The sequence below is a fragment of the Apteryx rowi genome, unplaced genomic scaffold, assembly GCF_003343035.1.
Source record: "Apteryx rowi isolate R43461 unplaced genomic scaffold, aptRow1 scaffold_85, whole genome shotgun sequence".
Taxonomy (NCBI): Eukaryota; Metazoa; Chordata; class Aves; order Apterygiformes; family Apterygidae; genus Apteryx; species Apteryx rowi.
In genome coordinates, this window is record NW_020451149.1 from 1,505,412 (window position 1) to 1,575,753 (window position 70,342).

General features: G+C 41.4%; 4 protein-coding genes across 4 annotated transcripts; all 4 read left to right on the top strand.

Moving 5' to 3' along the window:
• The first annotated feature begins 24,517 nt into the window (after positions 1-24,517).
• LOC112977628 (C-X-C motif chemokine 10-like) lies at positions 24,518-27,034 on the top strand. Its single transcript, XM_026090160.1, has 5 exons — positions 24,518-24,607; positions 24,904-25,030; positions 25,299-25,388; positions 25,624-25,713; positions 26,308-27,034. The coding sequence occupies exons 1-5, from the start codon at positions 24,553-24,555 to the stop codon at positions 26,330-26,332; spliced, it is 387 nt and encodes a 128-aa protein (XP_025945945.1). The 5' UTR covers positions 24,518-24,552; the 3' UTR covers positions 26,333-27,034.
• Positions 27,035-29,280: 2,246 nt separating this feature from the next.
• On the top strand, positions 29,281-31,208 carry LOC112977635 (C-X-C motif chemokine 10-like). Its single transcript, XM_026090170.1, has 4 exons — positions 29,281-29,358; positions 29,964-30,090; positions 30,401-30,490; positions 31,157-31,208. The coding sequence occupies exons 1-4, from the start codon at positions 29,298-29,300 to the stop codon at positions 31,179-31,181; spliced, it is 303 nt and encodes a 100-aa protein (XP_025945955.1). The 5' UTR covers positions 29,281-29,297; the 3' UTR covers positions 31,182-31,208.
• Positions 31,209-32,673: 1,465 nt separating this feature from the next.
• On the top strand, positions 32,674-52,803 carry SDAD1 (SDA1 domain containing 1). Its single transcript, XM_026090090.1, has 22 exons — positions 32,674-32,815; positions 33,215-33,319; positions 33,757-33,855; positions 34,045-34,155; positions 34,939-35,010; positions 35,102-35,202; positions 36,889-36,946; positions 37,855-37,929; positions 38,782-38,883; positions 39,443-39,512; positions 40,300-40,403; positions 41,773-41,830; positions 42,498-42,556; positions 43,235-43,311; positions 44,543-44,640; positions 45,082-45,158; positions 45,567-45,699; positions 47,387-47,484; positions 47,948-48,138; positions 48,645-48,729; positions 49,111-49,272; positions 52,562-52,803. Exons 1-22 carry the CDS (start codon positions 32,726-32,728, stop codon positions 52,610-52,612), a joined length of 2,076 nt encoding a protein of 691 aa, XP_025945875.1. The 5' UTR covers positions 32,674-32,725; the 3' UTR covers positions 52,613-52,803.
• Positions 52,804-54,991: 2,188 nt separating this feature from the next.
• NAAA (N-acylethanolamine acid amidase) lies at positions 54,992-67,050 on the top strand. Its single transcript, XM_026090173.1, has 9 exons — positions 54,992-55,069; positions 55,734-55,898; positions 57,834-57,960; positions 58,736-58,826; positions 62,101-62,177; positions 63,159-63,331; positions 64,185-64,247; positions 64,837-64,903; positions 67,018-67,050. The coding sequence occupies exons 2-9, from the start codon at positions 55,798-55,800 to the stop codon at positions 67,048-67,050; spliced, it is 732 nt and encodes a 243-aa protein (XP_025945958.1). The 5' UTR covers positions 54,992-55,069; positions 55,734-55,797.
• Positions 67,051-70,342: the final 3,292 nt, after the last annotated feature.

Below are 70,342 nucleotides of genomic sequence, written 5' to 3' on the forward strand. Positions count from 1 at the left end.
TTGACCATCACTGGCAGGCACTAGATTTCTGCATTGCCCATTTGTAATACTGTTATTTGCTGACAACTCAGACCTAATGTCTAAAAGTCTAGTTATATTATGCATCATTTACCTTGTTTTTTTGTAAAAACTTTTCTTTTTAAGTGACAAGAGAAGTCACATGCTAGGTTAGTTTCCTGTTCCAGCTCTCTGAAGAATCCTTGTGTAACTGGGATCAAAAAAACATTACCTTTAGAAACATACTTACAAATGCAGGCAGAGCGATAAAGGGGCTCAGGCAATACTCTACCTGTGCAACATAATCCCTCCTGGCTTGCTGCAGTGGGCTAAGCTTGGAAAGACAGACCTGTGTTTTGCACGTCTTCCTTTCCTTCCATTTAGCTGTGCAGGAAGATTTAAGTGTATTGTTTTTAAGGATAATTGGGACAGTTCGTTTTGTACCATACACAATCATGTTGTCAGATGAAGGAGGAAAGCCATCTCTGAAGTCATCTAAGCCTTTTTTCAGGAATATCCAGCGCTGGCCATTAAGGGAATCTGATAACATCAGTTTGCTTTCTCGAAAGTAGTTAGAAGACATTTTCCTAGGACATCTGAAAGAAAATTACATTGAGAACTTAGAAGCTGGATTCTAATCAAAAGCATTAGAATGTATCCTGAACATTCACAGTACAAACAGATATTAGAATTGAAGTATGTTAGCCCACATTGGCTAGCAGTTTATCATTGCTCTGCCTTAGAAAAAAGCTTATAAACACTTTAACTTGTTCTGTATCAAGGGCCATTGCCAAAAAATCAGAATTGCTATCTCACAGAAATTCCCGACACTTCAAAAATTGGTTTTCAAATAAAATTCTTATGAACTTTATAAAACGTATGTCTCAAAGTATATATTATATATACACATGTATATTGCTTGAACTACATAAAAACATTTTAAAACTTAATTTTGGCCATTCCCATCATTACATTGTAAGTTAAACCATGTTTATAGTCAGAATCACAGTCAAAATAAGGTTTAGGTAAAGTTATCAAATTTGGATTTCCTCAGGGCATCATTTTCTGAAAAAATCTTCCATCAGTCATTCTTTGTTAATTGTATGATCAAGATGGCCCTCATTCCTCACAACTGCCTCATTTCATTTAATTATAACTTGCTCAAATTTCAGTTATTCCGTATGAAATCTTTTACCCATGTCTACTGAATTAGTTTAACATCTCAAGTAAAGTAGCCTTGGCAATTTCAGAGAATGAGGTACAAGTTGGCAGCTGAAGCCATCTTCATTTTCAGGAGCTCTGACTAGTGTCCAGGCTGCAGTTTCTAAGGTGGCTTAGGTTGTTGCAGGGGCACTGATAGCAGAGTAGCCTGGTAGCCCAGAGCAGGGGAACTGCAGTGGGAGACCCTGGCCATTTTCTAAGTCAGAGGCTGCATTAACCACCTGTTGGCAGTTTCTCCCACTGTTTGTGTTAGGAACGCCACAGAACACAGTAACAAAGTGATTCAAAGTTACAAAACTGATTTAGAGCCTTTTTGATCTATAGGGATTAAAGAAGGACAGGAAACCAGCAACTTCATTGCTCAATGACTTTGTTTTACCAGAAAAGCATTGACTATGCAATAGGAATGTTAACACCCTGTTGCAAAGCAAACTGAGGGGAAAAAAAAAAAAAAAAAAAAAAAACCCAAGACACACATCACTAATCCCCAACATCCTGCATACGCCAGGCACAAATGAGGAATGGATGTGTTGATCCTACTTCAGTTTCACTCTCTCATGCTAAATATATTCTCACCATAGCTTGCTCTCAGTTTCGCTTCCTCTTTGGATGCTAGCAGAGCATTTCTTTTCTCTGAAAAAAATCTCTCAGCAGCTGGGAAATGCATCCATTTACAATAAATGCTGATATGCTGCTATATAGCCAAACATACATCTGGGTTACTCTCTAGTGAAAAGAAAGCCAGATTGAGATTTGCAGCTACATAGCACAGGCAGGTAGTTCTTCATAGATGCTCCAGGCCCAGGTGTTAAGCAGGGCAGGCAAATTCTGGAAGAGAAGTGCCATCGCAGCCCCTGCGTGGCACAGCTCCCACCTCCGCAGGAGCAGTGTGGCATAGGAAGGGCAGTGAACTCCCATTCCGCACCCACCGTCTCTCCCCACAGCTCTCAATTGAGGCAGTGAGTGGGCACGGAAGGGACTCAAGGTTCTTTGTCTTTTTCTGTGGGCATTTATGCACAAGCAGCACTGCCTCAGACTCTGTACAAGGATATCTGTTTAAGGCCTACATGTACACATACTAACCTGAGTTAACACTCAGGAGTTTGCACTCTTCCTCAGCCCAAATGACCCCTACACTCCTGACACTACCTTGTAGTCTTCATTCTATCTCCTGAAGCATACAAAGGTCCTGGACAGATATCAAGTTCTTAGGACCCTAGGTGAACTCTGTGGCTCCTTATCTGCAGATTTCTGTTAAATCTCCTCTCTCCTCACCCTTTGTACAACTTCACAGCCACAAGTACCTTTTACTTACCAAACTTACACTTCTGAGTACCTCCTCCAGAGTCTGGAGTAGCTGCCTGATTTGAAATGCAGAGACCAAACTGGAACCAAATAACAAACAAAACAGGCTCTTACTTCAACCCAGCCTGCTCAGCTTTGATTTGCTGTTACTCACTCTACTTGCCTTCAGACCCACATAATTCCCTTTCTTTAACCTATATTTCATTGTTCAAAGCTGTACATGGGGCTACCATGCCAGGCCGCTTACCATCCTTGTGCAGTTTATGACGTGTGTTTACCTGTACTGGCATACTCAGGTGATGGATTAGGAATGCACACGCATTTTCCACTGCTACTTTCAGTGCCTTCATAATAGTCCTCCCTTGCTAAAGCATAACAAAACTGAATAGCATACACGGTCTACAGCAGAGAGAATCAGTGTTTTTCACTTGCACTAGCAGATACCCCTGGATTATGCTATGACTCAATAACTCAGCACTGAATCAGGACAAAGAAACTATTAAATAGAACAAGAACAGCAAACAGAATAGCACATACCTGATGCTTTACAGCTCTGACTGTATTTATTCCATGATGATTGATATATAGAAAGGTAACTCAAGGTGCAAGAAAATCTGAAGCTGACAATTCTGCAGTTTTGCTTCAGGCAAAGGCAGCACTAGTTTTAAGTCCCAGCTGATAAAATACATCGGGCATGTTTGGATTTGGTTGCTGTGGAAACCAGACCTACTCATCTACACAGGCTTTCTCAGACACACACACACTCCAGCACAGAAATACAGAGAAATCCCATGGGCTGTGGAGAATAAGTTGGGAATTAAGCTGAGTTTCATTTCTTGACCACATGTTTGCTTATGTTTTCAATATCAGCACTTGGTTCATGACTCAACAAGCCAGGTCCTTTCTGCTGATGAAAAACCGTGCAATACTTAGTTCAACATGCCTTTACTAAATATTCTTTAACATTCATCTCCACAGAACATATAAAAAGCAAGCATGTGGGTCAGGTCTGATCTTGTAAGTTAGATGACTAAACTTCACATGGTTTTGAGTAAAGACAGACAGATGAATTCTAAAGTGATTACTTGTGAAAATTAGAATACACCAGAGTAGCTCTCTTCACCAGGCTGTGAAATGCACTCTAATTCCTGATCCAATTCAAGGCAGCATTTTTGTTTTAGGGAGAGCTTGATCTGTAGCTCCAACTAGTACTGAACTCCTAGTACAGCAGAGTACACAGTAGGCTGGACCGCTTCACTAGTGTCCGGCAGCAAGGCAGGCAGCAGGCACCTCTCAGTTTCCTGCGTTTGTAACTCAGGGAAGGTAAAGCTCGAGAGGTAACAAACTCCTTCTCCCCAAAATTGCATATGAGGAGGAAAGGGAACTTATGAGTCTGAAAAGCACATCCTTGAGAAAAGTAGCATATTTGTTTGTGGCTTCTTTTTTTTATATAACAGAATGATCAGCTACTTTTGTGTTGAAAAAACACACAGGAAATAAGAGACTGGATAAACAAAGCTGAGGGTTTTTGTTTGGCATAAATATCCATTTAACTAAGGACTGGCATGCTGGAATTCCACTTACAGGATAAATGAAAATCATTCTGCTTCTCTCACCTACTCAGATAATACTGAATTATTTCATGCAGAGCAGGAAGAGACAGAAGGGGGCTTACCTTAAAAAATACACCAGCACCACTGGAGTCTCACTTACCATGCCTAAACATGAGTGTCTAATGCTCAGAGATACCTCACAGTGCCAAAGACACCCACAGAGGGCCAGTAAACTCACCACAGAAGCAAGGGGATATCTGTACCATTCTGACCTGACAGCTGTAGGACAGGTGGGACACCCAGAGATGCCTAAGTCCAGTAATTCAATTAAGCCCCATTTCCAGTTCCTGTCCTATCATTCCTTCCTTAATTTAGGACAAGGATTTTTGCTTTACGGATAGTGTTAACAGGGGTATGAGAAGAACCACATAAGTCTTTCAAGCAGCAAAAACTAGTAATGGGCTTCCAGCACTAAAGCCTACTCTCAGAAATGGTTTACAGATAATCTGGCCAATTAAAGCAGGTGAGAACACATCCACAGTTGACTGAAGACCACAAATCCTTCAAGTCTGAGTTTTTTACATTTTCATCTACCAAATGATACTCTATCTCCAAAGCACTGCTATGGCCTTACTACAAAGGGCAGATGGGACTACGCCAGCATACCCATACAGAGCCACCAGAAACCCAGAAGACAATCTTTTTTTTTTTTTTTTGGTTGCAACAAAGACATTTAGAGAGCAGCTGCCCCAGCTTGGCAGGACTGTGGTAACTAGAAAAAAACAAAGGTCATCCCCTGTCTTGGAAGGATGCTCTGGCTTGCAAGGACAAAACTGCCAGTCACAGTTTTGCTAAAGCTCTGGTTACTGCTGTGCTAGAGCAAGGAAACACTTCTGTGATGCTCCAGGATTGCAGCTCTTGTCCTTGTCAGGCCATCCAGCATAGCTATTCCCTACACTTTTGTTCATAGGGTGTCTTGCCGGTCATAGACACAAGCCAGGCACAGGTTTCCAAGAACCAGTGATCGGGAATATCTACAACTAGTCTCCCTTACAAGAAGGGATCAACATGTAAGTAATACCAGATTGTGTGGATTTTGGCTTGTGTTCACAAAGGAAACTGATAAAGAATTGAATGTGCAGTCAGGGACTATTCTTGCTTGTGCTTTTCCTGACTCCATTCAGGAAGAGTAGTCCTGGATCATGGCCCAGAAAAGGACCGTTTCTTGAACACGACGTTTCATTTGTCCAAGTGACAGCTCCAACATGGGTGGCCTCACCAGGCAGATATAGGAAGGAATGCTGGAAATTCCTGACTGATGCTGTACTTTTGGCGAAGCTGTGCCCAATGTGCAAAGGAGCGGGACTTCCCCTCAGACAAGCAGCCTCGGCCTGGAAAACCCCTTCCTGTAGCGTAAAGCTTTCTTTGATTACTCAAGTAGTGATCTCTACCCTTGTCCCTGATGAAACAGGGACAAAAACAACAATCCAGGGGGGTGGAGGGGGGTTGTTTGTTTTTTGTTTTAAATAGCCAGGTTATTGTGTTGACTCTTCTCTCATCTACAGCTTGGATATACAATGTTCACACTCAAGACAGATGTGCATTTCCAAGGAGGGTCACCTCCTTGTGGCAAAAGACAAAAAGACTAAAAAGATGAAAGGTTAAAAGATGAACTCCACTAAAAAAGATGAAAGATGCATTTTTACATTATCTCTGTCAAACTGAAATTAGTAAGAGGAAAACTACCAGAGTAAACCACCAAGACATAAAATTCAAAAGTATACATTTACTTACACTGTGCTTCCCCTGCAAGCTATAGAAGCAGTCTTTTTTTGCCATTTCTCTGCCTGACTTCTGAAAACCTTCATTACTTCACAGTGCTGAAATACAAGGAAATGCCTTGAAAGCCTGTTCTAATTTACGAGAAAAGACCAATGCGATTGCCCTCATGTAGGCGAAGGAGCACACCTCATCTGGTGTGCAGGATGGCAATAGCAGTACAGTTTTGCCCCCGAGGCACCTTTGGATAGACTTCGTTCCAAGATGGACAGTAACTATATCATTACTGAAACTATAACCACTGAAAAGCTTTAGCTTTCAATTGAGAGGTTCCCCACACCTAATGCAGCTGGGTACTGGACACCAGAGGTCAGGCCAAACTTATCTGAAGCAGGTAGATTGCAGAGTATGTGCTCTCAGGACTGATGACTCAAAACACATGTGTCAGAGGAACACCTAGAGAAACATCCGATTAGATATTTGCAAGAGAAACAGAATCAAGCCAGGTCAAAGAACTCAAAAAAGCATGCAACAAATGTAGCTAACTTTGAAGCTGCTGCATGAGTGGCTCTCACTTTTGCACCAAGGCATGTACATCTTCCTTGCTTCATTTTCTGTTCAAGTCACTTTAAGAAGCCTTTTAAAACACAGCCAGCTGCAATGTGAGCAGACAGCCATGAATGCAAAAGGCAGCATTACATCAAGTAATGCACTGAAAAATGGTTTCTCAAACAGACCTCTGTTTCCATTGAAATGCTCACTCGACGTTCAAGACCCTGTCATTTTGGATTGGAGTAATATAAACTACAATACTTCACCCTGCTGCTATGCACAGCTCACTTAATACATTCAGTGAGAATTAAGTTTATCTCACTTTGGAGGCAGTTTCCCTTATGCCCCAAATCCCTTTTCTTTGGCTATACCATGTGCTAATAAACCTCCTTTCACTCTATAGCAAGGGTCTATCACTCTAAAGGACTAACATTAAACTGAATGTGTGTTCCAATGTGACTAAGTTCCATTAATGAGAATATCTGGCGCATTTTGCCCGAGATGTCTGATGTCTGTGTCTGGCATACATCTCCCTTTTAGGAATGTAAATAGCAAAACTTGACTATTAAACAGAAGGCAGGACCGCTACCCTTCCTACCACTCACTTCTTAGCTGAAAATTAACTAGCAGTGAGAGGCTGCGGGAATAACAAAACAAAGCAAGAGATAAAATGGGACAGGGAGCAAGGACAAGTACACAAGACCAGAATCTAAAGTTAAAAGACAGGAAATCCAAAGTGAACAAGAGGAAACCTTAGCTCACAGCATGCAAACAGCAGTCCTTCTGGCAGGGGCCAGGAAAACCAAGTTTTTCACAAGGTTTTCCATCTCAGTGACTGAACCACAGACACTTACAGGGATCCTCTTCCCCATTTTGCAGTACGGGTGCAGAGCCTTACACTTAGAGGAAAACACAATTTTCCCAGGATAAAGATGAGAACCATGCCTACTCTGGGCTGTCTATAGAGAACATTACACCTTCCCTTGCAGCGCCAGTCTCCCCTTCTTAGAGAAGACAAACAAACCACAAAGGTGTTGGTTTTGTGTTCCTCTGTTGGCTCAGCCCAAATCACTGTGGTTAACGCAGTGCTGATTAAAAGTCTCAGTCAGGAGAAAAAAAGAAACAGAAAATTCCTTTTTCTTTAACAGCATGAAACACACCCAAAATGACCCAGGGCATGGCATGAGAGTCAGCTAGTATTCAACTATAGGATAAAATCAGATTTTCAGATCACTGGGTGAGGAACAGAGTCCGAATCTGAAAGTGATAATAAAATTGAAGAAAACAATATATGCCATGGATGTGGGATTTCCCTGTCTGACTGCCAACAAGAGGCAGGCAGTGCAATTGCATATATATACACCTGCATGGACTCCTCTTACTTCACCCACATTCATCCATCTTTTACGTGGCAGGCAGTAGAGAAGCAGCACGCTCAGAAGGCGCAGCCGTGCTGAATATGAAGCTCCTGACATTTCTGTCACTCCTCCTCCTGACTGTGGCTGCAGTGCAAGGTACAGAGCTATCTCCACCTGCTGTCAATACTCTTTGCCATCTTTCATCCTTCCTTGCTCCTACAGTAACTTACTTTCAACCAGCAGCTTCTCCACCCTGTAAGGGAAGAACCATGTCATTTCTTGCTCTGAAAGCACTGGGGTAGAGATAAAGATTTCTTGTTCTGCAGCACCAAAAGTATTAGCAAATACATTTAACAGGTAGCTTTACTCTATCAGGTGTTAGAAGAGTCTTCAGAGGCCAGTCATCAGCAGAGATCTGAACTTACTTGCACCCTTCACTTCTGCCTGAGACTCAGCGCATAAATGAAAGGAGCCTTTGAGTTGTTTGGTCATCAGTGCACTGTACTTGTAGCGACTCTGTCATTGCAGGAATAATGGCATCCTTTGCCAAAGGACACTGCCTTTGCATAGGACCTGGCCTGTCAGGTGTCAATCCCAAACATATCGGAAAGCTTGAAGTATACAGACCAGGAATCAATTGTGGTCACACTGAAGTGATGTAAGTAAATAGTCAAAATGTATAGAGCATGCTGCTGATCAACAGGTAATATCACGCTCCTAGCAGCACTGAGATGCTTATTTACTTTTTCTTCTGACAGCGTAACACTGAAAAACTCGGGAAAGAAAAGATGCCTGAGCAAAAAATCTAAACAAAGGTTGATTATTATAGAGGTGGGTCACAAGAATTCCTTTCACTCTTCTACAGCTTGAAATTGTCGGGAAGGCAAATGTGCAGTACAACTTCAAAGCAATGTAAACTCTAGATCAAAGAGTATTTCTTTGTTCCTCAACTCCTCTGGGTCCTGATAATTGATAAAACATCCCCTGAGGCTATCAAAACCTCTTGGCACATCCTAGACCTCCATACCCTGAGACTGACAACTGAAATCTAGAAATGGCCAGAAAATTCTTTATAAGAGCTCATTTTAATTAAACCCATGGAGAGCCTGAATACAATAGGTCAGCATCTTTTACCTGCTAAATTTCAAACCCATATGAACCTGAAAACCAAGTCCAATGGGTAATGAGCAGGTTTCTTATCCTGAAACTTATCTTTGGCATATGCTGTTACTACCCCTCATTCTTAGAAGTCGTGCTAACTCAGAGATACTGTGTTTATATGTTCGAGTTAATCAGGAATCAGATTCTTCACTTACTGAAGAATTATCACTGTTGTCAGTAACAGCCAGACCAGAAGGTAAATTTGTCATCAACTATATGAACTTGATAAATGGAGACTATAATCCAATAAGATACACTGAGAGTGGCTTCCATTAGGCATAAGACACAAGGGATTTCTGCTGTCCATCAAGCTAACAGCAATGCTTAGCAATAATACACAGTGCAAGCTTAAGACAGCTGTCACTCCTGGTCACCAATAGCTTTTTTTTTTTAATAGGGAAAAAAAATTAAATCAAAACAACATCTCACTTGAGTGCCCATCTGCTGCTCAGCTCAGCATCTGTGCCTTTTACCATAAACCTTGCTTCCCTCTCTGAGCAAAGATTGGAAAGGGGGTAGTTTTATCATATCTGTTTGCAAGGGTGGAGTAGGGGCCATTTCCTGTGGCCCCTCTGTGCTCTCACCAGCACTGCTAATGTTTTACATGAGCTGCTGCATTTTCAGTATTTTCAACACAGCAAGTCTGTATTCAACGGACTCACAGGAGGCTGTTAGTGGGCCTGTGTAAAATGTGTTAAAAGAGGATGACAGTTTCTTATCTCTAGAAAACATATACAGAGAAATCTTTTCCCACATTTTGGAACAAGTTTTGATACCCTGGGGCTACAGCAGTACAACAACTTATAGAGTCAAAAAAAATTTTTTTTAACTTTTCCAGCAATTTATGAAACTAAATTAACATCATGGATCAGAGATGAACAAAACTGTTCAAGGCATTACCAGAGGTGCTGTTCAGCCAGGATGAAGACTTGACAAGCTTTTCCAACACTTGCTGCACTGCTAAGTCTACTTTGTTCACGGCTCATGTTCATCTCCCACAGGAGCTCTTCAGAGGTGTGTGGAAAACTCCCGAGAAGAGAAAGGATTGCAACCATTTGAGTATAACTTAGAAAACTTTCAATGTTATTACTCTAACATCACTTCAAAAGCTCTACTTTCTCAAACAATAAGAGAGTTACTCTGTTTCAGGATGTAAATAATTTGAGTTTGTAATATAATGCATAAACATTTCTATTGGATTTTGAACTTTTGAACTAAACTTTTTGAACTTTTGCTTCCCCCCCCTTCCTTATAGGAAATGGGAGCGCTGCCTCTCAACTCCTCCCAGTACACACACACATTTGTGTATATATATATATATATATACACACACATATATAAAATATGTATGTCTCAAAATGAGCAAGGTCAGGGAACTGTTTTTTCCAATTTCCAAGGGCTTTTCTGTCAGCACTTTAATCAAGACCCCAAAAGAGCAATGTTTTTCCCAAAGCCATCTTTTCTTTAAGTACAAGGTCTCATGGTAAATTTGTAGACCAACATGGATTGCTCTCCTTAGATGCTCAGTTTATTCTTCCATTTATCCCTGCAACCTTCCTAGGGGCCACCTTGGATAAACCTAAGCTACTCATGTGGCACTTGGTCAGTGTCCCCATTCAGGTTTACCACAGGCCTGCATGCCCAAGTTGGAGTCCTTTAAGCCTCGCAGACAACATAGCCCCTTTCTGTTTCAAGCCACTCTCATCTGAAAAGCAATTCCCTCACTAGGTCAAACCTTAAAGCAAGATAGGGGACAGTATCATATGGCAAGTCATATATTGCCATTAACTACCTGGCATGAGTTCATGACAAGTACAGACCTGGTTCAAGCTTCCTGTTCTGCTAATGAGATGCTAGAGGTTCTCCGGATATCTCCAGAATCGTGTCATTCTCTGACTTCAGCCAAAATTAATTTGCCTTTCACCCTTTTTAACTTGGGGTTAACTGAATGGTGTTCAAAAGCTGTCACATAGCAGACTGAGATGTGCTTGTGAGCGAGCACAGGTCTGCGCATTGCTTAAGTCACATTTCAGGTGTGTCTGGCTTTCCAGCCTCCCCTGTCCCAAACCATACCACAGTCTTGGCACACAACTGTAGCTCACCTTGTGCCCTCACAGCAGTGAGGGCATGGCGATAAAAGAAAGCCAGCAGATCCTTTCAAAACAAGACAATTTTACTACTGCCAGTGCTGTCCACCTGCATGCAAGACTCTTACTTGCCCTTCAGACACGCAGATGACAGCTGCCTCTGCACCCAGCTCCATACTATTTCTTACTCCCAGAGTTCCCCGCAAACAAGTCCAGCTGTGCTGAGTGACTCCACTGCTCCATGTCCATCAGTCTCCAGACCAGCTCTGCACGCTTACCTGTCTGTTTTGTGCCCTTTCTTGTGTCCCCACTCAAATGCACCTACCTTCCTCCCCCAGCATTACAGACAATTCCTGTTCCACTGAAACACCTTCATTTCCCCTCAAGCCACAGAGGGCTTCACCTCTCTGCATTCTTTCCACACAACTTCCCCCAGGCTGGTGGGGAAGAAAACAGCAGCTGACCTGATTTCATGCTCAGGAGGCAGGCAAGGCCCTTCCCTTCTCCCCATCACCCCTCCAGGAATTGTCAAGGGCTTGGGAGGAGGGAGAAAAACAGTGTCTTTTTGGCATCACAGCTCCTGATGCCCTGAAATCAGGGGATGGACTTCAAAATACAGCAAAATATGTATTATACATGATGGGACTTAAATCCTTCCTCTGTCACCCAGTTGTTTGTCTTCCGATTTCCGAGGTTTCAGGCAGGCTCCCCAGGGTAGCCAGAGAGTTGAAAGCAAACATCTAAGCAGGTAACATCTGCTTGCTGCCACAGGGCTGCAAGTGCCAGGACATACCTGCACTATCTGCACTTTCATGTGCAATAAGACCTTGAGCTCTGGCAATTCAAGGGCACTTCCACATGAACCTCTGAAGCAGGCATTACAATTTGTGTTTGTGCCTGCTCATTATCCAGGAAACCCAAGCCTCCTTTGCCTTCTATGCCTGCAAAGTTACTCATTAGTACTGCTGGATGACCATCCCCATGAGCAGCTGAGCATACATGCCTGTAGGACATTTACAACCCACAGCTCAGGGCACTTGCTGAGTTACTGCTCTGTCAATGTGTTAAACATACCCCATTTCCGTGAATAACAGATTTGTTGCGTTTTTCCTTTCTACTGGCATTGTATTACTATCTCAGAAACAACATCATTAGACTGCTATTTCTAAGGCATCTGTTGCTCTGAAATCCAGGCTAATGTCCTCAGCTGAAAGAGAATAATAGAAGTGGTTAGAAGCGAGTAGCTACCTTTTGGATCAGTGCTAACAATCTGAAAGCCACTTCCCAGAAATCATGCCATTGGTTCTCAAAGCAAGGCAGAGCCATGGTGTCTCAGATAATTTTAGCTCAGACCACAGATGCAACATGGAAAATCCCAAGAGTTTATATGGCAGTACAGAAACATTGCTGCTTCTTGTAAACCATGCCCCTGTTCTGCCAGCAGTCTCTGATACAGACCATCCTGTGGCAGATGTGTCGCCATTTAATAACACAAGCAGGGCATCTCAAAATATTTTACTACCTCCGTGTCTGGAGTGCTGCTCCCTGCCTCTGCCCCTTTACTGCAAATGGCACTGTTCCTGACAGTGCCAGACCTAGCTTAGGCACCTTCCTGGCTTTGAGCAACTGCACGGGACTTAATGGTGCTTTTACACCTGCATGAGTCAGCTTATGTTTGTCTGGCTGGAGCTGACAGAAGAGTTGCGTGCCCACAAACCCAGACAGCCCTCCCAAGAGGCAGTCAGCAGCTCTTACACTGACTGTGAGCATGGGAACAAAGGAAACCTGTTTCTTATTGATCGGATGGACTTTGGAGGGCAAGGGCCAGGGGCTACGTGAGGTGCTTGTCAGCACTGCTGCAGCTATGACGTGTTGCCTCGAAGTGGACTCCCTGGTCTTCGGTACAGTACAGGCTCCTGCTGTACCTTTTTCCTCACAGCGCGCACTAAGAACCTCTCTCCCTTCTCCCCAGCTACCTGCTTACAAAAAACAAAGGAAATTGTTATTGAAGACTTCGCCCTACCTTCTGTCAAATCCCATGGAAATTATGTGCAGCTCAGAAGTAATACATTAAATGCACGTGGGTATATCTATATACTCATAGCTATATTTATCTACACATGCGTGCGTTTATGAAATGCAATTGCAGAAGGCTTGCTTCCTAATTTCCTTCCTAAAAAACTCACAACACCCAATTTTCTTTCCCTTTGCAGCATATGTAACAATTTGTACTTCTGCAAAGTGATCGTGGGATGGCTAGTTTCAGTGACACTATGACTGCATTGGAAAAAGCTGACAACTCCTCAGGTGGGAGGGCAGGAGAGGTTCAGGCTGTTAGTTTTAATGTCAAGTTCTATAATTGTCATCTATCTTCAACACATAAAAACCTGCCTGTCTCAATATTTCATTATCTAGCCACGGAAAAGCTCTTCAGGATTCTCTCTTTGCTTGGCTAAGTGTCCCCAAGACCAAGTTTCTATATCTCATGGACATGCAAAACTTTGGGAAGAAAAGTCAAATATTTTGATTTTAAAGTATCAGTTTCTAGATTACTTTTCAGGAAAGTATAGTAATGGATTTTGGGAAACTGGGATTTATGTTATCTCAAACAGTTAATGCTCTTAGTATTATTTCATTTTATTCTTTTTTTAACCAAATGAAGAGAGCTTAATGATTCTTGCCAGGGTTATACATATAATTTCAAGTATTCTCGCCTTGACTGGGGTACATTTGTGGAATCTCTTTTTCTTGACATTTATGAGCACTTCATTATTAACATTTAGTGTCTGGACTTTTGATGGTGCACAAGGTGGACAGTAGGGTATTCCCCAAGTTACACAGTACTACTGATACTCCCCTGATGACATGTTTAAACCAACTAACTCAAATTTATTTGAAACTGCAGTTACCCTGCTCAAATATTTCAAGAAGTCTCTTTTCATTACATCTTAGCATTTTCTCTACTGTTAAAGCTCAGCAGTTCATAACAAGACAATAGAAACAAGGTCGCAAATATCAAAAAACTCTTCCATTTGCCCAAATATACATAGAATGTATAGGTCTAGACCAGGAAACCAGAGAATCCAGCAAATGTGGACCAATCAGCCTAGAAATGCTACTTGGCCAAGCCAGATTTTGCTCTTGTATAACAAATTATGTTCTACATCATTAGCCATACATTTATTTACATAAATATTGAACATGAACCAATTCTTTATGACTTGCTATACAAACAGTACCGGTGCATTTCACACATGAGAGATACACTACAGAGCAAAGCTTTACACCCCAAAGCCAAAGCAATGACAATAACAGGAAATCTGAACTATGCCAAAGCAAGTCTGCTCTCCACACAGACTTTCAGGTCTCTTTGCACTAAGGGTCAGTAAGCAACCCGGTTATTATTTTGGCACTGCAGACACAGGTAATACTGAACTCCAGATATAATCTGGGATGTAGGAAAGTTCAAAAAAAACTGAGCCTAGAAGAACAAAGTGTTCCAAAAAAGTGATTTTAAAGTACTTCAGCATATTAATTATGGAATACAATGACAATTAAAAAGTAATGCAAATTCTACATGAAAGAAATACCTTTATAAAATCATACTAACGTAACAGAAAGAAAGTAATCAAGCTGCCTTATATACTTAACACACTGGAAATCCTAGTAGCTGGCCAGTCTACAAAGGTGATTCAAGCCCCAATGTCGCATATTAAGTCCCGATAAAGCAAGACTCTTCTTGCATGGGACCCTCACCATGAACAAATCCAGACCACCACTCCAGGTGAGAGCCCTTCTTTTACTTCATATGAACTAAAATCTTGCTACTGTTATGGAAGTAGATTTTTATATTGCTTTTCTCTGGTTAGATTATGTCTAAAGCTTTTCTCATTTTTAAACACAGATTACCTCAACAGCTTAAGCCTGTTTTGTGATCAGTTCCATTTGTACAGTTAATAAGCTCACTTCTATAACCTCTTCGCTATATCCATTTCCTTGGACTTTTCCTCCCCTGACATATATTCATGACAGACTAAAGTAAAACCCTTCAGTTATAAAATCCATAAAACTTGAGTTCTCTCTAGAAGATCTAAGAAGTCTGCCATTGTTACATCCCCGCCAGTACTCTTTCTATATGCTTCCTACTTGTTCTTTAGGCTAGAAACCATCTTAATACAAAATCTTCCAATTCCCCATCTGTACAGTACCTAGCACACTCAGAACTTGATTCATGACTGGCTGAAAACGTGCTGTAAAACAGTGAGCAACAACAGGAACAAATCAAGGTCTTCGCTATTGATAGGTATATCATAAAATTACTTCCATCCTTAATGCTATGACAGAGCTGTTGCATTTGGTGGAAATCCCTGAAATTGGAAAACGTCAAAGGAACTTTTCTGTTTTTTCCCCAAGTTTATATCCGAATTGCAGAACATTTGACAGTGTCAGGAACCAATAAGGAAGAAATGCTTAGCCTGGGTCAGAAATATATCTTGTTTGCTGATATAACAGGCCCTTTTGAGCTCAAAATGGCAATGCCTGTCAGAAACATCAGTTTTATTTAGTCATCAGTCAGAAAGGGAACACCAGGAGAGCCAAAACAGAAAAAAATGACTATAAATAAGGGGAAAGTCTTATCTCTGGTAGCAGGATATCAGGGAAGCAAGCCAAACAGTAAACAAAACACCTTTGGCCTCAAATTGTGCTTTACCAGTTAAGAACATATCTATTGCACAAGTTGTAGAACAACAAGCAGCAATGAATGCTCAGGTGTTAGGCCACAAAACTGTCATTCACATGCTTAACCTGATGGACATTAATCGTCCTAGTGAAGCCAAACTTCTCGTACCTTGAAGTATGGCTCCTACGAAGATTTCAGGAAGTGCTTGTCTAGTACCGCCTCATGACTCTAAAAGAAAGCTGCAAAATGGAGCGTTTCACTCACTTCCCCTGAGGGAAAGGATGCTCACTCCTCCAACTTCTTCCTTTCTATCTTAGCTGGATGGCTAATGCTAGATAACTCAGCCTGAAAGAGGAAATGGGAAGTAGGGGTGCTTATGCTTGTCTCTTATTAATAAAACAAATTACTTATTCGTGAACAAAGCAGGAGGAAAGGGACAACTTCTGCTGAGAAATCATTTACTATTTGAACTTTCAATTTATATATTAGATAAGTGTGGTTGACATTACACTGTCTGACAAAGCCTAACATACAGTCCTAATCTCTAGTGCCTTACATGAAGGCTAAATCATACCCGCTGATTACTTCTGTCCAGCCTATTGCTACATCAGAACGTCTTCCACATTGCGTTTAACATCTCATAGCCCGTGAAATTCCAACATGGACAACTGTTTCAGAAGGAATTACTAATACATGAAAGCAAACAAATACTCTTACGGAGAGGGGAAAAAAAATCCAGCCTATTAGATACAATCACTAGAAAATGATTAATCCAGACAAGCACACCAAGTTCCAAAACAAGGGGATTAACTCATCGATGCAAAGGGCTAAACCTTGTCACTACATATTACAGGAAAAAGATGGAGGCCTTTAGCTTCTCTTGAAGCTACTCTTCTCAAACCCCATCAGGTTGCTTCTTCCATAGTTCTGTGAAAAACTGCCCACACTAATCTGTCAGTCTCTTACCTCAAAGACCTTTGACACATGCACAAAAATCCACAGGCAGACCCTGCGGTACCTTCACTGAAGAACTACTGAAGCTCATAGCAACAATCCCTAAAACCTTGGTTGTTCGAAAGCCTGTTTATCCCCTAAATGCACCATGCTTTATCCATAGCCTCCACCACACCAACCTCCCCACTGTTTCTGCACCCCTTCAACATTGTCAGCTCTTACTGCCAGTCCTCCACAGCGTCAGAGCATAGAGTGCCTGCAGTAACAAGACAATTGCCCAAACATCATACCCCAGTTCACCTAGTCCAATTTCACTCATGACAGTCTTCATTTTCAGCCCCTGACACATTTCCGTACCATGGACCACACTAGAAAGTCTGTAACCATGCTAACCACAAGCCTCCTGAAGGAGGAAGTTGTAGTCAGCTGCAGTACAAAATCCTTACAATAAATAAAACACAAAGCAGCATCTTAACTACACCAGATACCTACAGTTCCCAATTTATTTTTTACCACCAAAACCCAATCTCTATTCTCTACTGACTTAATTCTCCAGCTCTTGCCATGTCCCTCCAGCCTAGAGCCAGTACAGAAGACTGGAAGACAGCTACCTGAAGAGAATTCCCCTCCCACACTAGCCTCCAACAATCTCCAACCTCCAAGTCAACATCAGAAGCAAGCTCTCATATCTGCATACAAATGCAAAATCTTACTATGTGTTTCTGCATCTATAGAGAATAGGACTGCTACATAGCAGAATTAGCTGACACAAATAACCCAGAAATATAAGAAGTCCCAGTTTTCACATGGAAAAAAAGCTAAAACAATCATTTGGTCACTGATTACTGACCTAGATGTTTCACAAATGCTTATACCTGCAGAAGCACCTATCAACTACAACTCATAACTCTAACAGTGGTTAAATATCAGGGAATCAAAAATAAAGACAGAAGGTTTTTGCTTCATACCACTTCCCACCTCAATTTTATAAAAGTAATGGTCACCTATCTTACACATGACCAGTCGTACCATGACCTTTTCTCTTTGCTCATATTCCCTTCTGCTTCACCATAATAACCAATTTTCCATCAAGTTGTCTGGCTGATTGACATCTTGAATTTAAACTCAGAACAACAGCTCCCAACCTGCATGTGCTAAACATGTCATATGTGGGTAGACAAGTCCAAAAGCTCCCCCCTATTTCCCACCACCACAGCTGCATCAGCTGATTTAATAAAAGCTATTATCTTTTCCTGTAAATCTTCCTCTTCTAGGTAAAGACTGTCATATCTGCAATACAGCAAGCCTGCAAACAGAACTCCCAGAGCTGAAAGATGGTGTAAACAGACATCCCTCTGAGGACAGGGTGTAGCAGGAAGCTCTCTACCTTATGCCAGCTCCACCTACAGTCCCTTACCTACCCAAGCAGCTGTCTGCATTCATGTGGAAATGGTGTGGAGTGCTATAAGAAAGTGAAAAGGTAGAAAGTTAAACAGATGCCTTGATGATATTGGGTATTTTTTCTAGTTTAGCGAGCTGAGTTTATGGGAATAAGAGGGACCACTGTCTACTTGGCAAAAGGAAAGCAGGCAATGCACAGACAGTCTTTAGTGATTTCCTTCTATTTGTTGTTTAAAGCAAAATAGGCACAACTGTTGCAAGAGTACCTAAAAACACATTACATGGGGGGGGGGGAATCAAAACTCAGGGCATTTAATACTTCCTTTTTCCTCTAAGGACAGCTACTTTGCACTTTATAAGAACAAGAAAATGAAAGTCCAATAGGGATTTTCCAGGGATGTGGTTTTGTTAGCAGGATTAGCTTTATGAACCTAAGAAGTCTGTACAAAAGGGAATCAAATATTACAGGTAACACAATCAGAGCACAGGTCTGGAGCTCCTTCAGATATACAACAATACTATAGGTCACTGGGTGTAAAAGATCCTTAGGATGAAATAGAATCAGGCCCTAATTTTGCTTACATGAACAGTAATCTTGGACCACACTGGCCTTTCAGTGAAGAAAGTGAAAGATTTCTGCTCACACCTATACTTAAGCCCATTCTACTCTTGTATCAGTTTTTTATTTTATTCATTTTGAGCCTCTTCACGTCCCTTTGCCTTTCTTGGCTCTCTATTTGTCTCTGTTTTATTTCTCCAGTGCCGACTCAGAAACTCCCCAGTGACTGCAGCAAGCTTGGGATTAGCCCTTTGTCCTCATGTCTTCCCTCACACCTTCCGCTGGGAGACCACAGGAGAGTGGTCTCCCTTTTCAGGCCCCTCTTTGCTGAGCTGAGCATGCTGATACAACATATGCTCAAGAGGCTGCTGCCCCACCAAGCCATAAGGCTCCCTGCTATGAGAGCCTGCACACTACATGGACAGTTAGGGGATGCCTTTCTAAGAGGGCCTTCATCACCCTCAGCCAGGGCAATGCAAGCCTCCTCTAGCACAGGCACTGATGTAGTTTGAGCACGGCAGAGCACATGCATGTAGTTCTAGGTGAGGGAAGAGGGTGCTTTGAGCTCTGCTGGATCAGGACAGAAAATGATTTCAAAAGCACCAAATAGGCCCTTGACAATGTGACCCTTAAGCTATAAGAAGGTTAGCAGAACACACTGACCAGTTGGTGAAGTCAGCATGGCTCTATTAGTAGTGGAGTAAGCCCTGCAAAAGCGGAACTAAAAATTAGAACCAGCTTGTTCTTCTATATTCCTAATATTAACCTAAAAGTTAGAAATGACTAAACATGTAAGCCACTAGGTGGTATGTTCCAGGCCAATCTGCCTCAACCAGAAGGGATATGGGTCAGATAGAGGCTGACCTGAATTAGCGTTAGCTGTTTGAAGTACACCTATTTTGTACTCAAGGATTTTGTGTAACAAGGTAAAAAACAAGCTGACAGAACCAACAAGCAGAAAATAAGGCAAATTTTTTCAGGATTTGATCACCGATTTGAGTACCCCATTTTCTAAGTCTTCTGTTTGACATGCTTAAAAATCCTGTTGCAAAGAAATGACAAAAGAAAAGACATACACCTGGTTGTGAGTCCTAGATGCTGAGAGCTGCACACAACCCATTCTCTTCCCAGGCTCACTAAGCTTCAAGTCATACAAGACGCAACAGTTGAACCCAGCTACGAGCATTTACCACCAGGTAAGATCTGGACTAAACCAGTACTTTTACATGAAGAGATAAAGTGCTGCAATTGGATTCCACATTCTACTCAGTTTGCAGCAGAGGGGGGCCTTTCAAAGTTATTCTATAGGAAAAAATTAAGTGTTTAGTAAGCGTAAAGATTACTGCCAAGGTACACAAATAATCTTCGCCTTATTCTTGTTTTTATCTTGTGACATCCTTTTATTTATTCAAGGGAAATCCTGTCAATTTAAGAGACTGCATCTTTGCTGGCTTTTGGCACATGGAAAATTCACATTCCAAGCCTGTATTCACTCTTTTCCTATGGTAAATAGCTTTAAGGTCAAACACCAGTGCAGAGCTCTTCTCTAGTCATGCAGATTTCCTGGGAGGTTCAGCCCATTTGCATCTACTATTTTATATCTGAAGTATAGAGCACAACATACAGATATTATCTAAAGGAGTCAATCCATTGAATGCTGAGAGTAAAATACCTAGTCACCCATACGGACAATATGAAACAATAATATTCATTTCTGGAAGAAAGCTGTGTTTCAGACATCTAACTATGAGAATGATCCTTTTTGGACATCACTGTGTTTTGAACCCAAGCCTTCAAAAGCTAGTGGAATTATTTTTGGCCTGGACATCCTAAGTCTCTTAATGTGCAGCTATAAAGGCCGCATTTTATTACCTTGATCAGGCATTAAAAGGAAATATGCCGTCAGTGAGTCTGTATGCTATTTACCTCCACTGGAGGTTATAGACAAACACGACGAAGAGAAAGCAAGCAGGGAGAGCATTTCTTGTACACTACAGAGCAGACTGATATTCAGACATATTTTGTTACTATTTCAAGTCCATAATGTGCTTCTCAGCACAGGTTTGGTGCCCCCTTACCCTCTGTACCCTAGCATGTGCAGCAGAAATAGTGTATACAATTACCTCTTCAAGTGTGCCAACCAAGCTGTGAGCAAATTCATGCATACCAATAGGCATTATTCTTACCACAGAAGGTAGCTCCTGCAGGAGAGAAGTTCTAGTCTTAAAAGAAAGAATCTGAAGAAAATACAAACAGTCCTGAAGTTCTTGTCCATTAGCAAGATGAGTACAGCAGGGACTTACCCAGTCTGGCTAGGGGCTCTTCTGATACCTGACTTTGTCCACAGGATCAAGTTTCTTTCCATTTCTTTGCCATGGCTTTCCCTTCCGTGGGGCCCTCATTACACACCATATCCCTGCACTCCTTCCCTCTCTGGAAGGCAGCCTTAGATCATCTTTTATATCAAGGCCAGTACAGAGCAACCTTTGTTTGATTTTTGGACTTGCTCTTTCCACCTAGGTGGAAACTGTATTCCAAACTCATTTCAGTAACTTTTCCCATGACAGCAATTCATTTAAGTGTTGGATGCATAGATGTGCCAGATTCTCCCACTGCTACCTGGCTTGTGAGCACCTATTCTGGATTCTTACCGATCATGGCCATCCAGCTCACATGCAGGAATACTTTTCAGATGCAGCAATACATTTGAATTGAGAAGTACCCATTTCCTAGCCTTCAAACCTTGTGTTGTCCAATTATCTGCCTGACTGAGTAACTAACAAGTTTCTGTTCCCCATGTCAACTGCAATTTTAATTGTCTCCTTGAGAAGCAGAAGAAATCAGCTCTTAAGTTCTCCATTGTGAGGCATCGTCTCTGCATTATTTCCAGTTTTCTTTCTCTATAAAGCATACCACGGAGACCTTGTTTCCAGCTTAATTTCTTTCCCAATTCTAAACCATCTTCCTCTGTTCATACATTCAAAGACTACATCAGCTCTCTATTAACTTGAAAGCTTATCTGAACTTGATTAGTGAATGATCACTAACTTAGTCACCACTTCCCAGAACAGAATCCCAAATATTTTGTTTGTTGGCCCATACATTATTTGCCATATTTTATCAACTTGGTACAGCTAGACAACCAGGCAATTAAGCTCATTTTCAGCAAGACCTACCCTCTATTATAAACTGCTTCTCCAATGCATTTGTCATTTGACAGAAATGGAACAAAAAGCCATAAATATTTGATACCTTTATTCAGGCCCCCAGCTGAAAAGTGAAATACTTACAGTTTCCAGAGAGACATAGGCAAAACTGAAAATAGTATTAAAATGCCACATGAAAATATGGCTTCTATACCCAAAGCAGTGCAAGTAGACAACTGCAGTAGTAGCAGCAGTATTTTCCATGTAAACTTAATTATCCTTACAACCTGGAACTGATCCAGACCTTCATATCAAGGATTTTACAGAGACAGTAACTCAAACCTGAAATACATGTCTCTATTTCATCTCCTTATTATCCATTTGGACCAAACATGTTCATGGCAGTGGAAGGATGCTCTGCCACCCTTCTCTTATTGTAGATACATTTCAAGTTCACTGTATTCCATCAGGTGGCAAGATCCTACAGGAACGAAAACAATTCCTTAAGTTTAACTAAAAAGTAGGTTACTGTGTCTAACCACTGCAAGTTTCTTGCATCTTGCAACAGAACTCACTTAAGCACAGTCAGTGCCATTAAGTATGTCTTTAACTTTGAAATCTCGTGGAAGAGAACAAGCTATAAATATGGCTTTCAAAAGCAATACCTATAGCCTGAATCTATGGGCCAGCCAGGGCAGAGTTAACTGGGACAGCAGGAGGAAAGAAAGCACAGGACAGCCCACCCTTCCCCGCCTCCCCAAGTTTGTACCAGTGAGGGGAGGGTAGGCTCCATTTCCTATAGAATATACACAGCGACTACAACTGCTGACTAGTGCCATCAGGTACTATTGCCACACCACCGTTACTACTGCTTCCCATGTGTTCACTAATTAATTTTAGCAGGCAAGCTCTAATTATACATGTCCTAAACAGAGGCACTACCGCAGAAAAAGAACTCCGAAACTGACTCTTCCGCCATTAAAAGCCTTACTGACATATTTCAATCACTCTATTTACCTCAAGAGCCTTTCTTTTCTCCTGCCCACCCATCAGCAAAAGCACACGTAAGGAGTAGATCCTGTTGGGAAAGAATGGTTTGTAACAGGCCACCCATTTCATGCCCATGAACGGCAGTAAGCACAAACTCATTTGTGATTGCTGTGCTCAAGTACAAAAAATACAATAACCAACAATGGGAAGTCAGTTCTCTGCAACAACCCAAAGGCCAGGAATACGAATGAGGAAGATCAAGTGTACTGTATGACTTAACTAAAACCCCACACACGTTCTGAGAACACCAGTCAAACTCTGCAGATCTTGATGGGATAATAAAAGCACTAAAAAGCCAGCCCCATTTGAAGCAGCAGCCAGGGCTGTCTTCCTTCTATCTGCACTTCCCAGGAAGTCACGATTGAAGCCAAGAGCAGGGACCGAGCAAGGGTGGCTCCAGGCACCTGTGGCACGCTGACAGTAACACACGCAGGTAGGCAGCATGGCCCAGCCTGCTCCGTGCCACCCCTGGTCCTGGGACCCTTACCGCAGGAAGACTCCAAAGGAGACTGACTGCAGTGAGAGGAGCTATATTCTTCTGCCCTTGCAGTTATGGTGGTCTGGTGCAGAAATGCCTTGCCCGAGGTTTCTGAAGGCTGACAGACTGTGCTGCACGCAAGAGCAACTGCACAGCTTAAAAGCTTGTCTGGTCCAAGAAACCAAACCCATAGGGCATTCCATGGATATCTACTGACCTGGGTAATGCAATAATACAGAATTAAATACAGGTTCACCCAGAACAAAAGAAGCAATATCTACTAGCATCCAAATTCCAAACCTCTTAAATAAAGTTTTACACTCATCCATGTATACTATCACCAGAAATATTAGTTTACCAATTAAACAAAGCAGTAATAGCTAGTCTGCAAAGGGATGTCTTAATGCCCTAGTAGTAACTTACAGGCTGCTTTTTCTCCTTTCTTGCTCAATTTCTCATTGAATCTGAACTCCTGATTTAGTATTAAAGTAGTAAATAGTGTTTCATTTGCAGTGATTTTCTTAGGGGCATTTTTAGCCCTTTTATCTGCTAAGCACAAAAAGAAAAAATACTTAAAGAAATTAGCATGGAGAATTTTTACAATACAGTTCTAAAACATATTTGAAAGAAATTGAAAAAAAGGAAAAACCCAGTAAGAAAAGTAAACTCCATCTCTATTATCCACTCATCTTCAGAAGCTTTACAGAATAAAAGAAAAAAGTTAATAATCAAAATAGTTTTTGAGTAGTCTTGATCTTCTACAAATAATCATAATGAAGACTTCAGTTCATAGTCAAAGCAATAATTAAAAAATATATATGTAGACCAAAAATATGATATAAGTATGTTTTCGCTTTTATTTTTTTTTTCTCTTTAGTACTTACTCTGTGGAAGGAAATGATTATTAGAGTTCTCTATGTATTTGTCTACTAAATCAACCCTGCTTACAACACACGTGTGATATGCTTCCTGGCTTTGGTCCAAAAAAAGCACTGAAAATGAAACTTCCACTTTTTTCCTTATAAGAAATAACACATTTCACTGAAAAGAAAAAAAAACAAGAGTAGGGAAGGATTTCCCACATGACTTAAACCATGCTCAGTTTGATTAGCTCATGGAAATCAGACCAACCAGCGTGCAGGAGGGAAAGGACTTGGATTATAAATACTCACATGGGAGTTCTTTGCTTTATAGGTACCTTTGTCTTCTTTAAAATAGTTAAGAGGACTGTAAGGGTTTTCTTTGTTGTTGCTGTTGTTTTTGTCTCAGTATGAAGTGCTTTTTTACTGTTGTGCTTTGCTTTGTGCTAGTGTCTAAAATTCAAGGTAAGTAGATGGGGTAGGCTTAAAGTGTTTTATGTGTGTGAAAGTAAAGATTAATGAAGCCCTGTAAGATTATATTCAGTATAGGTTTTTTTCTATTATGGATAAATAGGCTTAACTTACAGAGTAGCTTATATTTAAGTAACTTATCTTATTTATAAAGAGAAAAAAAGCAATATTGAATAGCTAAATATCAGGAGGAAAAATGAATTTACTTGTGATAAGTTTTCTAAGCAATTATCTCAAAGATATGTCAAGTCTTTTCAACTGTGTTGATTTACTCTGTGTTTTTTTTCTAGCTTCTTTAGCACCTTACAGAGGGCACTGTCTCTGCATAGACAAAGGCTATAATGTTGTTCCTACAAGAATGTTAAAAAAAATTGAAGTGTTTCCTGAGAGCTCTTCTTGTGAACATCTTGAGATCATGTGAGTAAAGACTTCATTTTTTGCACAGTTGTTTCACAACAGGATTGCTTTTCTCACTTCTAGAAAATATTAAGCTTGAATAAGTTAATGGGGTGTTGTTGTGCTGGAAGAAATATACTTAAGTTGTTTAGCTATTAATTTACAGCATAAGCATGTCACTTTGATTTTGGAAGAGTAGACCCCTGAGGAACAGATGCAGCTCAGGAGTGCAGAAATGAGTGTTTATCAAGTGAATGAGCAGGACTAAGTTGTTTGGGTCTGATTTCAGTGCTACGTTGAAGCCTTCAAGAGAGCGAAGATGCCTGAACCCTGAAGCTAAGCATGTCAAGATGATGATGAAGCACTTATTGAAAAAACAGTAAGAAAAATATACAGAATTTACTTTCAGCTAGTAAAAAACCTTGTTTTGTCCTAATTGTCAATGGCAGCTCACAGTAGTGCTCCATTTTTATCTCAGCATTCATTTACAGCATAAGCATGTCACTTTGATTTTGGAAGAGTAGACCCCTGAGGAACAGATGCAGCTCAGGAGTGCAGAAATGAGTGTTTATCAAGTGAATGAGCAGGACTAAGTTGTTTGGGTCTGATTTCAGTGCTACGTTGAAGCCTTCAAGAGAGCGAAGATGCCTGAACCCTGAAGCTAAGCATGTCAAGATGATGATGAAGCACTTATTGAAAAAACAGTAAGAAAAATATGCAGAATTTACTTTCAGCTAGTAAAAAACCTTGTTTTGTCCTAATTGTCAATGGCAGCTCACAGTAGTGCTCCATTTTTATCTCAGCATTCATTGCAGACCTTCAAACTGTGGCTAAGCCTTATTTCTTAGCGTCTGTGTAAGCATGTAAGGAGTAATGTATTGCTTGTGTACAAGTCAGCATAATCGGGGATACAGGACAACCTGCTGCCCTGGTTTATTCTATCCCTTATGAAATGAACTCTCTCAAAGCTTTGAGGAAGGGAAGTTGGTGACAGGAAAGACATAACTCTTCCTCGTTCCTCTAGCACTGCACTTAACTCTCTGGCTGCTCCCAGTCTGGGACTCTGTGTGAGGCAGCAGTAGGCAGTCATGAATAGGGAATGCGCTTGTGAGGGGCTCGCTGCTGATAGTTAAGCTCTTGCTGACTGTTACCAGTAGCAGCATCTAGCTTAATCTACAACGGGAGGAAATGCTATAGCAGATGTCTGTACTCAGTGTAAGGGAGGGAGACTTGGGAATTGTCCTGTGAATCCAGATCAGAGAGAAAAAAATAAATTCCTGTTATGCTTATGTTGCCAGTTCTGCAGGAAAACTTCGTGTGTGAGTGACCAGCGAAGACCTGCTCTGACTGCTGTTATGGGGCTCTGCAGCCCCTAGGCATGTCCTTTCCCCATGGGCTCTGTGCAGCTCTCTGAAGACAAGCTGCAGCTGAGGCTTTTCCATATCTCTTCAGTTCCAAGACTCAAGCACCTGCAACATCACTGGTGATGAACACCTGGAGCAGCAGTGTGTCTCAGAAGGCACTGTGCATGCATGTGCTTCTTGTACAGAAGCCAACTGTTATGGTTATAGTAAGACCAGATCCAGCCTCTGGGGTGTCCAATAGCTTCAGGTTGCTATTGGCAGGCACGTCTTGTTTCTCTGCTACTAAGTATTTGCTTGAGCAGCTGAAGTAACTGTTTTAATCAGTTAAGGTAGTAAGAATGAGCCTCCTACTGAGGTCTTTGCTTACCTTTGATAAACAAGAATCAAAATTATTTTGGACCCCCTAACAGTGTGATGTTTAATCCCTAAATGCATATTTTGTTACTTTCCATGTGATTGTATATAATTAGACTACTGGATAAAAGTTCATTTATAATCTTTGTAAGTAAAATCTCTACTATATTAAGTAACAATGTAAATGTTAGCTCTATAGTGTAAATATACAGCTACCTACAGAAGAGAATGTAAGAAAGTAGAATAAGTTCTAAACCTTCTGTTACCTTCTTGTAAAGGTAAACTAATAAAAGACACTGAACTATGATCATTTCTCTTGTGTTATCTCATCTTCTGAGACTTGACACTTTACTGACAATTCCTGTAAGCTGGTCACTTCTGAGATGCAGTGCAGAACTCATTTGCTTAAAGCAGGGAGGAGGAAGGCAGTATCACTCCTAAGGTACTTCAGACATGTCCACTGAGACACAATCCTCCTGTAGTACTCAGCCTGGAACTTGTCCTCCCTTAGCCAGTAATGCAACGGCCTGAGGAAGAAAAAAAACCTTGCAGCTGAGCCAGAAGGTAAATAGCTGCTGTGGGGGAAGGAAGGGTGCAAATGGGAGCTGGCAGTGCTGACTGATCTCTGCTCTATAATGCTTCTCCCCTTTTTAGAGCAAAGAGGTCTTAGTGTAAGTGTTCCTGTGTAGGTTGGGCAGATTAGAGGAAAAAGCAAGGTCTGCTGGGAACAAGCAAGACTTAATGACAAATACAAATGAAGCTTTAGCTCCCTCTCCTGTTTCTTATATTTGACTAGTAAATGATCAGAGTTTGCTGTTCTCATGAGCTCTTAGTATCTTTGAAAACAGGCTGAGCATTATTAATACCAAAGAAAAATCATGCTGGCTGCTTTGAAATGAGTACTGAAATAACCCTAAAGCAGTCTACTGGGGCTGGTTCTACTCTAAGTTCCTAACCCACATTATGTTGCCTTTTTCTAGAGGGTGGGAGCAGACTGCACAGAGAAAAATATTGTTGTTTCTGCCAAAGCTTTCCCAAGTAACGACAAGAAATCTCTGCCACCAGGTCCCACTGTGTGTCCAGTCTTAAGATAAGGAGAGCAGTGAAATTCAACCTTCAACAAGAAGGCATTTAGTGTACTTCACCTTTTACTCTTTAGGCCTTCTGCAGAACCTGGTTCCAGTTATTACCTTCCTGTGTTGCTGTACCAGGTGAATGAGATCTAACCCCCTTCTGCTGGAATGAAAGACCAGCATGGAAGTTTTCATGCATCTTTCTGAAGCACAAGCTACGTCCTTTGTGGCACTGTGCAGGCGCTGCAACACTGATCCATTAGCAGCCCCTGTCCCCATTTTTCCCAGCGAGGGGGTTTGCGTAAGAGTAGAGTCCTTGCTCTTGTTCCTGGGGTGGCATAAGTACTGCTCGTTGTTGTTAGCCCCAGTGCAGAGACGCTCAGTACAGCTGTTGCTTGACTCTAAGCCAGGTGTGTACTTAAGCAGTCTACTGGATCAGAGCTCTGTGCAAAATATTTTATTTCAATAACATTATTTCCACTAAGTGTGACTGCTTAGTTTTACCAGGACAAAAAAGCCATCTTCCAATTTGCTTATCACTGTTCATGAGTGGGAACAGTAATACTACTGTCAGGCATCATTTATTCATACTCTTTGCACGCAAAGACACATTCTCAGTTGTAATAAGCCTAGTGTCAGCAAAGCACAGTAAGCGTATCCTTAGAAAACACTTCAAAAGTTGCCTTTTTAACTGAGCTAGCAACAGTTTCTGCTTTCTTAGCAATCCTGTGCCAGTTTAGCTAGACATGCTGTCACCTACTCTTCTGGAGGAGAGGTAGCAGCTCTCTTCCCAATTACTGGGTGAGTCTCTTACCCAGCACCCCGCTGCCCAAGGGAATGGGCTGCCCTGATCATACACAAAGTGCTCACCAATGCGGAAAGGATCTCCTGCTCCTAAGGATGAGCGTGACCCTGTTTCAGAGGTTTTAACAAGTAAATTGTTAACAGCAAGCATGGACTGTGGGGGCACTTAGTTACTACCTGAATCTCTGGTCCATAGTCCTTAGCATATTTCAATGTCTCATGAAAGCAAGTGCTCACACCTACAGAAGAAGATCTGACTGAACAGTTCTTGTTTCTTCTTGCTCCTCTTCCTCYGGCAGTGATTACTTGGGAATTTACTTGGAATATTCCCTTAGGCTATTTTCTTCCTTGAGCCCCTCTGCACAGCTCTGCTCGCTGCCCGAGTGTGCAATGTAAAATGCTCACTTCCTAAGCAGCAGGGAAAGTGAAACTTCAGCCTGTTTTCTTATGGGAAACGAGCAATTTCACTGAAAAGGAAAAGAGAATCCATGAGGTCAGGTGTCTACTAAGATTTCCCCTCAGACTGTAAAGTCCCTACTCCGTTTTGCTGATAGGACATTACTCCAGACCAATAAGTATGGAGCAGGGAAAAAGCCTAGAGTATAAATATATGCTGGGAAACATCTCCATAGGTTTTTCCTGTCTCTGGAAGGCATTCAAGAATATTGCAGAAAAACATTTATTCTGACCATCATGAATAAAACATTGGTTCTTGGTCTTTCCCTCATGTTTGTGATTTTCACTGCAATTCAAGGTAAGAGAATAGAATTTAATATATTTGTGGCATTGATAAAACCTGAGCTGTACTTAATTGTGAAGGTCTATAGACCTATAATGTGTGCAATTCATATTTGCTTGCAGAAAGAGGCATAAACGAAGAATTAATGCTTTGCTACTGGTTTTAAAGTTGTGCTTTAATATAACGATTGCTAGAGTAAGAAATCAGGTTAATGAGGTTCTTGACAATCCCTCCACACCCATCTTTATTGGTTGTTCTTTGTTTCTTCACCCCACCCCATCCCTTATTATCCCATATCAAACTCATTTATGTGACCAATCTGTGAGAGCAAATAAAAAACACTGTATCTGTTTCTTGTGGAAAGAAACAGAAATACATAGCTGTGGGCAGGGTAGAGTGAGTTCTTTTAAGCTAGTTTATTTGTTAAGGTAGCTATATTATCTAAGTACTATTAATGGCAAAAATAATGCATTTATCATACTGCTGCCCAAATGAAACTAGGTACCTGGTGGAAAGGCAGGGCATTTGTTTCAATAGTCCTGAAAACCAAGCTGGGTATGTTTTTAAGCTATGTTCTTCTGAACAACTTAAGTTCTCTGTCTCGGGTTTCTTTCTTCTAGGAGACTTGGTTTCCCGTGGAGGAGAGTGCCTGTGCATCGAGAAAGGCTCCAACTTTGTCCATCCCAAGTTCTTACAAAAAATTGAGTTATTCCCCAAGAGCCCTGTTTGTGAACGTATTGAGATTATGTAAGTAGAGACTTTGCCTTTCTAACAGCATAAATGGCATAGGATGTGTTGAATGTGGTATTGGTCTAGAAAAACAAACAAACATTGGGATTTAGCTGTGTTGGAACAGGTAAAGCATTAACAGGACTTTGTGTTTTGTCACTCAATAATTATTCATTAGTCAGGACACTTGAGATAGGGCACTCAGCTTGAGATGGAGTCAGAGCTCTAAGGGTCACGCTCTAATGACCACGCTCTAATGACCGGTATGCTGAATATGACCGGCAAATGACTAGAATGGGATATATTCTCTTTGGGTTGGTCATTTCAGTGCTACAATGAAGCGAACGGGAAAGAGAAGATGCCTGAACCCTGATTCCAAGCAGGTGAAATCCCTAATGAAGACTTTCTTCATAGACAAGTAAGACTGTTTGTTTGTTTGTTTGAAGTTCTCTGTCTTTGTTAGTCTTGAGGAGCAAAGAGCTCGCTTGGTCTTCATGTCCCTGAGATCTACTCTGGGCTGCAACAGCACCTCTGTGTGGGCATCTCCTGAACTGAGGCTCAGCTGGAGTTCATAGCATCAGCACAAACCCACTCAGGCCTCAGACATGCCCCTTTCCCTGGATGCAGCCCTGGCTCCAGTGCATAGACTGCACTTCATGGTCCTCATGCCTGCTCCTCACAGCTGCACAGGCCAAAACTTTGCTTTAAAGCACTATTGCTTTAAAGCACTGGTGTGGGCAAACAGTGCTGATAGCCTTCTTGCCTTTGCATGCTTGGATCTCAGCAGCTGGTCAGCAGCTCATGATGTGTTTGTTACCAGTAAGACATCACAAGCAATACAACTGCAAGGGCCATACCCAATCCCTCAGTAACATCGGCCTCTGTGTACTGCAATGCTTGCAGCACCTAGTTTGTCAAAAATGCCTTTTTCCTACAAAAGAAGGAAGCGAGATTCAGTCAGAGCGAGTCCAGAGTCACTGTGCTAGAGTGACGTGATGTTAGTGAGGGGGAAGCCATTCAGGAAAGCGGAGAGGAAGAAGTTATATTTGTGATATTTGATTCCACTTGTGTTTATTTTTGACAGGGCTACCCAAAGCTTTCGTCAGTAAGAAGAAAGAGACACGAGCAGGAACTTGGTATTTTGGATCTCTGGATACTTCCCCTTCCGGCAGCAGTAAAAAAGCAGCTGCTTGTTTCTCACAGGCCTGGCACAAATGTAGATGCTAAGACAGCCACTGAGTCATCTCAGCATAGCCTCCTGTGCCACACTGTCACCACAGGTAATGTGCCATCTCTGTGGTGACAGAGTGAAATATCATCATGTCTTGGTAGGCATCCTGAGCTTCTGTCTATGGCCTTTCTGTCCAAAGGCTACAGTGAAGCCTGAATTAATTTGGAATCTCTTCGTGGTATCTAGTTGCACTTGCTTCGCTATTTTGCATGATCAAAGCTGGATAGTACTGGAGAATTATGCAAAGATAGATATGTGGTCCCAGTAATCAAGTCATACATTATCTGTACCGGCCACACATTCTAAAAGCTTTTTTTCCCTTAGCAGATGCTATATTAGAATGACTTTTATATGTACTCCTTGTTTCATTTTATTCTACCATCTGAGTTGCATGTGCTAGCAATTCTTGAATAAAAGGAAGCTATTGTCCAGAAAGCCTGTAAGAGATCTTATAAGAAATAAAGGCTTCTATAAGATGCAAGAGTGACTATTTTTTAGTTCAGATGTTGGTACCTTGTTTCACTGTGCTAAAAATGTATGCAGTGGGGCTGTTTTAATCCCTGGTCTTGATGCAGCATAGCTATTTTAGCAGAGAAGAGTGAATACTATAGATAGTAGATTCCCTATATGCTTTGATAGGTTGAGCTTACTGATCACCTAGGAACTGCACTGGAGTAATACAGTAATGCTATAGTAATAAAAATCAATACCCTAAATAGCAAGAATGTTTTGACCTCATGATTGTTCAACAGCCTGGAGCATCCGCTGTACCAGTTTCCCAAGCCCTTGTACCAAATCCTGTCGGGGTGGGGGTGAGACAAGAGGATCTGTTTTAGCTGCGTTTGCCTGAGAGGCCTCGTGCTGCCAGTAGCTGAGAATGGGGTGGAAGGGAGGAGGACTTCAGAATGGTTCTCCTATGTAGTGCAGGGCTTGTCAGGCCAGACTTCCTGTGTCTCTTTACAGGCCATGGTGGCCTTGTTTCTTGGAAGAAGCCACCTATGTCACAGCTTGATTCAAAGGACAGTGCAGGTGATGGCTGGCATTGCTGGGAGACAAGAGGAAGGGCAGAGGTGGTGGATGGCTCTTGCAGAGGGTGGTTCTGTAGGGATGTGCAGGGGCTGAAAAGGGGACAAATGCTTTGAAGGTAGTTGTCCGAGCAGCCGTTTCAGTAGTGTAATCCCCTGACTCGCATTAATGAGGGCGGCTGCTGTGAGCGCCCTCTGCCCTGCCGGCACACGCGGACGCAGCGCGGCAGGCACGGCGGGGGAGCACCCGCCGCTCGAAGAAGTTTGTCCCTCGGCGGCGCTTGTCAGGGGGCGGGCCGCGATGGCGGCGCCCAGCCGGTAGCTCACGTGGCTGGGGCAGGGGCCGCGGCGGCGCGCCGGGGAGGTGCGGAGGGGCCCGGCCCGGCCCGGCCGCACCATGTCGGGCCGCCAGGGGAACAAGCTGCCCAGCAACCTGCCCCAGCTGCAGAACCTCATCAAGCGGGACCCGACGTCTTACACGGAGGAGGTGAGAGACCGCGGGGCGCCGGCCGCCTCCCGGCGCTGGGGAGGGGRCGCCCCGCGTGCTGCGAGCGAGCCCGGCGGCGCCCGAGTAACGGGACCCCCCGCGGAGGAGGGGGGGGTCGCTGGCGGCGGCTCCTCTCAGGAAGCTGTGGGGGGCTTTGGGCGCTTTTCTGCTTTAAGGAAAGGAAGAAAACACTTTAAAAATCAAAATGGCGCGGTCGCCCCTGTCTCTTGCCTTCTCCGTGCCCGCCGCGCTAGGCGACGTGCGTGCGTGCGTGCTCGGGGATCTCTGCTGGGGTTTCCGGTGAGGTGGGAGGGCGCCCTGTGCCCCTGCTCGAAGGGGAGCGAAGTGCCCTCTGCGGGAAAGGCTGCTTTGAAGGAAACGCTGTCTTTGTGTGTTTAGTTTCTCCAGCAGTATCACCACTACCAGTCCCACGTGGAGATTTTCACATTCCAACCAGATAAGCCTAGTAAGGAGCTGGCTGAACTGGTGATGTTTCTGGCACAGGTAAGCTACTGTAATCCTGAAGGAAAACTTTGGAACTAGCCGTGAGCTGTTCACCAGGCATGAAGTCTTCACCTTGAATACAATTATGAAAGAATATGTTTCACGCAGTTCTCTTGTGGTGGCCTGAAGGCGTTGTTGTAAAACTGCCCGTTTAACAAGATTTCCGTAGCAGTAGGGTCTGTTTTCCAGGAACGCAAGGGTTTTTTTGAGCATTTGCTTCAGTTTTTAAAGGTTTTTATAACTGCACGGTGTATTTTAAATATGGACAGCTGACAGTAATTTCCTTGTAGTTGAGTGTAGTTGCTGCCTGAAATATAGATCTTAAATCATTATCTGAAGAAGAGCTTTCTTGGTCGCTTATTGTAACTCTTTCTTAGTGTTATTGCGTAGCTGAAGTTTTTCTATTAGAGAACTCAGCTGAGATTGTCTTTGCGCAGGTGGCCCACTGCTACCCAGAGCACATGGCTAACTTTCCACAGCAACTGAAGGAGCTGCTGTCTTATCACCATACAGTCTTGGATACCGATCTTCGAATGGTAAGGCTGACACTGAACGGTCTAATGCTTGTTAATAACAAGTTTTAGGTAGACTGCATCCCGCAGTTAAAGAGCGCCTGTGTGAGATTAGAGCCTACAATTTCCTTTTGAATTTTTTAGTAAGTATTGAACCTGTGGAGTGTTACCAAAGTGTGAATTTTGGTTCTGATCCCTGCTTCTTTATTACAGACATTCTGTAAGGCTTTGATCTTGTTAAGAAACAAGAATCTAATAAATCCAACGAGTTTGCTGGAACTCTTCTTTCAACTGCTACGGTGTCATGATAAACTTCTACGAAAAGTAAGCTATACTTCTAAAACTATTCTTGATTTCCAGTGGGTTTTGACAACCTTAACAGAAGTAATACAGCACCGGCAGGTGGCCGTTTTGCTTTTCTTGGTAGCGAAATAGGTAAGCTTAAAATCTCTCTGTTCTTTCGGCCACTGAGTATGCCAAAGGCAAGACTTGATCTATATGTGTGATTAGTAATGAAGCATGCTGCTGTAAACTACTTTACGCAGTATTGCAGGTTGTAGGCCTGTTCTGCATTTTAAGGTGAGCAGCTTGGATGTGTCTGTAAGGACGTTGCTGTCAGAATAGTGATTACTGAATTCTTGTGAAGACTTCTAAGTAAAGAGAAGATGCTTGTTGTAGCCATATTTAATTTTTTTTTGACATAGAAATGAAACTAGTTGCTTTCCACCACCAAAATTACTTAACTGGCCATCAGAACATACCTAAACTTACAAAAATGAATCAGGAGTGTGTTTTTTGKTTTTTTTGTTTGTTTGTTTGGTTGGTTTTTTTAGCTACGCTTTGTGCTATTCATTTTCCTGTCTCACTGTTTGTATCTGAACAGTCTGCTTAATTTACAATACATTATATTGGGCRTATTTGAGGCTTTACAGGATAGCTTCTTGTTGTTTTTCCAACTAATTTAAAAGGCAAAATAATACTAAACAGAGTGGTTATCAGTTCTCTCTCTCACCTTAGTACTTACAGACTTCGGGGAGATCGTAATGCATCTGTGGTGCTTACTGCATGACTTCYGTAGATAACTCCCTGCTATCTCTTCATTTACAGACTTTGTATACTCACATCGTGTCAGACATCAAGAATATAAATGCTAAACATAAAAACAATAAAACAAACACAGTAAGTATTTTAGCGTTCAGATTTATGTCAGTTTACATCTTCATGATGTGAAAGAATTCTAATAATAAACTTTCTCTAACTTTTTTCTTAGACACTGCAGAACTTCATGTACACTATGCTGAGAGACAGCAATCCCACTGCTGCCAAGATATCTCTGGATGTCATGATTGAACTTTACAGAAGGAATATTTGGTAGGTTTGGCAAGCCCAAACTGATTCCCCATTTGCCATGAGACAGTCCTCTTGACATCACTCTTGGCATGTAGTGCGAAATGTAACATGGAGGGGCTGTGACTTGATATATTTATCCTGTTTGTCAACTAGTGAATGTGTATTTTGTGGAGTGGAGGAGCTGGGAGGAAATAATCTCTCATGTGAAGTTTCTCAGTTAATTAGGTTGAATCTTTGACGTTTTATTTGAAAATAATATAGAAGTTGCATGTCGTGCAATTGAATGAAGTTGAATAAAAGCTGTGTGTGATGTACTCTTTTGAATTTTTCGCATAAATGCTAATACAATGGAGAGACAGGAATTCTGCTTTTGTTTTTCTTCTTAGTTGCAAGATCATTCTAGATGACCCATCTAATGGGTGTTTTGACTTTTTTTTTCCTGAGGCTATAAGATAGCTCCTATTTTTAGTAGATAGTATCCTGAATAATTGCAGCCTAGAAAAATATTGAATGGAATAACAGCACACTGAGTACTGTCAATTGTTCTCTCATGCCCGAGATGTTGCGAAATTGTTCTTTACTGTTACAAAATGCCCAAGCAGATGTTACCTAGTGGGAAATTGCATGAGAAGATGGCATCTGGTTCACTCTCACCTGCTTCTTGATTGTAAATTTTTTAAATTTAAAAATTTAAAATTTTTGAGCTGTTCAGTTTCCACCTCCTTTGCTCTTCCTGGTTCATGCACAGAGAAGAACTGTATCAAGAAGCCACATAAATTCGGCTAGTGATATTGCCAGTGTGCAGTGTATCTGCTGCTGCTCCTGTATTTCCAAAATAGATCAGAGGCAGAACGCTAGTGGTGCAGTTCCTGCGTTTCTTACTCRGGCAGAATTCCCAACGACTTCTGCATGAGTTGCGCTGGGATGTGAATGTCACCACTGCTCTTTTTGTGTGTTACAGGGAGACCACAGCTGATGGACAAAACATTGTGCCAGCATGTAGTTGGGCTTAAGGAGTTCTGATGTGTAGTGTTCCAGGAAATACCATCTATTCTGTGGCACAAACAAAAAGGTCACAGCAGCTACGTTAAGTTTCCTGGTGTAGCGCTGGGATGAGAACTATTACAGTGGAGAGAAAACAGGGATAGCTTAAAATCAATTACTGTGTTGCTCAAAGGAAAGGGTTTTGAAGTTTTAATAAATGGTTTTGTAAGCACATGAGACTCAGGATAAGTTCAAATTAATTTCAGCAGCTTTATTTCTTATAAAACCTTACTTTTAGGAGATTTTTTTATCTCAAAACTTCCCAGCAGCTTTTCTAGTACAAATCAGAATTCTGCATTGATTTTATCAGGCAGTGTTTTTATTTTCTTTTTATCAGTGGAGAAAGTTGTAACAACTGTTTTCCATTACGTTACTGTGGATTCATCTTCATTGTCAAAGTCCAGTTGCCCCTTCTTTCACAGCATGAATTTGATGGAACGTAAATGTGTCTGTTTATCTAGATGAAGCCACGATCACGTTAGAAAAATAGAAGAAAATGACATTCAGAAACATAACTTTGTGAGTCTATTAGGAATACTGAGGGATTTGATTCTAATGAACCTTCATGCTTGTTAGGAGTCCTGTTTTACACCACTTCATTTTCTAAGATTGTTTTGAAATGGCCAAACTTGAAGTAAAAGGTGATGTTTTGTTTTATTCCAGGAATGATGCCAAAACGGTGAATGTTATCACAACTGCCTGCTTTTCCAAAGTGACGAAGGTGAGAACAGAAATGATTTGGTGTAACAGTGGATTCTACCAAAGCCGTCACCTGTCTGTGGATGCACCTCTATTTCTGTACCCTAATTGCTGATGCGTTTGATTATTTGTCTTTTGCTTGTTCCATTTTCAAAATACCACTGGTATTGTGGGAGGAGGCGGCATTTGGTTCTTACCTGCAAAGCAGCAGAGTTGGAAGCTTGTCCTCTAACAAGTGCAGGTTGGCACGGAGGGCAGGAGTACTTTCCAGGTAGTCAGAAGCAGCTGTCAGCATGTCGCCTCCTTATAACTGGCACTGTAAGGCTTTCATTTGTGAGATGTGAAGACAGTTGCTCTTCTGCCTGTAGTTTGAGTAGATCTGAGGCCTGCTGTCATCAGATTAGGTTCTGCAGTGCTGGACATTCTGAAAAAGCATATTATGATTTGAGAGAAGTCCTTCCATGATGAAGATTCAAAAGCTGTTCCATTTAATTAAAAAAAAGGGAGGGGGAAGGGGAAGGAAAACCTGACCAACCTATATAAACTAATTAAAGCTTGGAGTTCTGAGCATCGTGGCTCAGGTATTGGCTATGCAGGAGTTCTTGATAATTGTGGTATGGAGCAATTAGATTGATACTGCTGTGCAGAACCACAGGAAGTGAATTTGTATGTTAAAATTTGTTAGCAGCATTGTGGAAGCCCAGCTGCTTCCTGACTCTTCATGTACCTCTGGTTTGTTGTTGAGAATTGGCAGCAAAGACCAACCGGGTTTGTGCAAAATGCTTGTGCTTCTCAGTCTTTGATCTGGTTTACTTTCTGTTCATACAAGTGGTTGGAGTGTCTTGGTGTGACTTAAGATAGGGATGTTTGGCTGTTGTAACTCCCCTTGTCTCTTTGTCCATTGTGATCTGAACTTACTTTGCTTTTCAGGTATTAGTTGCTGGTTTGAAGTTCTTCCTTGGGAGAGATGAAGATGAGAATCAAGACAGCGACTCAGAATCTGAGGTGGGTATTGCAGTTAAAATTTCTGCTCTCAGTTCTTCAAACACCAATAGATCTATCATCCTGCCGAACCTGGGTATGCTAGTCTGTGTTTCTGTATTACTGTGTTTTCCCTCTTGTTTCCTCCGCTTGTTTGTCCACCTCACAAAAGCCTTTAATGTTTTTGAAAAACTTCTAATGATTTTGACAGCTGGCYGCTATTGATAGCAGGATGCCTTTGCCATCTGTCTCCAGATTGATCCTAAGAGTTCCTTCCTTCTCCTGTTGCCATTGTGCAGGAATTGATTTACTTGTAACAGCTAACCAGGGACTGGTTGGTCTGGTTTGTTCAGCTAATGAATTGCTAAAAGTGTAATGTAGATCTGTGGGGAAAGGCTTTCACCTGGTAATTAGAAAGCAGGGTTAATTTTTTTTTGGCTCTGCTATGCATTTCCCTTAGTCTTCAGTTCTACCTCCTGGGCTTCATTTCCCATTTATGTACAAATGAATATAATTCAGTGAAATGTGTTATCCTGAGAAGGCTGATAACATCATTTCAGTCTTGAACTTCAACATATAAGGATATCATTTATTTGGGTGCCACTGAATAATACTCTGGGATTACCCAGCTGTAAGAACTGCTGTGTTGATGTGCTGTTACCTCTTTTTAGTCTCTTTTGTATGTAGGTATGTGGCTAGTTTTATAGAATCAGGATTTTGAGTGCTAATGTTTGTGTATGATGAAATTTAGGATGGGAGAGACAGAGGGGAGTTTTCAAATATGATCCTGAAAAATATTGATGCTTTTCGTTTCTCTGCTTCCCATTTGAAGCTTGATTTCACCTGAGTCTTGTTTTCCTCATGTCCTTTCTGAAGGATGATGGCCCCACAGCCAGAGATCTGATGGTGCGGTATGCAACTAATAAGAAAACCACCAAGCGCAAGAAGAAACTGGAGAAAGCCATGAAGGTCCTCAAGGTGAGGACAACGGTGTCTGACTTGTCAGCATTTTAGCGTAACCCTTCAAGTGCAAGAATTCTGTGGTTTCCGCTGTGTTTTTAGCTGGCTTTTGTCATCTCTTCTAGATAAAGCTCCTCAAGTGTTCTAGCATCCATTGGCCAGGCATATGCCATGTTTGCCTGGGAGAGAGATCTTTTAAAACAGAATTGTCTAATATAAGCTGTGGACTAGTTCTGGTCTGGGGTACCTCTTGTGTGGTCCCCTACTTACAGTACATTTTGTCCTGAAGTAATTGCTATCTGCCGTCTAAATGGTAGTTTGGTAAACAGAAAYGGCTATCTAGGAACAAGTGTCTGTACTAACAAGGTAAGTTTTCGTGCAGCTCCTGTTGCCTCTGAGGTCCAGTGGCTGAAAACCGTATGTAATTGTAAGAATGGTAGTTTTCTTGTTAAAATCACAGCACGTCTCTTTGAAGAGAATAATGGGGAATAGCAGCTTTCAACAGCAACCTGAAACTGAGGCACCTGCAGCTTTAGTGGAAAGAAAAAGTGTCTCATTTATTCTTTTTGCTATACAGAAACAGAAGAAGAAGAGAAAGCCAGAGGTGTTCAACTTCTCTGCTATTCACTTGATTCATGATCCCCAAGGTAAGTAGGGATCCTGTTCTGTTTTGTGGGGTTTTTTTGATTGTCCTGCAAATCCTATTATTTGGGTGTTAACAACTATGCAGCCAGAATAAAAGTGACAAGTAGTTACACATGCGACAATGCGATGCTTGTAGCATGCTTTATCATACTGTCTCATAGTACTTCAAAAAAGTACTTTAAAACTTGTTGCGCTTGTCTTCTCTAAACTTCTATATCTTCAGACGAGGAAGGAGCAATGTTACATTCATCTGCTTTATGTTGCTACAGGGCTTGGATCTTAGCCTCTTCCTCGTATGTGTGAATGGGGAATACTTTGTCTGTTGATAACTTTGTTTTTTAGGTTTTCTCTTCAGTTTTGATATGATTGATTAATTGTTTTGATGGTTAAAAATGGGCTACCCCTTTCAGAAATTAATTTCTGTGACTAGTCTGACGTTTGTCTAATATTGACTTGTTTTCGGCCTGACATAGTGAACCTGTGGGGATTTTGTTTGCCGAGTAGATCCAAAATGTATCTAAAAAAAGCAAGCTTTAAATACTAATCCTATATTTTTGATGTTGTGGAGCTTCTACTAGTTTTCCTTTATGTTGCACCTGTTCACAGATTTAGACTTTCTAGGCACATGAGAGGAAGAAGAACTGCTGAGGAGCAGTGTTCTGGGCACTTTTGCTTTCTTCTAGCAAGGACACTGGAGCTTGGAAAAGCCTACCTGCCTTTAACTGAGTTTGGACTGAGTTCTGCATTGTGCTCTTTAAATCTACCACGCACCTGTTTCTTTTTTTCTAGACTTTGCAGAGAAACTGCTGAAGCAGCTGGAGAACTGTAAAGAACGATTTGAAGTGAAGATGATGTTCATGGACCTCATTTCCAGGCTAGTTGGAATACATGAGGTACCTACTACGTTAATGTTACTGGGTTATTGACTTGGTGTGAGAAGCTGGCTTGCAACTTTGTAATAGTCCGTGTGCAGCCCGCCAGGTTAGAGCGGTGGTATGCTCTGGCCTGGTGCCTCTGGAAAGTGGGTTTTAACTTCACTGTATGTTGAAAAATGAAGATGAATGTGGTGGTGTAATTGCCAGTAGGCCTTGCGGAATGGCACGGCGGCATGGCCTTGTATGGCATTAAGTGAGCTTTGCTTGAGAAGGCTCTCAGTCTGTTATGGCCGTGCTGTCAGTTAGGATTGCCTCCTAACAGCTAGAGGGGAAATGTCTGTCTCCAGACCTAGGTGCTCTTGGCAGGTTCTTCAGGGTAGAGGGAGTCCAGCAATTGCTCATGAACAGCCCTGCCTCAGCAGTCTCCGAGGTACAACCAAGGTGTGATGAAATTCCCTGGAGAATCTGTTCTCCTGCTGTAATCTGTTCCTCCTCGAGGCTCTGTGGGGCTGGGGAAGTACAGTGGTCCTTGCAGCTGTCCTGAAAGTTAACAAATAGGTAGAAATACAGTGGCTGCGTGTATGAGCAACCTTCAATTTAGGCAGCATGAGAATGTAGTCCAGCTGTTTTCTGACTCCATATTGGAATGAGATCTAGGTGTTTATAGCTTCTTCGCTGTGCTCTAGTCTCTGCACAAAGGAACCTAGCAAAAAGCATACTTGAGCAACTCTCTGGCTTATATTTTTGGGACATCTGAAATGCAGGATCTTGTCTAGATGAGGCGAGAACCTATATTCAGTTCTAATAGATAGCAGATCTGTAACTAACACATAGATCTCACAGATCTGGATGTTGCAGTGGTGTCCAGCCTGAGTTCGAGCTCTTTCCCCGTTGTATGAAGCTTCAGCAGGAGAACTTATTACCTAGAGGTTTGAGTCCAACAGGTATGAGATTCTTCATGTGAAGTTGCTTGGGAGGTGTGTCCAGGTCTTAGGCTGCTTCAGCAACAGGTATTCTTTCAGGTCTTGCTGGAGAAGTCAATGAATGGACTCAGATGCTAAATGAACCTGCGCTTACGGACAGTCTCTTTGTGTTTTGGAAGAGCAAATTGTGTTCCTGAGGCAAGGGAAAGTGGCACATTGTAGGATCACACTGCACACTGCCCTAATTCAAATTTTGTTCAGGTTAAAAGAGCCACTTTACGGATCTCACAGAAACTGGGATTGAGCCTTGCGTTTCCTTTGAACAAGTCACTTCCTTAAGTCCACTTATTTTCCCTTCAGCTCAAGACAGGAGACTGTCTTGTCTCAGCCTATGAAGGCGATCTCAGTTAAAAGGGAAGAAGCTAATCTGTCACAACTTTTTTTTTTTTCTTTCTTCCCCACAGCTTTTTCTTTTTAACTTCTATCCATTTGTTCAGAGATTCCTACAGCCCCATCAGAGAGGTAAGTAGCTACTGGTAGATAATATTACTCATCCATTATGTCACACACAGAGTCGGTTAGAAGAAGTGTTGCAGTAAATTAATAGGCAGCAGTAGCTTAGTAGGTAGTAGTAAGTAGGAGTAGTTCAGAGAGTTTGGATGAACTAAGGTCAGGAACAGAGGTGATTTCCCACCCCTCTGCCCCCCAGTTCTCCTACTGGGCAAAAGGCCCCAATTGCCAGAAATGCAGGGCACTTCAGACTTCTGTGGAAGCTGTGTGTCACAGCTACTGGCATTAGCAGTTGAGAAACTCCAGAAGTGGAACAGAAATGAACCTGCTGAGTTCCTAGCTGGAGATCCTGACTGGTTTAGCAAAGCTGTGACTGCCTTCTGCTGCCTTGTTTGACCAGTATTTCAGTCTAGAACTGGAGCGTTTAAGTGTTGCTGGCAGTCTAAGGGCGTGCACTACCATTGGGTGGATAGCAGGTAAGTTTCTGATGGTTGGACGCAGAGGCTGATACAGAAGAAATTGTTGTACAAGATGGCCCAAATAAACACAGACTGAAATGTCTTTGAGACTAAGAGACCAAACGCCTTGTTGATTTACTGTATTTGTAGACATGTTTATCAGCCAGAGTAGGCTGCAGCAATTTATTTTGACATCTTTTTCCCATTTTCTCTTCTTCCAGAAGTGACAAAGATTCTCCTGTTTGCTGCACAAGCTTCACATCAGCTAGTACCACCGGAGGTCAGGACTCCACCAACTTTCAGTGACATAAAAAATGGGCAGCAGGCCAGCATGGATATATAATTGTTGAGGGAATTGATTGGGGGTGAGGGAACAGGGAATCTGGTCAGACCTCTTGTGTTGAATGCCAAAGCAACTCCGGAATGGTTAAAGCTCACTGGCAGAATAGCAGTTCTTTTTAATAAGGTTTGTTGRGAGAAATGTATAATGCAAAAGTTCCTTTTTGGAGACCTATACTAGTGCCTGGACGTTTTAGTTACTGACTCCACATCTCCATTTTGTCCTATGAACTTTATAAGCCCAGAAAAAAAAAAAATCCTCAAAAAAGCCAATTTCTCAGTGGCGCCTGCTATCTCTCTACGGGATAGCTTTTGTCTTGACATTTTGGATGGTTTGAAAAGCTATGTGAATTTTTGCTCCTGTTGGCTGTTTTTGCAAGTTCTGAGGGGTTGTTTTGCATAAAGAAAAACAATCCTCACCCCAAATATCTGCATATCTGCAGGAAAATTTGTCTTGAAAATATCTGCAGGTTATAGTGACAAGTCCTGAGCTCTACCCTTCTGTGAAAAGGGGCTCTGTTGCCTACTATATTCTGTTATTTAACAAAATGTAAATATTTTGACAGTTTTGTTAAAAATACAGTATGTGTATTTAAGCTTTTTTTTTTTTTCTTTTCAGATWATCCAGTCAGTGTTAATGACCATAGCGAACAATTTTGTCACCGACAAGAATTCTGGGGAGGTTATGACTGTGGGGTGGGTACAAAATCTCATGCAAACCATAAAACTCTTCTGGAATGTGGAAAAAGTATTTCTTTTTAAACCACCTGCAGCCGATTTCTGTCATTAATGCTACGCTTTCAAGAGCCTGCTGGAATAAAAACAAGTTAGGGCAACCTGGGGTGGGGAGGGGGGAGAGGAGGCAATGTTTTAAGTTGTTAAATGACTTGTGAATGCTTCAGAACAATGGGTTTCCTAATATAGTCAGTGCTGCGACTGAACTCTGTTGGACTGCATGATGCTCCATTTTTGTTGCTTCCTTGTTTGGCCTTGTGCTTTTCTTCTGTCCGTGACACTGTTATTTCTATTTCAAGGGTAGAAAAACTCTAGCCTGTGAATTAAAATATCCTGTGTTTGTATGCACTCAGTGAGTGGACAGCATCATAATTCAGGACTTGGACTTCACATGTTTAGTGGATGAAGTTTCACTACTGGCATCAAATTTAAATATTGCTGTTAGTGAAATTTAGCGTGCTTTTTTTGACCCGTTGAGGGAGGTATGCTTTCAAAAAAAGTCTCGTATAGGCAGTGTGGAGTATGATTAGTAAATGGAGGCGAGAACTGAGCTGTCCTGGAAGAGATAAGGGAAAGGTTAGCAGGGGAAGATGACTGTTTGGAGATATGTTTTGATTTTGAGCAGGGTTTTTTTTTGGGGGGGGGGGGGAGAGAGGTGGTTTCAGTTCAGAAGTGAAGCTTAGTGTACAAAGTGTATGCGTGAAGATAGTTTAAAAGGGGGCTTGTGTGAGTGCGCAGACCTCTGTTATACTGTGCTTGGTCTCTTCATGGTTGACTGAAGAACTGCTGCTTGATTTTGCTTGGCTTAGGCATGATGATTATTTGACTACCTTTGCTTGTTTTTCTGGACCCAGACTTCAGTTGCAGAACCCTTAGACCATGGGAATAATGGCACTGTCAACGCCTTAATGAATTGCTTCTCAAGCAGTCAGCCAGTGGCAGTCTGCACAGTTGGAGATCAAGCAAAATAATAGCTGGAGGGTACAGAATATAGGCCAAAGATGGAGGATTTTGGAGAACTGTGGCAGAGAGCATCTGCTGATGTTTTTGTCTTTTATACTTAGTTTTGTATGAACTAAGTATAGTTTGTATGAACCTTCTTTGATTTCCTGATGATTCAGTCTGTTGCCGGGCTAGTGGGAGTCTCTCCCAGTTGTGTTATTGAAATAATATTTTGTTTTCAATTTTTTAGAATCAATGCAATAAAAGAAATCACTGCAAGATGTCCTTTAGCCATGACTGAAGATCTGCTCCAAGACCTTGCTCAATACAAGACTCATAAAAATAAAAGTAAGCATATTACATGGATATGACTTTTAGATCTTTTTTTCTTTCTTGTATCATCTTGTCTTCCATTGCATTGTTATAGCTTTCAGAATTGTAATGTAGTGTTAATTTTTTTTACTGTGGGACTGAGTGATGTAACTTATAATGGTGGTCTGTCACCTTTCTCTGCCTATTTTGAATGTATATATGTAGGAGACTAAAGCAGACAAAGGTAGTTGTGGCAGGGGAAATGGCAAAACTAAAGAAAGCRACTGCCTGCTAAGGAAGATTTGACCCTAAATAACAGTCGGATCCTGTGTTGGAGAAATGAGTGGGAGCTTTGACTGCAGAAAAGTCAATGAGCAGGCTGTAAATGCTTATGATTTGAATGGGCTTTCCCTTTGCTCAAGATCCTACTTTTCTCCACTGTACTTAATTCTGACTCTTTTTTTTGGGTGGTGGTAGATGTGATGATGTCTGCGAGAACACTGATACACCTTTTCCGTTCACTGAATCCAGAGATGTTGCAGAAGAAATTCAGGGTAAGTGTTTGATGCACCCTGCATTCATCATAGACATAGGCTCACATGCTCAAAAGTGATTCTGATGCAACTAGTCTCCTTATGCCTTGGGGAATGCAATGGAATGATGCATGCATTTTAAGAAAGCCTGTATTCTCCCTGTGCCTGCTCCCTGGCTACATCTCGTTTGACATGGCTATGTCTTGTTTCAAGGCTTGTTCACTTCAAATTTATCAAACTCACTGATAGAAGGATTGTGCTACAGAAAGTTGACTATATTCATAGAATTTGTTCAACCTTTTTTGAATAACTCAAGATCACCTCTTATTTCATCAGAGAAAAGCCATCTTAAAAAAGAAAACAAAACCAAATCTGGTTTGTGGGATTGAAAATAGCAGTCTGCTTAACATGTATTTTGCTTACTTACAGGGTAAGCCTACCGAGGCCTCGTCGGAAGCCAGGATCCATGAATATGGAGAGCTGGATGCAAAAGATTATATTCCAGGAGCAGAAGTACTGGACATTGACAGTCAAGAGGAAAAGGGAGGAAACGAAGAGGAAGGTTGGCCTTCTCTCTTTATTATTTCTGTTTTACCTATTATTGTTACTAAGGTTGCAGTTGCACATAAAATGTGATGTTAGTCCATTTAGTTTGCTGCTGTAACACTCTGCGTGCCCTGGGCATGTCTGCATTTGTCCATTAAGAAAGCACTGATATTATCCTGGAGTGAGTGTGGTTCAGCCAGTCAAGTTTGATATTTGCTGTATGCTGCCTTGTATGATAGACGCAATATAAGAGCTAGAAAAGGATCGTGTTGTCTATGCGATTTATATGGGTGGCAATATTGTACAGCTTTGAAACTGCATGTGTTTGTCCCTTCCAAAAGGAAAGCTTTTGTTGCTTATTAGAAAATATGCAATTGAAAAAAAAGACTTCAATTTGTAGYTAGTTACCTTAATTCGCTTCTGGTGTAAAAGCTCCCCACAGCCCAGAACCTCTGCCTGAATTGGAAAAAAAAGTGGGGAGGGACTTGAAACTCAAGTTAGGAGAGTTTTACAAATCAAGACTGAGGYGCAATGGAGATAGTGCAATGGAGGTGTATCAGAGGAATACATGTGCCCTGACATGCTGTTTTTCTTATTCATTTAAATGCAGGGATTAGCAAAACAAGAATTTTCTTTGCCTTCATTTTTTGAGTTGATACTTGCAACACATCAGTCACTTTGAACAGTTAGGAGAAGCAACATGTGTACTGTAGAAAACAACAGTCAAACTTACCTACAAATTGCATTGCTTCCCTCCTTGGTTAGATGATGGGGGATATCATGGAATATTGCTGAACACTGTGTAATAAGGATTAGTATCTGTGAACTGTTGCATTTCAGAGACTCTCCCGAGTACTCTTAGTCATCTTGAGGATCTTGAATGTGAGTTCTGAGTTACGCTTTGCAAAACATAGGATTATTGTGCAGCCTGCCTCTGTCATCTGTTAAACAGCTGAGACGCTGACTTCTTGCAAGCTGCTTTGGGTATTTTCTGTGGTTGGCTCTGTTCAGAGTGGATGCGGTGTACATAAACGCATTTCCTGTCAAGCCTCTGACGGTCATTGTTCCGGTGTTGTTATAAGCCTGTAATAAAGAAATATATTAAGGAGACTGTGGTTGACAGTACTGACAGGATACACAAGGTGTTTTAAGCAGCCTGTTTCAGGTGTGTGTATTCTCAAAGATAGCATGCAGACATACACTGTTAGCACTATAAAAATGAGTGCTCGTAGCTGAATGTGGTGGAGGCAGGTGATGTGGGTGCACCAAGAAATGAAGGCTGAGATTTTTTTTTTCTTTTTTGTATGGTGACTGCCAGAACTATGTGCTGTGACACTCAGGACACTGCAAGCTAGACAGAAATTGGTAGCAGAGGTGGGGTTTGGAGCTGAACTTGGCAGTGAGAAAGCCTGGGAGCTCCTAGTCTTTTCCATTGTGGATGTCTTTTGGAATATACCATTCACGAATGGCCATCAAATGCATCAAGTATCATGGGGCTTTTTAATGTCTGTGTGGTTCTGAGGCTTGGGATGCTGAGATCTACAGGTGATCTGTTCGATAAGCATGTCCCTGGGCATAAATGCAGTTATCAGGTAGGTAGTGAAAGGCAGTGAGAGCCTGGGACCTAACCTTTAAATTACTTGCATCTCAGGCAGTTGAACTGAATCTGTACTAAAGGCTCTGTGTGCTTGTTCCCCCAACAGATGGATGGGAAAGCGCTAGTCTAAGTGGGGAGGAAGAGGATGAAGATGGGGAATGGATTGATGTGCACCACTCCTCAGATGAGGAGCAGCAAGAAGTAGTGAGTTTTAAGTGTCTTCTACCCCCAAAATCAATGTGACTTGCTATTAGCAGACCTGACTCTCTTGCTCTGTACCTTCACGTGGTTGCTTACAACTGTGCAGAGCTGCCCAGTGATTTTACCAGAATCAGTGAGGTGAAGTGTGTTTTTTTGCACGGGTACTGAAGGATGCATGCTGTTGAGGGGGAGGGGGAACTCTGTCCCAATGCCAAATTCCTTCAAAGCTGTAATATTTACATACTGAGTGCTTTCTTTCACTCTGAAATATTATGAGCTGATGTATGCCCTTTCTTTAATACTACATGTTGGATATAAGAATATTGAGAATGCTAACAACTGATCATAGCTTTTCCCAGCATTATTCCCCTTTTATAGGTATGTGGGAAGCAAGGGTCATGGATTATGGCACAGAAATGGTTTTGCAAAACTCTGGATGATTCTTCTTTTGTACTTTTTGCAAAAGGCAGAGAAGATCAAAAGCATGCCCCTAGAGGAACGAAAAGCCAAAGCAGCAGCGGTGAGCACAAGTAGGCTGCTAACTCAAGAAGACTTCCACAAAATACGCCTCGCCCAGCTCTCCAAAGAGCTCAATTCTGCACCAGGAAAAGCTGCAAAGAGGAAAAACATTGAAATAGATGATGAAGAGGAGAGCAGGTAGGATATGAAATATTGATCAGTACTTTCCTTTCTCTACAATCTGGTGGGGTTTTTTTGTTGTTGGTTTTTTTTGTTTTTTTTTTTTTAATTGCAGCAGGGTACAAAACTCTACTGTTGCATCAGGATACCCTGGTGGCAAACAGGCACGGGGCCTACCATGGACCCTGGCCCTAGGGATTTGTTTATACTTGAGAGAAGAAAAGAGGGAGAGGCAAGAGGGACCRATGAAAAACATGAGACTGCTCAGCTTGTTCAGGCTCATAGGCATGTTTTTTAGTAGCAGTTGCCTGTTTGTATCTTCAAGTTATTTAGATTATGTGATTAAAGGGCTTGAAAAACAGTAATGAGAGTTGTCCCAAGCATGAGGATTAGCCTGAGAGAAAGAACAAAAAGTACTTGTGTGAATGTTTATAGAAAGACAGTGGGTCAGGAGGGCATTCTGTTTCTCTTGCCAGATGGCGCTTTGTGTGATGGCCTTTTGTTGGATTTTTGTTTGTGCGTAGGGGAGAGTTGCTTTCACTCAGAGATATTGAACATCTGCATAAGAAGCCTAAATCAGACAAGGAGACCAGATTGGCAACTGCAATGGTGAGGAACTTTGCTATTTCATATCCCCTACCTTGTTACAGTTGTAAAGGGGTTGTGTTTTCCTCTGCAAAATGAGGCGGTGCCTAGACAGAAGCCTAGCTGCCATGTATGCTTTGAGATATCTTTTGTGTACTATTTTTGCTGTTGCACTTTGGCCCAACCACATAAATGGTCACAGGTGATGATGGGCATATAAACACACAGACACCTGTTTTTACCCTTGCTTAATAAATACAGCCAGCAAGGAGGAATGTGTATAATAGAGAGTGTCATATTGAATCTGGARTTGTAGGTTCTGGCATAGAACCTGTCATCTTAAGTCAATGTTAATTGTGGGGAAAGGAAAATGACCCCATGTTATTAAAATGTTTTCTATTCTAGGCTGGAAAAACAGACCGAAAAGAATTTGTGAAAAAGAAAACTAAAATGAACCCATTTGCTAGCTCTACCAACAAAGAAAAGAAAAAGCAGAAGAACTTCATGATGATGAGATACAGCCATAATGTCCGGACGAAAAATAAGCGTTCTTTCAGGGAAAAACAGGTAATATTCAATGTTGAGGACAGATTGGGCAGTCTGAGCAATAAACTTATAGTTCAGGTGAGGTACTGTCTATCCTATGCCCTAAACCTTTGGTACATAATTGGACGGCTGAGTTGCTGAAAGGCACTGTGGGCTAGTTTGCTTCTCTTGAATCCTGCCCAGATGAAGTGTATCAGAGTTTGTGCAGGGGGAGAAGAAGGCTTTTGTCAGTATCTTCATAGCACGAGTTACTCTTTCATATGCATGGAGGCCCAAGCCCTGGTGCAAAGTCATGCCTAGGTTAGGAAGGCAATGATAACGTGGTTTGATTTCCTCTATATAAGCAAGAGCAGATCATAGGAGAACCTTGGTGATGATTGTGTGATGAAAGAAATGTTTCCCCGACATGTTAGGGTTGTCTTTCAGGAACGGCCATTAGTTTGTGTGTGTGTTTCTTGAACTCTTCGTATTCTTTCTTTGCCCTTCTCGTATTACTGTCATATTATGGGCTCAGTTGTCCTGGCCTAAGGTCATCCAACAGTTTGTCAGAAATAGACTTAGGGCACAGATCTAAGTACTTTTTTTTTTTTTTTTTTTCTTCTTAGACCTATTTGGAACTGTTTAGAAAATCACTTTTTTGGTTTAGCCTGCCACYATTCTTCTACAATACGCTGATCTCGGCAGTGAAATTGCCAACTGATGCAGGTTTCAAAACAGGCCTGGCAAAAGGATTTACAGGTTAAACATACCTCTGTTCTGTAGTCTAGTTACTGCATGGTTCCACAGGCAGCTGTGGTAGCACAGCTGAGGAGATGCCTAAGAGGGCAAGGCAAGAACTTTGGGGATGACTTTGTTCCTGAAGGCTTTGGGCTGGGGACCCATACGGTGCCCTCAGGGACCTGCAGTTGAAGCTGGTGAGCACAGAGTGCAGACGGCCCCACTCACACCCTTAACACAGCTCAGCTGGGGATGATGCCTAAACTGAGGCAGCTGTTGCTAGAGCAGAGGCCTAGGCATATCGTCTTGCCCTGCTGCGTTTCACCTTGTCAGGGTATATCTSTGTTAACAACAAAAGTCTGCCTTAAGATCCTTTTATCTAACCTGGCAGATGGCCAGGGTAGAGTGTTAAAGGGCGTTATGAAATTGAATGCTCTTGAACATGTTCCAGGAAAAACTTATAGGATAATCAGTTATGCAGGCTTCTTGGTTTTGTGCGTGTTTTTAATTTTTGTGTTTTCTTGCCAGATTGTGTCTTTTGCTAGAGCACATTTAGTTTCTTCTTTTACAAACCCTCCTTTGTCTTTCTCAGTTGTTTGCAGGATCATATCAATAGGATAATGTATATTTGTTTGCCATTTGCTGCCCTAAGGGCAGCAAGAATGAAAAAAAAAAAAAACTGTATAGAACTCAACAGAGAGTATGTCTTAGGTGTTTCTTGTTGCATGGAAAGACTTGGCCTAATATCTTGAGCAGTCTTTTCTTTGCTGCTTTTTATTCTCCCTCTCCCCAAGTAACACTGACTGCATTAACCCAGGTCTCAAAACACCTGCAAAATGTAGCAAACGAACAATCCAGCTACTCTTAGGAAACTGCTTCCAGTGTTCATTGTTTTATTGAGATTTTGGGTGCATTTTGAGCCAGAGAGGTTTGGAGGAGCCAGCCAGTAGCTGCTGGGATTCAGTGCAGTTTGGGTTTTTTTTAAGGTTGTTTGTTTTATCTGTCATATCAAAACAACCTCCATTGTGGTGCCATTAATCACTGTTTCCCAGATTGTAGACAAAAATTCTTTAAATTAAGCTCAGTGTTACTAAAAAGTCATCTTGAATTGTTTCGGTCCTTATTTTCGATGAATGTTTTGAGTTTAAACATGACAGATAAACGTCCAAAGAAGAATTTTTTGATAATCCCTCTTTTTAATTAAAGTTAAAATTGCTTAGGCTGCCTTTCACCTAGGCCACAGCATCCATCTTGTTGACCATAATTTGGAAATGCTTCTTAAGAGTGGGTTGGAATACTGCAGTTGTCTGATACTGCATTCTGTTACCCATTTTGGTGGTAGCATAAAATGGAGCGCTGTCTGTAGTCCAGAGATACATCCCCCTACCAGTCTGCCTGAACTACACAGTAAAGTCTCTTTCAAGTGACATAGCACTTGTAAAAAGTATAACATCCCTTCCTTCCCTAGTTTAAAAGAAGCTCTGTAATACTCTTTCAAAAGATGCCTCTTAATCCTACTTAGCTCTCTCAGCTCAACTGATGTGTTTAGGGTTTTTTTTCTGATCCCTTCTAAAAGAATATAATGAGTCAGGAGAAGAACAGTTTGTTATTGTATTCTTTTTAATTATATAGGATCTGCCAAATGCCATACTGATGCATACTGCCCTCTTTTTTGAGGCCCAACTTTTTCCGTAATTGTACTACCAAGTTCAGCTAAGCAACCACACCATGTCTGCCACTGTAGTCTTCAGCATTTGCTATTTACTGCTCCCTGTTTTATCTGAGTAGTTATTACTGCCTCTCTCTGAGGTTGAACAAAATATTTCAGGAATTTTACATCATTACACATTTACTCATTAAAATAGTGTAATTAAATTTTAGTCAAGTAAACCTTTTTGAATAAGTTTTACCCCAAGTTCTTAACTTTACAGCTAGAAATGTTGCTGTTAGCATGCTTTCTGTCGAAATTTGTGGAAATGAGATTGCAGTTGCATCCTGGTATTTTACTTCTTTTCAGCTTCTTGCACCTGATTTAGTTTGTCTACGGTTCATTCACAGCCTTGTTTGAGTTTGTCTTTTTTTTAATTAGGTACCAATAGCCATCAAATGGCAGCAGTAAAGAGCTGAGTGTGGCCGGTTCTTCTGTCCATGATCTGCAGCCTACCCTGTACTCAGGGGCGTTACAGCTACACTGTTACTGGTACCTGAGTCAGCTGGTTTTAAAGCTAGTTGATGTTCATTTTTCATCTTGGAGTCTCCTCCTAACCTGCAGTACATAAAGCCTTGGTAGATATGTCAGTATCTCAGCACAGATGATGTAAGCTGTTAGCCCAAACATGAGTTTTCTTCCAGGATGTTGGTCTACTTAATGAATATTCTATGCACAGTTTTAATTGATGTGTCAGTTTTAATTCTTGTGTGGTGATTTTGTCTACAGATATGTCTGCTGACAAAAATAGCAGTGGGATGCAGGGATGTGATTGGCATATTGAAGAGGGTTGTCAATTTGATAATGTTATAGTCTCATTTAACTTGATACTTAAAACTGAGAGTTTGAAATACCTGAATATTCCACTGTTGTTTCACGTTCCAGCTGGCTCTTCGAGATGCACTTCTGAAAAAGAGAAAACGGCTGCTGAAATAATGAAAGGTAAAGGAGAGGAATATTGCGTATGCAGGACAGACCGAAGAGGCCTTAATCCTTACAAGATTTTGATTCTGAAAGCTTTCTAAGAAACAAGGCAGTTATCTTTTATTGAATGTAAATTATTTCCAGCTAACTGTTTTTGTATGTGTAAGTATTAATTAAAATATACAACCTTTATTGTAAAAATATTTTACTTGAAGCAGTTGATGGTAACTGGAAGGAAATTTTATCTTCTGGATCAGTCCAGAAAAAGTAAGTGTGTGTGTGAGTGTGTGTGTAATGTCTATGCCCATCTTATGGCTGTGATTTCACAGACTTAAAAAAGAAGCCATTTTCTAAGTGGTCATTTTTACCTGTTGAATAATAATAATAATAATAAAAGAATTATTGTAGCGCAGGTAAATTCAAACAGTTGATGGGAAGAACCATTTTACTATAATGTATGAGAAAACAAGAATAAAATTAGTATATGGAGAGGTTTTCATTTTTCCATTTAAATAGAAAGGTATTTCTGCAAGCAGAAAACTAAGGAATCTTGTTTTTCTATATTTGTGCATCTTGTGATGTGACTTGCTGGTGTTTTTGTTTTTTGTTTGCTTTTTTTAGCCTGCTTGAGAATAACAGGGATCTGTAATGTGGATTCTCTAGCTTATACTAAAGGTTGAACTCCTGCTTCAGTCTTTACCTCAGCTGGGACCATGAATGGGTTTTCTTTCCCTTACCCAGCCACCTGCTTTCATGCAAACTTTCAGAAATTATGTATACTATCCTTTGTCAAATTCTATTAGAAACTGATTTCCTTGCGGGGGAGAAACGGATGTCATTGCACAGCATAATGGAAAAGCTTTTTTTTTTTTTTTTTTTTTTTNATCCTACACCAGAATTCACTTAGTGTAGGTATCTGCTTGTTGTGTTGAATACCAAATGAGACATGAATTCCTTTTATCTTGGAATGCCCTTTTGCTTGCAGGACCTGAACAGGGCCAGTCTGCTTTGTCAATTTTGATATGAGGATGTTTATATTTAGAAAAAGTCATTTTGATGCTTAGTATTTGTCTTGTGTTATGTTTGTTTTCACATCTTGCTTCCCAAAGCAAAAAGCTTATTAAGGCTCCAAGGGAAATAGTAGAGCACAAAACACTTAAGAAGTTCCTCCAGGCTGGTGGCTGCAATTGAAAGTTAGTGCTCCTGCTGAGGGCAAGGCAGGGATGGTTGGATGGTGGCAGTAGCCAAGGCAGCACTGTGGAGGGTATGTAGCTGAGAAGGGATGCAAAGGAGGGGGAGCTATTGGGGCATGGGCAAGGAATGGGAGGCAGGGGCTTGAAGAGAGCGCAAGTACAGGGAGCAGTTTGGGAATACAAGATACATTTGTAGGAGATGCAGCTCCATTGTTTTCTCTGTTCCCTGAACAACTGTGTCTTTTCTGTGGGTGTGTTGAAAATGAAATACTTAAGAATTTAAAGAGAGGAGGCCTCCTCCCCCCCCCTTTTGAGTTCAGAAGCAAGGGGCCTTCTGCTCTTCTCCCTTCTGCCCGTGGTTCAGAGCGCCGCTGGGGGACAGGCATGCTGAAAGCCGTGCCCCTTTCCTCTCCGGTTGGTGGCCATCTCCTCTCCCCCAGTTTCAGAGTGACAGACAGATTTTTCTAAGGTATGTGACAAGGTGTGGGGCAAATGAAAGGGACTGACCCTTACTCTAAACCCACCCTGCTGTGTTGTTGTTTTTTTTTCCATTACCCTCTATGATTTCCTACCTCCAGCCACAACTCGACGGCCATGCACGGGAAGGGAGCTGGTATCTGTGGGGGGGTGGCAGAGGCTGCCCAGGGGGACTGATGAGAGAGGGGCAGCTGATGCCAGGGTGCGGTGTGTGTGTATGTGTGTGGCGGGGGGGAGATGGCGGCTGTCCGGGAGCTGGGGCGGGGGTGAAGCACCGGCGCGGCGGCCCGGAGCCCGGCGAAGTACCGTCCTCTCTGTGGAGAGGCGTGAGAGCGGCCGTTAGGGGCCCTCGAGGTGGGCGCGCGCGGCCGTTGGGATCCCCAGGGCGGGCGGGCGCGCGCGCGCGCGAGGGCGGCCGTTACAGCCCGCGGCGCCCCTCCCCTCCCCGCCGCGCCGCGCCGCCATGTCGCGGCCCTGCCCCCTGAGCCGCCCCTCCGGGCAGGGCGCGGGAGTGGCCCCTGCCGTTACGAGCCGCCCCGCTCCGGGCAGGGCTGGGGCCGCTGTGCCGGCCGGCGGCGGTGTCGGGCGTCATGGGGCGGAGAGCGCCGTGGGGGTCTCCGCCGTGCGGGCTGCTGCTGGTGGCGCTTTGCGCGGCGGCGGCGGCGGCGGGGGGCCCCGCGGCGACGCCGCCGCTGCGGTGCAACGTGAGCCTGGACAGCCCCGCCGAGGAGCGGTGGCTGCCGGTGCTGCGGCACTTCGAGCCCGCTTTCCTGCGCGCCGCGGTCGCCCGGGTCATCGAGTGAGTGTGAGGGGGCGGCGGGGCCTGGCAGCCCTGTCTATCTTCGGGGCTGCGGGTGAAAGGATGGGTGCTGGGGCAAGTGGCTGCATGGCCCTCCGTGGGGGGCAGCAGTGGAAAGGGCAGCCCCGGGCCCCYGCCCCCCCCCCCCCACACACACACCCAGAGCTGCTGCCGGGAGCGGGACTGAGCCGGGCCCCTCTCCTCCCCCTCAGGCCTGGCAGTGGGGCTCGAATGAAGAGGGGGAGGTGATGCGCGGGTGCTGGGTTTCTCTTTATTCCTCGGAAGTTCGGTTTTATGAGTGTTGACCTAGGGAAAGCCTAGTGCTACTACATTATGTGTACACTTGGGAATCCATCAAAGGACGGACTGGAGAGATTCGTGGTAGGGGCTGGAAGTTGGTGACTTGGCCCTGCGGGCACGAAACCTGCGCTCAGCGTTGGTTTCAGAGGTTGCGCGGGCTTCCCTGGGGGTGTGCAGAAGTCGGCGGGATTTGGTGAGGGGTGGAACGCAGGGATGTCTGGTTTAGGGTGGGAGAGGGTTCTGATAAACGATTAGTGCCAAATCAGAGTAGTAGCAGATTCAACGAGCATCTAATTTCTGAGCATGAGTTGCAACCCCTTCTGTCTCCTCAGGTAATAACTAACTGCTTGAGTGTGTTTTGCAGTGAGACTGTACCGAAATGGGTCCATGAAGTTATTCGGCCGATAGCAGCAGAACTGGAGTTCTTTATGCCCCAGCCCTTTGCAGGGGAAATTCTGGGACTGTGCAAAGCGCTAGGAATAAGTCTGGGAGATGGAGTTCTGCTTAACTTTGCCTATGAGTCCACAGCGTAAGTATCTGATATTGATAGAATCTGATAGAAGTGGCTGCAGGGATTCCTTTTAGTTCATTGAAGGTGTATATTTGAAGACACGTGGTAGATTAACTGCATAGTTAATTCTGTTAGAATTTTATATATTCACCTGGAAAGTTTTTTTTCTCTCCTTAGGCAGTTTGTGTGCTGAATTCAAGAAGGCACGTTGTAGAGCAGTATTATTATTTTATTAATAATGGTAACATAACAGCCATTGTGTTTGTGTATACATCTACATATATAAAAACATAAAAGTATGAAAACTGTTTTTGCTGGTAAGGAAGGACCATCTGTTTAAACATTTTTAGTTTGTTACTCTTTTAAGATAAATCTAATGTATTCCTTTAAGTTGTTGTATTTCACCGGAAAGGAAATGGGAAAAATTAGTTGTGCCTTAAAAAAATATGTATAATATGTTAATTTATTTAGGTTGTTAATTACAGTTAAACCATTTAGCTGGGATAAACAAAGTTGCTTCCAAACCATTGTCTGGACGGACTGTCACAATGGCTGCATAATGTGATTTTTTTTTTTTTTTTTTTTTGATTTTTCACAATGCAAAATGGAGGTAGTTGTCTTTATGATAGCAAACAAAACCTTAGTGAAAAAATACTGAGTTTCATTTCCTTCTTTTGCACTAGAAGTATGTGAGGGAGGACAATAAGAAAACACTGTGTTGTCTATGACGATCATGAAAAATATTTCTCCATCTTTGTTTTAATAAAAAGTAGGTGCATGCAGACGCTTCTTGACATTTTTATTATTACTTTTCCTAATCGCTGACACTCAGTTAAGAGTAATACTGTTTCTTTACAAGGATTAATACCTGATAAGATAGTCATTTAAATGCTAGCTCTTTTAGTTTTTCAAGGAGGATGCTCACTGTTCTGAACCCTGATAAAGCTTATGCAAGTTTAAGATTATCAGCACTCACAAAGCTAAAGGAAAACCAGCAACCAGGAAAAAACTACTTGTCTTCATTTACAGCTCTGAAAGGCAATGCTTGCATCACTGGGTTGACAAACTTATCACTCCAGAGAATAAAAGTTTTGAATTACACACTCATTAAATATACTTAATAGAAAAAAACATCTATTTCAGTGAAACTGAAACTCTTAATATTCAAAAGTAATTACAGCACATTTCCTGTTTTGGAGGTAAGGTCTGGCTATTGTTGAAAAGGCTAACATGAACAATAGCTGGTGTTCTCAATGTAAGAGGATTTTATTTAAACTTTTAATCTAATTGTAATTAAAAATATAAACAGGATCCAAATTAAAATGAAACATTCTAGCAAAATGGAATTTAACAAGTTTCAGCCTGATACATTGTGAACATTTTTAGATGTCAGCTTTTCATCTTGATTTTGAAAAGGTAGGTTTTGAAATTATGAAAATTTTTCCAAGTGGAAACAGTGCTACCTACCTGGTCTGTAATATCTGACATGATGCAAACAGTAGTAGGGATTTTGACTTTCTGAGCCAGGCGGGACCTGATAAGGTAAATACTGTACAGTTTTGGATGTTAGAGTTCTCTAGGAAAGCGCTCTCATGTGAATAGCATGCATGATTTATATCATGCATAGGACATTGTAGTGTTACCTAGTTATGTAGAGCTTCAGTCAAACCGGTCTGCACCATCTTTTTTTTTTTTTTTTAATTGGAAGTGAAAGCTCTTAAGAAATTCCATCAAAAAGTACAGGAAGAGACTAGTTTCTCAGGTCAGGAAGTGCAAGTGTTAGTGCTGTAGCGTGAACTCCTATTTGTATGCTTATGTTAGTAAAATGCTTTGCAAAAAATAGGTACTCAGTTACTGCTCCTGAAAGGTTAAGCTAGTTTGACTAGACTGTAATATTGAGAAGTGTCACCTTAATTTTTCTTAAATAATTTTTTTCTGCTTTTTGTTTTGAAGGTTCTGTACCAGTATTGTTGCTCAGGATGATAAAGGAAACATTTACCATGGTCGGAACCTGGATTATGATTTTGTAGATATATTAAGCAAGATTACAATTGATGTGCAATTTATAAAAAGTGGGCAGGTATGATCTATGGTTGACATGGCTGGGTGGTATTCTCTGGAAGAATGGTGTATGGTTGTCCCACTGTGTAGGCAACAGAATTTAGTGTAAAAATACCAACTTACTGAATTGTCAGAATACCGTAGTGCCTCTCTCTCTAGATGCGTGAGGTGAATGTTGGATTGTTTTACTTTCTAGACATCCAGTTAGTGATGAAAAGTAGGAACAGGTAGAACAGCATAAATAATCTAGCGTCTCAAGATCATTGTTTAGAAGGAAACACTGGAGGAAGAAAGCATCAAGACATTTAAAAACAAGAAGAAATACTAGAGAATATAGAAAAGAGATCAGTTTTGGCGGGGAGAGAGATCTCAAGGCCTTTTTCAAATGTTAATTTTCATGGCCAATGTGTGTGGTTTAGATGCTGAAAATCACCAAAAATGAAACGATTGTTAATGCAGTCCTCTTTAATGTAATTTTTCTTAATATTCATTAGTTGTTTTTGCAATGGAGAATTCATTGCTTCTTTCTTACTTGCAACATTTTGTAGCAGTTGGTTATTGTTAACAAATGAAATGTGGTGAATTTTGGTCTGTAGGGTGTTTTTATAATTTACTTTGCAAGGTTTTCTATATCTGAAAGCAAAGTATTCATGGTGACTTCTAAAATAATGTGTGAAATTCACAGAAAAAATACAGGATGCTGTTTCAGAATGTTGCTTTTGTTATTAAAAAAAAAAAAAAAAAAGTGCTCTGTTCCAGAATGCTAAAATACTGGGTATGTTTTCTGGTTTCAGATAGCATATCAAGGCACTACATTTCTTGGTTATGTAGGCTTATGGACTGGACAAAGCCCACACAAGTTCACAATCTCTGGTGATGAACGAGGTAAAATAAATGCATTTTCTGCACTCGACATTGTGTACACTATTTCAGTTGATTGTTGCCTCTTTCAACGCTGTTGCCTCATTTTCCCAGAGGGAAAATGCTGTAAGGATGCTAGGAAGGAGCTGAAACTGAGACAACTTCTCTGGCCCTCAGGGAGTAAAGGCACGTGTAGTGCCACTTTTTGGCTGCTGCGTAGAAGAGAGCTATTTGTCAGCACAGTGTCATTTGAGCTTGAAAAGTGTCAAAGAAGATGGAGAACTTTGGGGAAATCAAGAAGAAACAAATTCATGTGATCTTTTCAAGAGACACAACTAGAGAAGGCAGAGTAGGGGCGGACAGAAAAAAGATGCAGTCTTGTATAGCAAATAAACTGCTGCTTCCCGAGACACTCTGTCCCTTTCTCTATATTCCATTTTCATCTGTCCCCATAAGGCAATCTGAAAGAGACGATGGGAAGAGAAGCAAGTAGAAGACTGTGAGATCTAGGGGAAAGGCAGCAGGACCTGAGAGAATGCCTGGAGATACTGGAAAGGCAACTGAGGAAAGATTAGTGAGCAGAGGAAAGATGAGAGGTGTCACTATTGACAACTAACATTTAATGATAATAGAAGGGCTTGTTAAAGTCAGGAAGGCAGAGGAAGGATCTCTGCCATGTCCTTCAGAGCTTGAGTTTTGTAAGCCTTGATAGACATGTTCAGATCAGAGCTTGGGTCGTCATCCCTTCCCCCTCCACCCCCCTTTTTCTTTTTTAGGAAGCAGTCATTTTATGCTGTTCTTTCTTGGCTGTTTGTATGAACCAGGAACAATCTAGTCTGAGCTAGAAGCCACATCTAAAATAAATGTTTATTTACTAGTGATCTACTAGTGGTAAGCAAATTTTCTTTTTTAACTTGGACAATCTTTTTTTTTTTTCCAAAAATTTTTTAGGTGTTGTATGATCAGTATTCAATATGTATATTATACACACATTAATTTTCCCTAGGAGTAGGGATTCTAGTATGGAGCACATGTACCTCTTGATTCCTGTTTTCTTTGTTAATATTACCTTAGCACATTCCCTAGATTCTTATCACAGTTTACACACTTTTTTTTTTTTTTTTTAAGATACTGCTTCTGATGCTAGTGTGGTTATTTAATCCAAAACTGGACCGTTATGGGCTAATACTGAGAGATACTAACTGCCTTTAATTCATACTAAAGTGGAAATCAAGTCTTAAGTGTATTGAGTTTTTGTAAAAGGCTTGATTTAGAAAATCTTGCAGACCAAGATCCTCTCTCTGTGAACGGATATAACCGGGGGACAAAGGTGGTGCTGTCCAGTTCTTCCTACCGTTCCTCAGCAGTGTGCTTCAAACCTCAGTATAAGATCATGTGAGACAGCAGTGAGATGGTGTAGTCCATGCACTGACCCGTTCTGTGCACCTGACCCTGAGGCAGGAATGAAGGACTGCGAAGCTTTGTGTGAAATGGGCTCCTCTTGACCATCACAAACCGACATGCTGACTTCCAACCATCTGCCTTGAGCTTTGTTACTTTTTAATTATAGACAAGAGCAATTCATTCAATGTATGTGGCACTTTGTAAATGAATTGATGCTGACTGCTTGCTTTTTTATGTATCACTGTACAACTGAGATAAAATTGAGGGAAGTGAAAGTATGATTTATTGCTGGGGAGAAGGATGACTTCAAATTGGGATGAAGGTCTCTTAAGTGACAGAGCATATTTTTTCTGCTGTCTTTTTCTAGTTTCTTCGGTATATGAATAATTATAAACTTGACCTTTATATTTCCTGTTTTCTTAGTTCTCCTAATTTTCTCCAGTAACACTCATTTGCTATCACTGCCTCTTTTGTGGCTATTTTAAGATTTCTGCACAATTCTTGTTGTAAAATTTCAGTAAGATAAATTATGAGGTCATTTAAGCTAATACTTGAGCTGATAGCTGTTGACTATTATATATTATATTATTATTATATAGATAGAGCTGCAGTCCTTTTGGCAGTATGCTTTATGAAGTGCTACCCCCTGTTACATTAGCCCTTGACTTTTCATTGCTCAGCATTCAGCTATGAATAAAAATTGTTTCTAAATTGAGAAGCTAGCAGATCATCTTGAGAAGCCAGCAGATCATCAACACCAAAAGGAATGCGATAGGTTTTGACTGAAGTTGCTAGCACTAGCTTGTTCTGACAGATACTGTGTATTTTCTGTTGCATGCTGAATATGCTTTCCTCTTCTGTCTACTGCAGCCCTTTTAAGCAGCTTGCTCTCTCTGCAGCTCCGTGTGGTTTCTTACAACTAAAATTGCTAAAGCTGGTGGTGAAATCAGTATAGGCATCTGCCTGGAAATTGAGATTCCTGAAGTACTGAGAGTTGCCTTGAAAGAGATCTCTGACTTCATAGCATATTTTCTGATAGAAAGCTTTCAGATTGGTGGAGTTTGTTGCTCTAGCTCTCTTGAATCTAGCACTATATACAACCTGTTCTGTCTTCTTTATTTTCTATCTTATCAGCTCCTGATCATCTTACTGTACCATCTTATGGTACAGGTCACAGAAATGAAACTTTCAGAATAGACTGAAAAGCTAAGATCCCGATCTCTTACGTCATTACAGATCCTGAGTTATGTTCTAAGAAGCAAGGGTGTTAACCCAGCTGCCCCTGCTGAATTTCAATTGGGATTATGTAGTCTGTTTTTATTTCACCTGTAGTTTCAGGTAGATGTTGTGCTCATCAGCTCCCTTCCTGAAATGCTGCCATTTCGTGTTGATATGTAGCTGCCCTGTTTCGCAGAGGATTTAGCTTTCTGTGGTACTTCAATCACATATCCGTACCTAATGACTTACAAAACTGCAAAATTGTACAGCTGAGCATTTGAAAGATGTATTTTTTAAAGTGAAGGCCTTTCAGGTATGTTAGCCTGGTTATGCAGCACGTGCTGCAGGTTTTATATATAGCTATCAGTGAAGTAATGTAATAACAGAAAAGGAGCATTATCAGCATTCAGTGTTCTGAACAGTGTTGATAAAGCCAAGATGGCGCAAGAGGCTCCTACTGCTTTGAAGTGGCATGTGCTTTGCCAGTTTGGTATAAGCTGCATAACTTTAATGATATGATGATAATGGTATAGTGAGAGAATTTATTGCACTGCTCTTCTGTAACACGGTGGAGGTAAAGAGTGCGGAGCTAGGCCTGTAAAAGAAAGGAAGACAGAAAGATGTATTTCACAGAGTGTAAGTAACATGCATTTTAATAATTTTTTTTTTTCCCCAGACGGTGGTAGATGGTGGGAAAATGCAATAGCTGCTTTTCTGAATCGAAATTACCCAGTCAGCTGGCTTGTCCGAGACGTAAGTGCACAATGTTCTCAGGTTTCACAGTCATGTTATTTGAACTTAAGATCTCTAACAAGTCTGGTGTTCTAACTGCTATTTCCACAGAAATTTAATAGATTCATAAAAAAATGTATTTTATAAGGAGGTTAGGTCTTGTTCCTAAGTTGTCTGCGATATGTATGACAGAGGCAATTCTTGTCCTTTGGGGGGCTAACTCTTCTAACGCTGACAACAGTGCCAGAAATCTTTGAGAGCTATGCAAAAGCTTCCATCCCAGGGAGTATTTCAGTTAGCGGGGAGGGATACAATAATAAGGGATACAGTTGGGCAGTTGTTCTCTTAGGTGATGACCCAGTAGTTATTTTAAACTACGTTTCATATGTTATCAGTGAACTCTGTATTCCCAATATATTGAGAGGTACTACTTAGATGGTGTTTTGTATAACACGTTTTATGAACAGCATGTTAGGGTATCACTAAGATAAAGCAGGTGTGCTGCTTCTTAGATTCATCAGTTAAATTAAACATGAATGATTTGGTTTGTAGGTAATCTAAACTCCCTGCAGAACTGGAATGTCTACTGGAGACCTAATTGTTCATGTTTTTGGAGTTTGAGGTGTGACTTGAGGCTGTGACTCAAAACTACTAGCTGCAGTGCTGCTGTCAGACRTAATTAATTGTTCTCCAGGGTTTTCTTTGTCTTTCTTTCTGAACAATTTTGTTGGTCTGAGAACAGTAGCTTTGTTGGCCCAGATAGAACTGTCCATATATGTACATGTGTATATATATATATATATATTTGTTTTGTTTTCTTTTGTTTTCTTTGAATATTTGCTAAGCTGGGATTATTGAGTTCAGTTACTACACTTGGCGGTCAGTTATAATTTACAAAAAAGCTAGGACTGTTGTTCTGTTTAAGATGTCTCAGTACTTGCTTTTGCGCTTGAGTGTGCTGTGTGATTTTTTTGTTTCATTCTGGCCTTCTTTTTACACTAGACCCTGAGCAGAGCAGAGGACTTTCAGTCTGCTGTTCTCAGACTAGCTGGCGTTCCCATCATTGCTGAAGTATACTATATTGTAGGAGGCGTGTCACCCAAAGAAGGCATGGTCATAACAAGGAACAGAAGAGGGCCAGCAGACCTCTGGCCTCTTGATCCTTTAGGTGGAGCGTAAGTAGAAAAAAAGTGTTGTTCTCGTCTTTCCCACTCCTTTCTGAGTGATAGGCGGGGATAATGGGAATGCTTTCTTCAGAGACCCAGGCTCATCTATTACTACTGCTTACAGGACAGACTTTAATGAGACCCTCTGAAAGGAACACTAGTCTCTCCTTCCTAGAAAAAGAATGAAACCACCTTGTCAGGTTGGGGCAGTCCAGAAGGACAAGAGTGGAAAAAACGTGTATATGTGTTTGCTTTTTAGCCAAGTTCCGAAAGAAATGAGACTTAAAGGCTCCTCCTGTCTGTCTGTCAGGTATTGCACCAGTAATTTCAACACTTATAAGTTAGTTTTGACCAAATGCAATAGGAGTTTTGAAGTTTCAGAAATAATTCTTTCTGTGAATCTTTTGAAATCAGCAGCTTAACACACGAGGGAGACCCTAAATTGTTGCCCTGCTGTGAGAAATGGTACTTAATTACTCCATTCTACCGCTAAACATTTGCTTGGCAGCAGCCAGGCAGCCTGCTGGCTCTGTTTGCTCCAGACTGACCACTGCAGGCTGCATTGTACACGTACTGATAATGAGCATCTCTTTAAAGGCCTGATTTTGCATTTGTTGTAGTCGGTGGTAGTTTTGTCACTGTCACCAGCAAGAGTTGAGAGGTCCCTCCTTTTTCATTTGCCTTCAGTAGCTTATAAAGGCTGCTGTGTGTATCAACGTGAGATCCATTGGGCTTGCAAGAGATGTAGGAAAGAGGCTTTTGAGGGAGCTTTTTTTTCCCTTTGGCAGTACGGAAATACTGACTTTGGACCTTTATTAATTACCTGCTGACACATCTTTTGTGTTTGTGTATTATGGTATAGGTGGTTTCGTGTGGAGACAAACTATGACCATTGGACTACCCCTCCTCCTCTTGATGATCGAAGGTAAATTTCATTTGGAGCTGTACAGTGAGATGACATTTTTATTTTGAAAAAGAGCAGAGACTTGGATATATTCTTCTCTAAGCCAGGTGTTTAGCTTGTTGAGCAGTCAGCTAGTTCAGTTTCTGTAATGCCTCTCCAAAGGGAACAGAGGAGCTAAGGAGTAATATTCACATGTGCCAGAGGAAAGTCTGGTGTTGAAGGGAATGCAAGGTGAAAAATCACAAGTGTGTAGCATGTACCAAAAATTTCTATTTAAAGCAGAATCCATTAAAAACCATGGGATTTAGACTTCACAGTGAAAAAGTATTTGATGGCATTATTAAGAAACTCACAGAGATCATACAATCATTGGGCTGTATAGTATGCAAGAAGTTGTTGGCAGTTTCCTGGCTGTTCTGTACTCATGGTGTAGTAATATAGTAGCTTTGGTAATAAGAGACTAGATACAGTCACACAACACTCTAGATTATTTCAGACCAAAATAAGCATTCTAGTGTAAAGGCATTTTGTGAAAGATTTTCCTCAGTCATGCTTTGTAGCTTTTGAAACAGTAAAGTGTTTTTAATGATATTGCATTGTTTTCCTGCAGAACTCCAGCCATCAAAGCTCTCAATGCCACTGGGCAGCAGAATATTAATTTTGATACACTCTTTCAGGTATGTCTTTTAAATTCTACATCATGGCATGTTGACTTTGACTTAGAATTCTCTTTTGAAGCAGAAGTGCAGTTACATTTTTTGGCAGGGATTTAAAAACTGTACAAGTAAGGCATAATGAAAAAGATGTATTGCATGGCCATCTCTGGAGAGCTTGCTCTAAGCGAGCTTCATTTTGAAAAGTCTACTGATGGACACCCACAAGTCAGATTCCTTCGGTAATTCATTGTGTGACTTGGGTCAAATCCAGATTTTCAGGGGCCTGTTACTTCTGGATCTCTTCGTGTCTGGATGCCCAGACTGAGATATCTGGACACTGATTTTAAGCTCTTGTGAACTTCCTTTAATAAATAGGTGCCTGACTTTTCCGGACCGTCTGTTTTGGTTTCCCACTGAGAATTCAGAAGGAGTAGATCTGAAGCAGTGCTTCTGTTTTCTGGTAAATTAAACACAATTAGTAGGAAGAACTTGTGTGAGGAGAAGGGTTAATTTGGACTGTTGGTTGAATGCTTCAAGGCATTTCAGTAATATATGTTGTGAAAGTATAAATTACTATTTTGTTTTAATGGGGGATTTGAAACATTGGTGCTAGGTTAGGGTCCTGATGTCAATACCCACAATGAACTACAGATATTTCAAAATTAAAAAACCCTGAGAATACAGTTAAATTATTTTACATTTATCAAGAGTGACGTGTAAGTCTATTCAAATATCAGAAACTACCTGAGTCCTGATGGAGATTCTTCAGTATTGCTAATCTAGAAATAGATTGTTATTTTCAAAAACACTTAAAGGCTTTTAGAAGCACAATTTAATTTATTGATTGTGTGCTTCTTTATTACATATAATAACTGTAACAATTTCAAGTGAGGTTTGATTTTTTGCAGTGCTCCATGAAGCAAGGGAATGCAGTATTTTTAGATTTTAAATCCCGTTGCATGTCAACAGTAATATCAAATGATAATTACCTCTTTGGTGGAAAAATCTGTTTCCTTTAACTAAAATATCTTTAATGATGGAAGGAAAATTGTAATGCACCAATATTTGTACAGTGAGACAATTCTGAGTATATATTAGTAAACAGAAAAAAGCTATATGGCTGAGTTTGTTGGTGCACTGATCAGAAGTAACTGTGCTGCTCATACACTAGAGTAGTTAGTGATGGGCTCAAATCCTGRAATTTAGATCAGGAATTAAAAATTTCAGTACTGCTTACATGGGGATTTAGGTTTAGCTTGCCTTCGTTATAAAGAGCAGTGAGTATGTGTAATGGTGTACAGTCTGTACAAAACATTTCTGAACTTCCCGCATAGTCGTTTCATAATGGTCTGCCAATCCAGGTTTTTTGGTGGATGTGTCAGATAAGCCTGCTAAAAATCACTGGAATAACCCAAATTTCCATAGATATGCATAGGAGAAAATAATATGACATCAGAATCAGAGGTATCCAGAACTTGTTCTTATGTGGGATCCAAGTTCTTAAATTTTCTCTGTGTGGATTTCCCTATGTGGCATTCGGACGGAAAGATTTTATTGAAGGAACTCCTATAACTAGCCTGATTATAGCAGTGTAATACCAGGGGCTGATCCAAAGCATATGGAAATCAACCAGAAGAGCACTGATACTTAATGGAATTTTTATCAGGTATAGTGTGTGGCCTGCAGTTTTGTACAGTTAGGGGCATGGACTACATGAACTTTGTGTAGAAATAAGCTTTATTCCTTCCAGGGGTCTGTGAATGACTGTCCTTAGCCACCAGGCTTTGGTAGTGTGACTATTCTGTGACTGCTAAAAGGAGAACCTGAAAGGGCAGGAGGTGAATCCATGACCATCATTTTTGTGCAGTTCAAGCACAGTTACAAATATTACAGCAGGCAAAGAAAGTGTTAGAGAAGAGTGGTACTTTCCAATTAGTTTTGAGAACTTAGGTCTTGTGTGTTTCAGAGTTTTTATTTAAAATATTTTTGTGATACAGTCTGATGTTAAAATGGCAAGAGTAATCCTTGATTCTGCATTATTCATTTTCATAACTTAATCATACTGCTGTTTCTAAACAGCCTTTTAATTCCCTTTTCATTTACCAAAATGACAACTCTTCAAACTTTCTGTACAGGTGTTGTCAGTGAAGCCGGTCTTAAACAAGTAAGTATTAGGTTCAGTGTTGATCAGTGCCTCCTGCCATGCTTCAGGCCACTTAAAAGCCAAACAGAAACTTCCTCAAGATTTTTGTGTATTTCTTTTTGAATATCTTGTGATTTCCCAGCTTAGATTTCTGCTTGTGCACGTGGACCTGTGTCTTCACTGCCACAGAGCTCTTCCTTCTTGTTTTGTCACTCACTCTCCAGCCATGAAACTGCACCTCATTAGGTTTAGTCTGGTTACAGGAAGACTCTACCTTTTGTAGTACTGAAAAAAATGACTGCTCAGACCAGCAGCGGTACTTTCTGCAGAGTCATTTCTGCCTTCACTTCTGGAAATTTTGGATTTGTATTAACACTGAAAATGGCTTTCCCTGAAGTTTCTGACATAGCTCTGCTTCGTGTATGAAAAGGAAAAATAGTACATGGGAACATGGCTTTTAGGTACAGGATTTCTAAAACAGAATCATTTCAGTATACCATTACTGTTCTGCATTTTTACACAAATTGCGCCTCTGCAGGTTACCTTGTTTTTACTCCGGATCAGTCATTCACATTAGAGCTTGGCAATGGTGTCTTCAAAGTCAGTGCCAGGATTTCATCTCTGTTGTCTTATAAATGTGAGCAAATTTGGAAAAGGAGAAAATTATATCCACGTGACTGCAAAGATCAGCAATGCTAATATGTTAATACACTGATTAAACAGATGTAGAAACACTTTCTTTGCTGTACTAAGTGGAAAAAATCTGGTAAAAATTTGTGCCAAGAACCTTCGTTTTTATCAGTGTCTTTCTAACACTTGTGTATGTAAGCAGAACGTTTGCTTCCGCTAAAATTAGTTCTGCTCCTTTGCTGGTTTTATAAATGAATCCTCTCGTCTTTGGAATGATTTTTCACTCACTCGCTCTTCTCTTTTTCCCCTACCAGTAACACAGTGTATACCACAGTAATGAGCGCTGCATTTCCAGATAAGTACAGGACACGGATCAGAACTGTGAAGTGAAGAGGTGTAAGTAGCATGCTGGTACTCTAGCTTCTTGTATTTACATAAAAATTTCAAGTGAAGAGTCATTGAGGCACAAAGCACTGCAGTGGCACTCAAGCAACCTAGGCTGAATTCCTGACTCTCCCTTGGTTTGCTTATTGACCTTGGGCAAATAACTCTATCTCTAAAACAACAAGGGAAGGTAAGGATTGACTTTCTTTGCAAACCCTTTATTACCTCAGGAAAAGTGCTTTATCAGAGGGAAGGGGGGAGTGTGTTGTTATGACCTAAAGGTAGCGCTTCCCGATATAAAGGTTTTAGCTATTATTTTTACAAAGCTCACTGCTGTGAAACATCTCACRTGTCTTCAGGTGGTTGGCTATGACAGGGAGTCATGCCCATAGTGAACTGAACCCCAGCAGGAGAGGGCTGTGCACTTGACACCAAGAAGGATCAAGCTTGGTCTATGACAGCCGTTCACAGACCACTGACCATAAGCATCCTCTGAGGGTTTTGTTGTATAGACTTGCAGAAAATCCAAGTGCTTGAACTCCCAAGGTGCTCCACATCGTAGCTTTGATGTGTTCAGAGGAAGATACTGAGTTACGTTTACTTCTGATCCARGAAACTCTGGTTGCATGCAATTGGCAGGAGCATGAGAAGCTGCATTCCAGTTTGAACAGTTAATTTTTAAACTATTGTTGTATCTTATTGGTAGCAGTTGTATTGGACATCTGTTTATAGAGGGATTAATTYCTTTCCTTTGGAGATTCTAAGGAGTTTGCTTTCTTTCTTGACTTCATACAAACCTAYGCTCTCTTATTTATCCATCTATCTATCTATTTATTTCAACAGACAAAATGGGTGAAAAGCTGAAGGTTTCGAAGACCAGCACGTGCTTTTAAAATTACTCTTAAAAGCACTATAGTTGTTTTGCATATTAATTACGTGAGCCATTCAGGTAATAATGACTTGTTAGTTCTTTGAAGTGTTACCAGATGATATTGTTAATGAACAGTAGTGGAAGTTGGATTTTATTTTAACTACATTGATGTTCTAGCAGGTATTTATGGCTAAAAAGTATTTTTACTGTTTCTGGAAATAGTTATTGTGCAATTTGAATGTACTGATGTAATTACTAATAAATAAAAAGTTTGTATTTTCGCTTGGCCTGTAGGTCTGAATATAATTAAATAAAGATATGCAGCTGGTTGTCTGATTGATGAAGACCTGTAATGTTGCTGTTTATGTCATAGTCCTTTTCTCTGACATATGACGGGCCTGTGATCTGAGCCCAGCAGGGTCGGAGGCTCTGCCCAGAGAGAACTGGTTTGAGTGCCAGGGCAGGCTAGGGGAGCTGGCAGACCAGACAAAACTCTCCTGAACCCTGTTACAATTACACAGCGGGGTTGCTGCAGGTCCACAGACCTTTTAATCCTGTGTTGAACTGCATCAGTTTGGCCATCCTGTCCTGATGTGCTCTGTTGGACCTTCCTCAGCACAGAAATTGTTGCAGGAGTGCAAAGGAACATGGCTCCGAGCAGTGTGGACTGGAGTGCAGGCAGTGTCTCTCCCCTTCAGTTGTGGTTCTCTGGTGCATAGGCCCTTCAGCTGTTTTTACTAGGGCTGTGAAAGGTAAGAGAGAGGCATGTAGTCTCAAGGAGGTYCCTAAATAATGTTAAAATCACTTGTCTTCTAGTAGTAGATAAGGTTTTTAACCACAGTAGAAGATTTTCAGTCAGTTTAAGGAGTGGTTATTTGGTATAAGGCAAGGAAATGCAGCTAGAAGGAGTAGCTCTATATGTAGCTGTAGATTATTGTGATTTTATTCATCAGAAATCCGGAGTTGTTTATGGAGATAATACAGCCTTTTTTCCTCTAGTAGGTGAGAGAAGCCTGTGATCTGATAGTGGTGGCATTAGAAAAGGGATGGGCTTCACTTGTACATTTGAAAGTTGCTTTCAGTAGAAAGTTTACAACTAATTTCTCTAGTGCACACAGGTTTTTTGGTTGGTCTGCTTATGCTGTGCCTGCATACTGTCAATTCAGGCACTTCTTGGAAGCACAACAGAAATACAAAAGGGTTTGCGGAGTCAAGACCAGTGGATAACTTCACATAAAGCTTAAAGGTTTGATTCTTCGTTGCACAAAAATCCCACTAATGTCGGTGAGAATTTTACCTGGAGAGAATGATGCAATCGGACCATTAGATCTTCAAATGGAAAGTTTCTCCCATGACCTGGAGCACAGAGGCCCTTTGGTAATGTCTCACGTATCCAACTTGGTGGATGTTTTACTTGGAGACAAGAACTCCT

Excerpts from the sequence above, each read along its gene's own strand:
- LOC112977628 (XM_026090160.1), top strand. The coding sequence starts at position 24,553 with ATGAAGTGCTTTTTTACTGTTGTGCTTTGCTTTGTGCTAGTGTCTAAA. Across the intron at positions 24,608-24,903 it reads GCTAGTGTCTAAAATTCAAG|CTTCTTTAGCACCTTACAGA; the intron begins GTAAGTAGATGG and ends TTTTTTTTCTAG. Across the intron at positions 25,714-26,307 it reads AAGCACTTATTGAAAAAACA|TTCTGCAGGAAAACTTCGTG; the intron begins GTAAGAAAAATA and ends TTATGTTGCCAG.
- LOC112977635 (XM_026090170.1), top strand. The coding sequence starts at position 29,298 with ATGAATAAAACATTGGTTCTTGGTCTTTCCCTCATGTTTGTGATTTTC. Across the intron at positions 30,091-30,400 it reads TGTGAACGTATTGAGATTAT|TGCTACAATGAAGCGAACGG; the intron begins GTAAGTAGAGAC and ends TGGTCATTTCAG. Across the intron at positions 30,491-31,156 it reads AAGACTTTCTTCATAGACAA|GGCTACCCAAAGCTTTCGTC; the intron begins GTAAGACTGTTT and ends TATTTTTGACAG.
- NAAA (XM_026090173.1), top strand. The coding sequence starts at position 55,798 with ATGCCCCAGCCCTTTGCAGGGGAAATTCTGGGACTGTGCAAAGCGCTA. Across the intron at positions 58,827-62,100 it reads AATCTCTGGTGATGAACGAG|ACGGTGGTAGATGGTGGGAA; the intron begins GTAAAATAAATG and ends TTTTTTCCCCAG. Across the intron at positions 62,178-63,158 it reads TCAGCTGGCTTGTCCGAGAC|ACCCTGAGCAGAGCAGAGGA; the intron begins GTAAGTGCACAA and ends TTTTTACACTAG.